The sequence below is a fragment of the Adiantum capillus-veneris genome, chromosome 4, assembly GCF_014529385.1.
Source record: "Adiantum capillus-veneris isolate H3 chromosome 4, ASM1452938v2, whole genome shotgun sequence".
Taxonomy (NCBI): domain Eukaryota; kingdom Viridiplantae; phylum Streptophyta; class Polypodiopsida; order Polypodiales; family Pteridaceae; genus Adiantum; species Adiantum capillus-veneris.
In genome coordinates this window covers 81924223-81996311 of record NC_140934.1, presented here as the reverse complement: position 1 = coordinate 81996311, position 72089 = coordinate 81924223, and the positions used below count along the sequence as shown (strand labels likewise).

General features: G+C 43.8%; 1 protein-coding gene and 2 pseudogenes across 1 annotated transcript; all 3 read right to left on the bottom strand.

The window, feature by feature from the left end:
- Nucleotides 1–2742: 2742 nt before the first annotated feature.
- Nucleotides 2743–3489, bottom strand: LOC147459496 (uncharacterized; annotated as a pseudogene).
- A 41-nt stretch (nucleotides 3490–3530) lies between these two features.
- LOC147459495 (uncharacterized) lies at nucleotides 3531–4175 on the bottom strand. The gene has a single exon (XM_086511601.1). It carries the CDS (start codon nucleotides 4173–4175, stop codon nucleotides 3531–3533), a length of 645 nt encoding a protein of 214 aa, XP_086367727.1.
- Nucleotides 4176–33284: 29109 nt separating this feature from the next.
- On the bottom strand, nucleotides 33285–47324 carry LOC147459494 (uncharacterized; annotated as a pseudogene).
- Between the last annotated feature and the right edge of the window lie 24765 nt (nucleotides 47325–72089).

The window sequence follows — 72089 nt, the reverse complement described above, 5'->3', positions numbered from 1 at the left end:
ATCCTTTGTAGTCCTTCTAAAGCTATCTACATGCTCCACTATCTCCTGTCCATATGTAAAAATAGTCGTTGATCTCTTGACCACTGCATTGTATTGAATACCATCACCTTGGTTTTACTACAATTGACAAAGAGCCCATTATCATGTGCATAAGCATTTAGCACATCTAGATGTCTTTGGATACGAGTCTAAAATAAGCATAATAACATCGCCATAAAGCAACAGAGGTATCCATGAGCTTGAAAACTTGCCCCTCTATCCCCTACAATCTCAATATACTAAAAAATGTCATCAATATACAATCCAAACAAGTGTCGGAGAAAGTTTACATCCTTGTTTCATTCCAATAGTAGAGTGAATAGGCTCTAAAAGACAATCTTTTGTCCATACCCTCACTAATAACTACCTCATAGAGTGCCATGATACCCCATACAAGCTCTTGTGGGACTCCCAAGTCATGTAGTCTCCATATGAATTTGGCTCTTAGGACTATGTCAAAGGTTTTGTGGAAATTCACAAAGGACGGGTATCTCTCTGGAGTCTAGCTCTCTCAACATCTCCTCAAAAGTATCAAAGAAGGATGCATGATGACATGTTGTCCTAGCAATCAAATTCTCAAGTAGGATGACATCTCCATCCTTTGAGAGCTTGAGATGGTGACTCTAGCAGTGTGCCAACCTCATGCCATGGGGAAGAGCACATCTGATATAAGTCCTCTCTGTGTCCCATTTCCATATGTTCTGTGATATTTTATTGAGCTTCTTGGGTTGAGCTTGCAATCTAGATTGAACTCAAAGGGGGGTAGTTTATCGACAGGCATATTACTTAGAAGCATCCAAGTGCTCATGTGGGCATACACTTCATGGATGAGGCAATGCTAGATGTGGGCATCTATCTCAAGGTAGCTCTGCTTGAATAACCTCATGAAGAGTCGAGTCTTAATTTGACCTCGTCATGCACTCCTATCCGTCATAATACTCCCTTTCTGACCCATCAACCTCCATGTTGTCGGGCGCAATATCATCTCATGGATCAACACTGTGCCTCGGGGATTGTCACCACTACTCTATGCAGTATAGCGGATCTGTCTCACAACTAGCTTTACTAATTGTCGATATAGGGAGTATGGACCACGGATAGGCAGTCGGAGGCCCGATGGGTTGTCAAGCCATGGATTCCTTTAAACTAGCACTTGGTACGAATCTCTAGTCAGCACGACGCTATTCCGTCTATAAGAGTCCCAGCACTAAACTAGGTCCTCTGGGCATCAACAATGCAAGGAAACATGCTAAAAGCAAGTCTAGACTATATCCCAACACTTTGGCATCACCTGTAGCACCTGGGTACCTGGCACGAATACGCGTAATGATGTAGGGCGTAATGCTGTAAAAAATGAAACTGTTCCAAAATCACTCCTCAACACCCCACAAGGTCCCTAATGCCAATGGTATCACTAGAATGCACTTTTGGAAGCTAGAATGTCCTAGATCTGCAATTTACAAGCCGTGGACAAAAAACGTAATGATGTTTGCAGGTCATGAAAAATGACGATTGATGACATCAGTGTAAAGCCCTTTGTGAGCCCGACCTCATGCACCAAAAATCATCTAATTTGGACACTCCTACCTCAAGATATGAGCAAAATAGCAACACGGCCAAAAAATGTCGTGATGTTTGCCTATACTGTTTTTTACATGCAACAACTTACATCAAAGTGTAGATCAAAGCATCAACATTGCACACACAAAACTTCATAGAAAAATACTTACCACAAAGAGAGATATGGACCCATAAAGATATGCCTGTCAAGAGGCTTTTACCTCTTCTGTTCTATTCACTTCATAGTCCCCCCCAAAAAAACTCGTCCCTCCTTACCAAAATTCAACCCCTCTATGGGTCTCACATGTCTTACTGTGTACATATGTTACAAGCTGGAGGTATATACCCCAAATCATTACATTTGGTCCTTGCTGACCCCAAATTACATACAAGTCTGTCTGCTAAACAAGCTAACTGCAGAAAATAAAAAATGCTTTTCCGCCTTGTCGTGATGTGATGACAACACTCCCCCCCACTTAATCCATTGTCCGTCCTCGGACATGCTTTTTCTTTAGGTGCTTTGGGAATGTCGTCGGGCTGCTATAGCTCTTCGTATTTCTTCTTGTCTCTCTTTGTTTTCTGCTTCTTTGATCCGCTCATGCACTGGATTTGCATTCTGTGCATCTTTGAATGCTACATAGCTCAAAGCCAAGTTCTGGATGACTGGCTTGAACAAGTGTGTGTCCACCTCGAAGAATCCTGTGTGAAATAGCTCTTTGAATGTCATCATGTAAGAGCTAGGTAGGAACTGGCATCTGGCAAATAGTCCCATCATTTGGTGATGAGTTGGTTGCTTTGTCAAATCATACGCCAATCCCTCGTCGCCTTCTAAGAAAAGTTCCCATGTTGTGTCGTCAGGTAGGTCTTCTTTGAAGGTCTGGAAGATCTTGATAAAAAGATTAGCTGCCTTTGTAAGCATGACACATGCAAGGTCTGGAACGCCCCTGAATTTTTCCTATGTTCTCCTCCAGGCTCTGACAAAGTATGCATTCGTAGTGAATCCTGAGGGTCGTGGCAGTTCTGGGCAATTTAGCCAGTTCGGATGTCTGATCTTTGTCTGCTAAAACACTGTCCACACCCTTCGTCTGGTGACTGGGCAATAAGTTGGATTAATCCTTTGAGCCCTGGGTGCCCTATTGTATTCTATGGTAGACCCCATGTGCTGGCGAACCATGTTAGCCGCCAATTCGGCTGATTCCTAAGAGGAGTAGTGCCTGACATTTCAGATGATGTGAGAGGTTCATAGCCTCCTGTCTCTTCCATAGTGCAAGAAGGCAACAATTCTTTTATCTGCATGGCATTGATGAGCCGAAGGAGAGGATAAGGTAGGGACGGTTGTATCATACTGTCAATGATCTGCTGTGCGTTTTTATAGTGCTTCACCGCCATTGACACTACCTCATACTCCCACTTCTTGTATGCCTTGATAGTAGGATCTTGCTCTTCTTCTACCTCCTGCTGCATAGTGCGGAGCAGCTCGTTGTCTTCGATTTCTGCAGCCATTTCCCCACTGGGTTCTTCGGCCATCGACTATTCGATTTGTGTAGGTTCCTCTGTGTCCATTGCTTCAGTCTGTTCCATTTCTGGCATCTCTTCAAAATTAGTTCTTGATGCTTGAGCTGTCGTGGCTGTCATTAGTTCTCTCTGTTCCTTGAGTTCCGCCACTTCTTTCTTGAGTGCTTCTAGCTCCCTGAGCATCTCTTGACCTTTGATACTCTGAGTTGGCTGCGCTGATGGTTGAGGAGCCAATAACGGCTGCATGAGAAGTTCATCAAGCTGAGCCTGCATCCACCTTTGCTTTTCCATAGCCACCTGATGCACCTTTCTTATAATGGCCATTTGGTTTTCAGTTTCTGCATTTCTGTCCTCGGCCACTTTCTTTGCTTCCATCGCTTCCTTTACTTGAGTCTGGAGGATATGGATCTGTTGCTTCAGTGCTTGGTTTTCTTCCTCTGACTTCTTTGCGTCTGCTCTGGCTTTGGCAAGTTCGTCTTGGACACTTTGTCTTCTTTCCCCTCCTCTCTTTTTAATTGGCTTTGACTCTGCGACAATGCTTCCATCTCATTGATTTCTCGGATCATGCGGTTTCTCCAATCTTCTATTTGTTCATCTCTGGCGAGCATTGGCAAGTCTACTTCTCTCCTTCCTTCTTCTTGCACCTCTTTTGCGATTTTTGGTCTTGGAGGACTTTGCTCGACAGGAGCCGGGCTTGGCTCGCTAACTTCTGCAGGTTGAGCTATTAATGGAGAAGATGGTTGTGAAGGAACCAAAGCTTGTCTTGGTGAAGGAGGTGGAGTGTTGCCTGCTTCCAGATTTATCATGGATGTCCAGTCCTCCTTTGTAGAAATGTCCTCTAGCGGACTTTCTGGCTCCTCTGTGGATGCTCGTGGTACTTGGTGCTCTTCATAAGTGTCTCGAAGTTCTTCTTCTAGTTCCACTTCCATATGCTGTACCGTCTCAGAGTACTGCACGGTTTCCTCTTCTACAGCAGTAGTTGTTTCTTCTTGTGGAGCTCCCTCTTCATCATGTCTTCTTCTCATTTGTTCTTCAGCTAATCTTCGCCCCAATCTACTCATGCGAGTCAAATGCTGTAGTTGCTCTTCATGCTCTTGTCTGTGGGGAGCAACTTGCCTTTGCCTCTTGGGTTGAGGTTTGGTTTGACGACTAATCTCCTCTATTACCCTTTGTTGCTCTTGTCTCGGATCGTGTCTCCTCTTTGTGCGGTGCTCAAGTTGTACTGTAGCTTCTTCTTCTTCCCTTTCTGTTGGTTTGTGGACTGAAGTTGTGGCTTCTTCATCCTCAGACTCTTCTTCCTTTGCTTGGCCTGACAGGAGATTCTTGCGCAAACGCCTCGCCATGTGAATTAGGGTTGCGTTATATGAGGCCTGCAGCTTCAAGTCTTCCTTCATGCCAAGAGCTTGGTAGACTACTCGTGTAAGCATTTTCCCAGCTCCCAAATAACCCTTCTTCTACACTGTTTGCGTCTTTGCTGCTCTCTTGATATCCATTAAGATCTTCTCAGGCAGATTGGATCTCAGTGGTTGTGGATGGCTCATTGCTGTGGTTAGCCAATAGGTGAGTCCCACTTCTGGATGTGTATATTTCTGTGGTTTGATGATGCTGAACATCTGATGTAAAATCTGCATGGGCAAGATTATCTGATCGTTAAGTATATCATAGAAAGTTTTCTGCCCATCACTCTGTAGAAATGTAGAACTCTTCATGCTCTGAGTTGTCCGCAGCTTAGCTATGTTGAATCTTCCAGTCTTGATTTCTAGGGCTTCTCTAATCATGTTGGATGTGATTTGGATTTGGAGAAGCTTCCCTTTGTTTGAGGTGGCTGATGCAGTGCCGTCTTCCTTGAGGGATGTCATAAGCTCGTAGCACCTTCGTGCGTCGACCGCCACCACATCTTGCAAATTCCAATTCTCTAATCCAATCATTTGCATCACTTTCCGCACTTCGTACATTCTCTGTAAATTCCGAAAAGACTGCGGCACTGACATGATTGTTAGGTTGTCGCCTGCTGGAGTTTGATACTTTGTCTTAAGCACGAATGTCTTCGCAGCTTCCAAGCTCTCGCGACTGATGAAACATTTGATCACAGCCTGTTGTGCGATCACTTCAAACTGTGGCACTATATCTTCGACTTGTGTTGCCGGCGCTTGACTGGATCCCGCTTTTATTGTTCCCTACTGCGGAACATGACCTGCACCGCGTGTACCGGGGCGGTGGGATCGTGACGCCATAGTGTCGTGCTAGCCGTCTGTGTGTGGATCTGAGCTGCGTGGGTGAGTGAGTGCACTCTGTAATGTATGGTGAGCACTCCTGTGCACTCTCGCTGCAAAGGGTGGTGTGCTTGAGCTCTACTAGGCCGGTGACTGCGCGCACATAAAAGCTCTCTCTCTAGCTCTCTCACTAGTGCAATGACCAAATGAGGTCCCCAATTGGCCTATATACCCACAGGTTTCAGTGACTTACCTTGACACTTGATTTTGAGCATACCATTGTGTAGCATATTCCGTGACATGCAAAATCGACTATATACATCACATGCTTTTGCTTGACGACGCTCTTCTATAGTCTTTTGACATCTTCAAGCTCTTGCTGTTGATAGCCGACTTTCGGAAATCAAAGAAAAAAAAAAGAAAAAAAACTCATTTCACACCCCCCCCCCCCCCCCCCCCCCCTCAGTACCCCCCCACCGTAACTTATTTTTTTCCCCTCCCGCCCCTACGGGCATCGGATAAAACCCTCGCACTCTCTCCCCCCCATTTTCCCTACATACCCCCTTCCCTAATATCTCTCTCTCCTGAGTTACCCTCCCCGGCCAGGCAGAAACTCAGAGAAGGAACCCCAACCCCTCTCTCGTGCTCCCTCGGTGTGAGCCGCGTGAGAACCCCCCCCCCCCCCCCCCCCCCGCCCACTCTTACACTCACCCTATCCCCTCTCCCATTACCCTCTACCCTCATTCCCCCCCCCCCCCCCCCCCCCCCCCCCCCCCCCCCCCCCCCCCCCCCCCCCCCTCTCTTTGGCCTGCCAATATTCCCATCCCCCGACCCCTCCTCCCCTCCCCTCACTGCTACGTCCTCACCCTCCCTCGGCTCATCCCCCCCCCCCCCCGCCCCCGCCCCCCCCCCCCCCCAACCCCCCCCGCCCCCCCCCCCCCCCCCCCCCCCCCCCCCCTCAGCCTCATTCCCCCCCCCCCCCTTCCCCTTCGTCCTCAAGCGCCATGCAAGACACCACCCCCCCCCCCCCCCCCCCCCCCCCCCCCCCCCCCTCTATCTCTCACCCACACATCTCCCATACCCCGCCATTACCCCTCTCCCCTCACCTCACTCTCCCTCACACCCTCTCTATATCTCTTATCCCCTCACCCTCTCCCTCATTCTCCCTCTTACGGCCACGCCAAGTGTTCTCTCCTCTCTCTCCTCTCTCTCTCTCTCTCTCTCCTCTCTCTCTCATCCGATACCGGCAGGCCATGCCAAATCTCTCTCTCTCTCTCTCTCTCTCTCTCTCACTCTCTCTCTCTCTCTCTCTCTCTCTCTCCTCTCTCTCTCTCTCTCATCCGGATACCGGCAGGCCATGCCAAATCTCTCTCTCTCTCTCTCTCTCTCTCTCTCTCTCTCTCTCTCTCTCTCTCTCTCTCTCTCTCTCTCTCTCTCTCGGCAGCGCTGCAGTCTCACATCTCACACACTCCCCATCTCTACTATCACCCACACACCTCCCACTCCACCTCTCTCCTCTCTCTCTCCTCCTCTCTCTCTCTCTCCTCTCGTTGCTACGCTCGTCCGCGCTGCATCTCACACACACACACACTCCCTCTCTCACACACACACCCACAACCCCCCCCCCTCTCCTCTCTCTCTCTCCCCATGCGTTGTACGCCGGCGCTGCATTCGATACACACACACACACGCCATGCGGGTAGCAGCAAATACGCCAACACAACACACACACACACACACACACACACACACACACACCACACACTCACCCCCCACCACACTCACACCCCCTATCCTACCCCCCCCCCTCCCTTTCCGCCTTGCGCAGAAGAGTAAGCCGCCGGCCATCCGTAGAAGGGAAAGAAAAAATAAATATATATATACATTATATAATATATATATATATATATAATATATATATATATATATATATATATATATATATATAGCCCCCTTCCCACGCACGCTTTCGCACACACATACCTATACAAAACACACACACACCCGCCTCATGCACAAATACATACACACACGTATATATGCACCGCACCGCAATACGAAGGAAAAGGCTACGACATCAACAAACAAAAAGAAGAAGGATCCAAAGCACGCACCGCCAACAACAAAAAACAGAAATGCGCCGAAGGCATGCCCCGGCCGACTCCGAAAAGAAGTACGCTCGACACCGACGCACTGACAGCACGCCATTCGCCGACAACATGCAACCACGACGCCATCCCATTAATTTTTAGGTTATTTTACCATTATCTTCAGTTTTTCACCCGAGCCATTGTAAATTTCCATTTTGTAAATATCCTCTCTCTAGGTGATGGTGACAAAGGCCCACCTAGAGATTCCCATCTTTTAATAACCTTCCCCAAAACAAAGCAAGGGTCAACCACATCGGGCCCACCACTTGCTTTGTCTCCCCGATTAAGATTACCCTAACCACACTGGGATTACCATAATCCAAGCAGCCAACACCTATAAATTGGTACTGAGAGGTCACTATCAGGGGGGGGCAACTTATGTGGAACCAAGCATTGGGTAGAGTGTAGTAGGAGGGATTGGCACCATCACCATCACGGGGAGGGGGTCTTGTGTGTTGGGTTTGCCTTGGAAATTGCACCATGCGAAGGGAACCACATCCACCTCTCGACTCCAATGGTCGATGCACACACGTATGCACGCTCTTGGCAATGAGTATTCACTGTCATTGAGTCGCCCTAGAGAACGCACCAAGTAGGTTGCACCATCTCCTCTCCCTACCTCTCTACCATCACGGCATGCCACCTTGTAAATATTGCAGAAATAACTCACCCTCACACCCCCGAGGTTGTTTTCATCAATTGCAAGTATTCTCTCTCTCTCTCTCTCTCTCTCTCTCTCTCTCTCTCTCTCTCTCTCTCTCTCTCCTTTCTCTCTCTCAGTGTGTAGGCTTGCGGTGTTCATATCACCGTGGGCTTTGCGTCCTAGCTGCTCAAAGCTAGGTGGTGCCCCCTGTTCGCTTTACCGTGGCAGGCTCGAAGCGAGCCATTCGGCCCCCGGCGTTTTAGAGGCCGTCGGGGTTCGGGGTCCGCTTTGCGTCCGTCATTCGGTGCCCCCATTGAGGAGGGCTTTTCTAAGACCCTTCAGTTTACAATGCTGAAAGTGACGCCCACTATCAATCATGGATGAGTGTCTAAAGGAATTTTCTAGCTGGAGGACGGAAGAAGAAGAGACGAAGGAGGCCCTAGCCGCCTTCATTAAGGTGCTACTACCAGGCTGCACTGTCATCAATATTCAAGAGGTAAATTCTCCATCTCGTGTCGCTCGTTCTAACTATAAATCGAAAGCATCAGGTGGGAGATTGGTGAGGTGCCATCACTGTTGTCAACCAAGGCACACGGTCGATGAGTGCCAGCAACGAAGGCAGCGGAAGGGCTGAAGTCTTCTACATTGACATTCATCGCAAGGAGGTCATTCACGTGAAGGAAGGAAAGCATACGGTGAGGCCTCTTTTCCCTAAAGAAACTGTAGTCAAAGATAAAACCCCAAAGTGGCCTAAAGGGGCTGCTCGAGCCAAGGACAAGGAGAAGATAGGCTAGCCTGGAAACACATGACCCCAAAGGGAGAAGCATCTGGCCAAGCAAGTGCTTCAAGCTCAGAGAGCCGGGTTGTACCCACTTTGTCAAAGAAGAAGTCATCCGAAGCTAAGCGGCGGAAGGTCGCCTACCGATTTGCACAACGCATGCGAGTGCTACCAATCCACTTCGACAATCCAGAAGAAGAAGTAGTGAGAAGATTCCCATGTCCTAGAGAAGAGTGGTTCGGCTACTGCTCTCGCTGTTTTGGGAAGCGAGTGGAGGACCTTCCTCCCCTCCCTGTACAACTTATCCTGAAGAAGCTCTCTACCACGGGAGAGACCCAGTGGGCTAGAGATGAGCTGTAGCTGAATGGAGTAGAATTCATGCAACACGCCGATTACGGAAATTACCTACAATTGCTGTTAGCCAAGAGACTGGGAGTGGTCAGACGCGTCGCCATCACCCCGTACGTGCTAAGCAACGAAGGAAGGGTAGAGCCCATGAAAGGTGACGACCTCTTGTGGATGTGCCGACTCATCAACACTGGCACGGTAAGAGTATAAGTAAGTATTTCACCCTTTTGTGCATGATGGAAAACGGGCCGACGGCATTCCCGTTCAGATTCCTGCAGCATATGCATGTGAATATCTATGTAGATAGGAAAGTCTTCTACCAACAGAAGATCGTTTACCTATTCGGTGCGGCAGTACTAGGAGAAATCCTCAATTCCCCGAACCCTATCATTCTCCCCATACTAGATTACCATCATTCCTTTAATGTCTCTATTTTTATCCTGTTTTAGCCTATTCGTTCGCCCCTGTAAAGCCGCTATGAGCCGTTGCTATTGATGTAAAAAAAAAAAGAAGGTTTGTAATTTCCCGAGTCACCACCATGGCAAGTGTTTCTTTCCCCACGTTCAGTGGAAAGAAGGGTGAGGATCTCATTACTGATTTTTTGGACGATTTTGACATTGCTTGTGTCGTCTCCAACAAAGATGACGACGCTTCACGACTCAGAAATTTTCCTCTACTGATGAAAGTAGAGGCCAAGTCCTGGTATAATGCATTGCCCGAGGCTACCAAGAATGCATGGGATGTGTTAAGTGCTGCTTTTGTAAAGAGGTTTGGTGGAGGCACAACCTCGGAGAAGCTATGGCAGCTATTGACAGAATTAAAGCAGGCAGGCCTGCTGAAGTACGCCACCTACGAGTCAAATTTTGTGGACTTATGGGAGAGGTGGGTTGCCACACTGGAGGAAGGCGAAGGAGCGCCTAATTTCCTGAAGAAGGACCGTTTCATTGCTGGTCTATGGTCGCCGCTTAGAGAGAAGGTGAAGGGAAGGTTTCCTGCAACATATGAGTTGGCAGTCGAAGTAGCCTGCCTTAAAGACAAGAAGCTGCGCATGCAAGCAAGAGTAAACGAGTCAGAGGAAACAAGCTCGGCCCGACCAACCCCAGTGGCTGCAACAACCAATCATAGAGTCCAACCACTGGAGACAGCAGAGGAACAACAAGACCTGCTGAGTCGCATCACCACCCAACTAGAGAGTTTATCTGTGCATCTGGTGCAGCAAGGGCATGCATCTGACAGAAATCCAGAACAAGGAAGAGGACAACGAAGGCAGAACCCAGAATACCACTATTACAACTGCGGGGAAGACGGCCATGGAATGTACTACTGCCCACACCCAAGAAGGCAGAATTTCAATAGAGGGGGGAGACAAAATTAGATCTCTCCGCCAAGAGTAAGACCACCACCAAGGCAGCCAGGACCAATCCCAACAATCTAAATCCTGCGACCACCTATACAATAGCAACCACCACCCCAACCTCTCATTCCACCACTACCCCCACCACCTGCGGTGAACCAAGCGGTGGGTGTCATTAGCTTAGAGGCTAAAGGGAAGGCGAAGGTAGAAGAGTCAGCTCGAGAGAAGCACAAAGGAAAAGCGAAGGTAGAAGAAGTGGATGCTATGGGAGTGAAGCGTGCCAGGCACAAGGAGGCATCTCAAAAAGAAGAGAAGATGAAAGGGAAAGCCGAGTCTAGCAAGCAAGCAGCCAAACCGCGGCGGAAGATAGACATCGTGGACTTCTCACTAGGTGAGGAAGCACAACCCTATGACTTAGTTCAGGATGTGTTAATGCAGGGCCCGAAGATAACTTGGCCCCAATTACTCCACCTTGCACCCAGAATGAGGAGGCAATGGACGAAAATGGTAAGTACCAGGAAATCAAAACCACGGATAGCTGGGGCTATCTCTGGGAGGGATCTCGATGACATCTTGCCAACCATGGACGCTCACATCAAAGGGCAGCGGATTTCAAACGTCTACATAGATGGTGGCGTGCAAATATGCATCATGAGTGAGAAGATGATGCACCACCTAGGTCTAGAGGTAAGTAGGCCGGCACCCTGCAGAGCCAAGATGGCAAACAATGTAAGAGTGAAATGCGTAGGCATTGTAAATGCGGTCAAAGTAAAAGCATTCAATACGGAAGTGGCCATGGAAGCCAAACAAGAATGGAGCACCGGGATGATCCAGATGAAGGATGCTAAAGGGAAGTCCATATTCTACGACATGAGGACCGGAAAGCAGTGCAATATGATCTTGGAGGCTTCAGAAGACGAGTCCACCAGCGACTCCTCGTCTACCTCAGGAGAAGACACAACCACCACCGACGGGAGTGACAGTAGCATCGAAGTAATGGGAGTCATTCTTAAAGACCCAAACAGATTAACACAATCTGAAGTAACCTCAGCAAACCAAGAGGGACCATCAAGTAGGCAGTCATTGGAGGATGCAAAAAAGCTACAAAAAATGCTCTCAAATGAGTTAACCAATGAAGAAAGGAAGGAGTATGTCTCCATGTTAGGCAACTTCACTACTTTGTTCATTGATGGCTATGATAAGATCACAGGAATTACAGTAGTGCAACACCACATAAAGCTCAAGGAAGGCAGTAAACCCGTAGTACAGAAGCTCAGAAGACTTGGAGTAATCCAACAAGAGGCATTGCTTAAAGAAGTAAGGAGTTTGCTACAAGCAGGTTTCATCTACCCCGTCGAAGACTCAGAATGGGTCTCCCTAGTATTAGTCACACCAAAAAAAAAAGGTAAATGGAGAGTCTGTGTGGATTATAAACCTCTCAATGCAGCCACGAAGAGGGACCATTTTTCCCTCCCATTCCAGGATGAAATACTCAATGAAGTGGCAGGTCACGAACGCTACACAGTATGCGATGGCTACTCAGGATACTTCCAGATTAGCATTGCGGAGGAGGATCAGAAGAAGACAACCTTCATCACACCTTGGGGATGTTTTGCTTACAGAGTGATGCCATTTGGCCTCACCAATGCCCCAGCCACATTTCAACGCTATGTGACATTTGTTTTCCAACCCTACTTTGGAACATCAATACGGGTTTTCATAGATGATTGTTGCATCTATAGCTCACGAGCCCTTCATCTAAGCAAAGTCTATGATGGCTTAACCAGGCTACAAACCCTGGGTGGCCAACTCAATGTGGACAAGTGTCACATTGGTGAGAGCAAGGTCACTCTCCTTGGTCATGTAATTTCAGCGAAAGGAATCGAGGCTGACCCTAGCAAAATTCAAGCTCTGGTATCTTTATCATCTCCCACCACCGCCAAGCAGTTGGTTTCTTTCCTTCAGAAGGTAAGATATTTAAGTAGGTTCATTCACCTGCTATCTCAAGTGGTCCTTCCCCTACAACAACTCACCCAAAGGGATGTTTTCTCATGGAGTGAAGAGAATGAGCAGCAATTTACTGAGGTAAAGCAAGTCCTATCTAAGCTTCCCACTATTTCACCTCCTAAGTGGGACGAGCCATTCTATGTGAACCCTAGAGTGGGAAATGATACTTTGGGAGCAGTGCTAATGCAAAAGGATCCCAAAACTTCTTTCATGCGCCCTATTTACTTCTCTAGTCAAGTCATGACCCCATCAGAAAAGGGATTCACCGAAGTAGAACACATGGTTCTGGCACTAATGTTTGTGCTACCACGAAATCAGCCCTATCTCTTGCCTTTTATGTAATGCGACACATGGATGTCTCATCTAGGATCTCAAAGTGGTTAATTAGACTACAAGAGTTTGATTACACCATACAAGTAGAAAACTCCACCAAGGCTAGTCTAGCAAGAATTCTTACTCATCACCACTACGAGAAGAAGCTGAAGGTCAACATGGAAGCAAAGGAGGGAATACCAGATAAAGAGAGCCCTAAGCTAGGGAGAGCTCACTCTCTTTTCTTTGACGGAGCATACAAGAGAACAATGGATCAGTCTGCAGCAGGCATGGTCATTTTCAATGAACAGCAGGAAAGAGTATTCTCCATGGGGCAGTTATTACACTCCCACTCTAACAATGAGGCAGAATATGCAGCCCTAATCCTTGGGCTGGAACAATGTATTTCACAAAAAATTCAACGCTTGAATGTGTTCGGCGATGCTTTGCTTTTGATTAGGCAGATAAATGGCACCTGGGAGTGCAAAAATCAAGTTTTACTTGGTCAACTCCGCAAAGTTAAGGACCTTCTGAAGAAGTTTGAAGCAGTAAAACTCTTCCATATTCCCAGAGCAGAAAATCAGGAGGCAGATGCACTAGCTAAAGAAAGAATACAAGATGTTACCATAGGAGCAATCAAATTAAAACTACCCCTCTTCCAAGGCAGTGATGCTATGCCTGATATCATCTGCTTTCTGAATACAGGGGAATGTCCAACAGGACACACTAAAGGCCAAAAACAATGGCTGGTAAGGAAGGCTACTAGGTACCGCCTTATAGACGACCACTTGTATTGTAAGGGCAAGGATCAAATTCTCAGGCGGGTGCCAACCTCCAGTGAAATCACAGAGGTAATTTCAAGCTGCCATGACGGCGTCTGCGGTTGTCATTTTGCTCTAGATATCACTAGTAGGAAGATTCTACAAGCAAGATACTTTTGGCCTAGTTTGAACAGCGATGTACACCATTGGTGTAAAACATGTAGGGCTTGTCAAGTGGCCAGTGATCATATGCTAACCTACGAGCCACAAACCCCTATTATTTCATATGGTCCGTTTGAGAAATGGGGAATAGATGCAATTGGTCCCTTACCAAGGGCCCAATCAGGTAAACTGTACATCATAGTGGGTGTAGACTACATGACGCGATGGGCAGAAGCAACGGCCACCACCCGCATTACAGCCCAAGAGGTGGCAAAGTTCATTTTTGAGCATATCGTTTGCCATTTTGGCACTCCTCTTGAGATAATATCAGATAGAGGACCAGGATTCAGAGGTGATGTGGTAGGAGAATTGATGAAGAAGTTAGGCATCACACGTCGGCATTCCACACCATACTATCCACAATGCAATGGTCTGGTAGAGAAGGTCAATGGAATGATTTGCAAGATCATCACAAAACAGGTGAACAACCATACAGGAGATTGGGATAAACATCTCATGGCAGCTCTTTGGGCCTACAGAACAACGTTCCGAACATCACTAGTTTATGGGAAGGAGGCAATTCTATCCATTGAGGTACAAATAGCCAGCTTACAAGTCTTGGCCAGCCAGACCCATCGTCCAATCGTAAACCTTCGAAACCACATCTTGGATCTAGAGAGACTCCAACTGGATAGGAAAGAAGCAATCAATCACTATGCAGCACAGGCAGAACGACGCCGACTCACTTTCAATCAAGGGCTTAAAGAGAAAGGACTGGAAAAAGGTATGCTAGTGCTGCGATACGACAACAGATTTGATACTAGGAAGGATAAGAAATTTCAACCCAGATGGGAAGGGCCATTCATCATCAAGAAGCGCTACGACAATGGCAACTATAAGCTGATGGAAGCAAATGGGAGAATTCACAAGACTAGAGTCAATGGATGGAGACTGAAGAGGTATTTCCTTAGGTTTGACCCAGAATTCGTGCTAGACATTCCAGAAGAGGGAGAACCCTCTAACTCTACAGCTGAAGAAACTGAAGAAGGGCTAGAAGCATGAATGCCTCTAGCCAAAAGAGAGAGGGCTAATGATAGCCGACTTTCGGAAATCAAAGAAAAAAAAAGAAAAAAACTCATTTCACCCCCCCTCACTCTCAGTACCCCCCCACCGTAACTTATTTTTTTCCCCCTCCCGCCCTATGGGCATCGGATAAAACCCTCGCACTCTCTCCCCCCCATTTTCCCTACATACCCCCTCCCTTTCCTAATATCTCTCTCTCTCCCGATTTACCCTCCTCGGCCAAGCAGAAACTCAGAGAAGGAACCCCAACCCCTCTCTCGTGCTCCCTCGGTGTGAGCCGCGTGAGAACCCCCCCCCCCCCCCCTCTCTACACTCACCCTATCCCCTCTCCAATAACCCTTCCCCTTACTCCCCCTCCTTCCCTCCCCCCCTCTCTTTGGCCCGCCAATATTCCCTCCCCCCCCCCACCCCTCCCCCTCTCCCCCTCACTGCTTCGCCTCACCCTCCCTCAGCTCATTCACACCCCCCCCCCTCGCCTCATTCCCCCCCCCCCCTCCCTCTTTGGCCCGCCAGATATATTCCCTTACCCCCCCCCCCCCCCCCCCCCATTGACTTATTTCCCCTTCATCCTCAAGCCCCATGCAAGACAACACCCCCCCCCCCCCCCCCCCCCCCCCTCTCCCTCTCACCCACACATCTCCCATACCCCGCCATTCCCCCCCCTCTCCCCTCACTCTCCCTCACACACTCTCTCTATCTCTTATCCCCTCACCCCTATCCCCTCCCCCTCTCCCTCATTCTCCCTCTCACGGACACGCCAAGTGTTCTCTCTCTCTCTCTCTCTCTCTCTCTCTCTCTCACCTCTCTCTCTCTTTCTCTCTCTCTCTCTCTCTCCGGATACCGGCAGGCCACACCAAAGCTCTCTCTCTCTCTCTCTCTCTCTCTCTCTCTCTCCTCTCTCTCTCTCACTCTCCTCTCTCTCTCTCTCCTCTCTCCCTCCTCTCTCTCTCTCTCTCCACTCTCTCCTCGCGACAGCGCTGCAGTCTCACACACACACACACTCCCTCTCACTCACACCCCCCCCCCCCCCCCTCTCCTCTCTCTCCCCCATGCGCTGTGCGCCGCGCGCTACATTCGATACACACACACACGCGCCATGCGGGTAGCAGCAAATACGCCAACACAACACACACACACACAACACACACACTCACCCACCCACACACACTCACACCCCCTATCCTACCCCCCCCCTCCCTTTCCGCCTTGCGCAGAAGAGTAAGCAGCCGGCCATCCGCAGAAGGAAAATAAAAAATAAAAAAATTTATATATATACATTATATAATATATATAATATATATATATATATATAAGCCCCCTTCCCACGCACAGCTTTCGCACACACATACCTATACAAAACACACACACTCACACCCGCCTCATGCACAAATACATACACACACGTATATACGCACCGCACCACAATACGAAGGAAAAGGCTACGACATCAACAAACAAAAAGAAGAAGGATCCAAAGCACGCGCCGCCAACAACAAAAAACAGAAATGCGCCGAAGGCATGCCCCGGCCAACTCTGAAAAGAAGTACGCTCGACACCGACGCACGGACAGCACGCCATTCGCCGACAACATGCAACCACGACGCCATCCCAGTAATTTTTAGGTTATTTTACCATTATCTTCAGTTTTTCACCCGAGCCATTGTAAATTTCCATTTTGTAAATATCCTCTCTCTAGGTGATGGTGACAAAGGCCCACCTAGAGATTCCCATCTTTTAATAACCTTCCCCAAAACAAAGCAAGGGTCAACCACACCGGGCCCACCACTTGCTTTGTCTCCCCGATTAAGATTACCCTAACCACACTGGGATTACCATAATCCAAGCAGCCAACACCTATAAATGGGCACTGAGAGGTCACTATCGGGGGGGGGGTAACTTATGTGGAACCAAGGATTGGATAGAGTGTAGTAGGAGGGATTGACACCATCACCATCACGGGGAGGGGGTCTTGTGTGTTGGATTTGCCTTCGAAATTGCACCATGCGAAGGGAACCACATCCACCTCTCGACTCCAATGGTCGATGCACACACGTATGCACGCTCTTGGCAATGAGTATTCACTGTCATTGAGTCGCCCTAGAGAACGCACCAAGTAGGTTGCACCATCTCCTCTCCCTACCTCTCTACCATCACGGCATGCCACCTTGTAAATATTACAGAAATAAACTCACCCTCCACACCCCCCGAGGTTGTTTTTCATCAATTGCAAGTATTCTCTCTCTCTCTCTCTCCTCTCTCTCTCTCACTCTCTCTCTCTCTCTCTCTCTCTCTCTCTCCTCTCTCTCACTCTCTCTCTCTCTCTCCTCTTCTCTCTCCCTCTCTCCGTGTGGTAGGCTTTGCGTGTTCATATCACCGTGGGCTTTGCGTCCTAGCCGCTCAAAGCTAGGTGGTGCCCCCTGTTCGCTTTAACCGTGGCAGGCTCGAGGCGAGCCATTCGGCCCCCTGCGTTTTAGAGGGCTGTCGGGGCTCGGGGTCCTGCTTTGCGTCCGTCAGACAGTTAAGTGGCTATTCGGTCGCGTATTTTTCCTTTATTCCAGATTCGTCATTTTGACGCACTCCTTAGAAACCTCTTCACTTGTACATTTACATCACACGAAGCCCAGTGTGTGCTCGAGACATTAGATTTTAAAAATTGAAAAACAATTCTCCTCACGGTTGACGTGTCCAGCACTCGTGACTCCCCCCCACTTAATCGAAGCACTACGTGCGACGATATGGTTCTTGTAGGAGTGTGTCGTGTACGAAGCTCGTGTCTATGCAAGGTCTTGAGTGACCCTATGTATGCGTACATAGATCATGCATGTTAAACCATATCCTGTGCAAGAATAGGTCATGGACGATGTTTCTATGGGCTGTCAATGGCGAAGCTCTATCCCATCCTATTCTAATTGATTATGTACAATGTAGGTGATGTCTTTGGTGCTTTGTCACCAGAATGACCTTGAATTTCATGGTGTCATAGGGATACGTTGATATCCTTGCTTCTTCCGAACTCTCTCTTGCCAAGGTTGTGATGGCAACTTCACATATCCTTGTTGGTGACGAACCAACTGTAACCATGACTTTGTTGGCAGTAACATTGAGCTCCATCCGAATAGCTTACACTGCAATTCCATAGCTTGATACCAAATCGGCTTTTTGCTTGGAATCGCCACGTCTACCCTTGCTGTGTTTCGTATGAGAACAGAACTCACTTTCTTCACCCATATCTTGCTATGCATCTTGGGTTTCTTTAGTATCTGCGTGTCTCGCTTTACTCCTTGAGAACTGTTCTGTGTTGTCTTTGATGGCTTTTGCGACATTAGCGTTTTGGGAACCCAACTCATACCATTATAAGCCGGATGAATTAGACTCTTGAAAACCCACTTCATCTGGTGTTTCCCCTTTGGGTATTCTTCGTGTGTTCTTCGTGTCAGTTTTTTTGTTGTTTCCTGCTTTGTCAAGCTTTGCACTTCATCCTTTCTGATCCAAACCTGTGTACCACTATGAGTTCGTGTGTTTCTAGACTTTGCTTGCTCTTTGGGTTTGGTATTCTTGGCATTTGTCTTTGCTTGTTTCTGCATAGCCGTGTGAATCGTGGATTTTGATTTGTCATCTTTTCTTTTCCAAATCCATTGCTCTTTTCCCGCGGCTGTGCTTGGCTTCTTGATTGTCTGCTTTTCTTTCTCAGTCTTTGCTTGATTGGGAGTCGTGTGAGTCGTGGATTTGGCACTTTTGTTGGATTTCTTTACCCATATCCACTTCCCTTTTGCCGCGACTCTTTCTAGTAGTTCTTTTTCTTGTTTATCAGTGTGAGTTGTGCTTTGCTTGTTAGTCCCTGTTTGCTGGTGTAGTTTCTTTTGCCTTTGTGGAGTCTTGTGATGAATCCGATGCCTCTTTTGCCTGTGCTTCTGGTAATGGCAGCACTTGTGGACCATAGAATTGAGTTGGAGTCACCAGATCCACCCACTTGTGTTGTCCATCTACCTTGCAGTGTACTGACCTTTCCCCCCAATTGAAGTAACAGTCGTATTTCGCTTGCCATGTCCTTCCCAAAATGATAGGCACGTCCTGCAACTTAGGTTGGGTGACAAAGAACTCGTCCCCACAGGTTAGTTCACCAACATTTATCATCAAATCACAAGCACCTAATGCAGTGGACCTATGTCCTGAATAATCCTGAAATTGTAACACCGTAGGACATACAGATATGTCATTCAAACACCCATACAATTCATATGAAATGGTATTACCATCTGCTCCTGTATCTATGAATGCATGTGTTTGCAATTGATTAGTTACTGTGACTTCAATGAAAGGCAGAGGTGCATCTACTAGCGAATCATCTATGAACTCTATCTTGTAACGCTTTCCTACACCTTCCTTGAGTGGAATTGCTTGTTTGCGTTTATGAGCCTGAATTTTTGCCTCCTCTTGAGCTAACTCAATCGTAAGACGCTTCTTCTCCTGTCTCCACTTTGCTTTGTGCAACTTAGCTAGTTGCTCGTTGGTCAGCGGCATATGATAATTCTTTATATGACAGCCACTGATCCAATTCGGCATCTGCTCTCCATCTAGAGTTGAAAGCCTGACTGCACCTCCTGAAGACAATTGACTAATCACGTAAGGACCTCGTCCGCGCTTGGTGAACTTCTTGGCAAACTCCTTCAAAGTGTATACTAACACCAGATCACCTAGCTTGAACCGCCTTGTGACGATATGATCATCGTGAAATTGCTTCTGTCTTCGCTTCAAAGCGTACATTCCTGCGACTGCTTTCAGTCTAGTCTCATGAAGCTTTTCTAGCTCTTCTATTCGTTCTGACAACTCATGTCATGTCCATTCTAGTTCTTTTGCGACACATAGGGTTGGCATTAGGAACTCCATTGGCAGTATGGCATCCAACCCAAAAACCATGTTGAAGGGAGTCGTACCAATTGCCGTTTTATAAGCAACCCTGTAAGCCCACAGAATAGATGTCGGTTTCATTTCCCAATCTGTCTTCGTGTCACTGACAATCTTCTTGAGCACTGTACACAGAATTTTGTTCGTGCTTTCTGCTTGACCATTCGCTTGGGGATGATAGGGAGCTGACTTCTTATGTATCACCATGAACTTGCTAAGCAAGTTCTCAATGACTTCATTTAAGAAGTGTGTACCCCTATCGCTGACTATCTCTATCGGCAACCCGTATCTTGTGAAGACATTTTCATACAAAAACTTCGCGGTGTTGACTTCTTATGTATCACCATGAACTCGCAAAGCAAGTTCTCAATGACTTCATTTAAGAAGTGTGTGCCGCTATCGCTGACTATCTCTATTGGCAACCCGTATCTTGTGAAGACATTTTCATACAAAAACTTCGCGGTGGTGTATGCATCATTCTTCACCGTTGCTTTGGCTTCTACCCATTTGGTAACATAATCTGTTGTGACAATGATGTACTCTACATGTGTACGCATTGCTGCAGGATGAATAGGACCTACGAAGTCTATTCCCCACTTAGCAAACGCTCTTGCTCCCATCATTGGTCTGAGAGGCATCTCATCCCTGCGGACAGGAACCTTGGCTCTCTGACACTCGTCCAACTCTTTACATACATCGTTGCATCTTGAAATAATGTCGGCCACCAAAGACCTGCTCTCATGATCGCTTTTGCCGTTACATCCGCTGAGAAATGTCCACCTGGGACTCCTGAATGAGCGTGCTCCAACATGGAAACATACTCGCTTTCTAGAACACAAATTCTCAGGGTTTCATCTTTTCCACGATGGTAAAGTTGGTTGGCAATGACAGTAAAATCATTTGCTTGTTTCCGTAGATATCTTTGCCTAACTTTAGTCATGTGCTCTGGAAACGTTTTGTTTTGCAGATACTCCACTATAGTTTTAGTCCAATTAGGTGCAAGAGTGTTGATTTGGAATAGGGTAATGGCATTTGTCTCGATCGGTTGCTTCCCTAACCCGCATGTATACTCCCGCACTCTTTTATACGTATCCTGTCTCATTGTGGGCCAATAGACACCCATTCTTTCCAACCTTCACAATGTCTGCTCTGGAGAGAGGTGAATGTTGCCAATTGCCACGTGAGCTCTCTCAAGATATGGTTCTGCACTACTAGGGTCTATGCAAAGACGCAATATTTGGTCTTGCCCTTGCTTGTACAAACAGCCTGCCAGCATACGAAAGTTTTTGGATTTCTCTACTTGAGCCAAATTTGCGTCAATTGACGAAGCTAATTGGAGCTTGCCCAACGTCAACAATGGCACAATATCTTTGCTCCAACTTGGTACCATGTCAATATTAAACAGATATGCATCTGGTAGATCATCTTGAATTCCTGTAGCTGGTTCTTTATTGGTCAATCTAGAAAGGTGGTCAGCTCTCTGATGAGTCACACCCTTCTTTACCACTACCGTAATGTCAAATTCTAGCAGTATAAGAAACCATCGCACTATTCGTCCTGTTTGGCAAGGTTTGTTCACCAGATATAACAATGCTTGGTGGTTAGTATAAAGAAAAAACTTATTGGCCAACAGATAGTGTCTGAATTTCTTAACCGCATATACCATTGCTAGTCCTTCGCGTTCCGTAGTCGTATAGTTGCGTTCTGCACTTATAAGTTGTCGACTAGCGTATGAGATAGGAAAATCCATGTTATGCTCTCCTGGTTGTGTTAAGACACATCCAATAGCGAAGTTTGAAGCATCTACATGAACATGGAAGATCTTTCTCCAATCTGGTGCTCTCAAAATGGGTGTTGTTATCAAAGACGACTTAAGCTTTTCAAAAGCTTCATCACACTCTGGCGTCCAGTTGAATTCTACTATCAAGGCATAAAGAGGTTTGGCAATTATGGCGAGCTGAAATATGAATCTCCGATAGTAGCCACAGTGTCCCATAAAAGACTGGACATCTTTTGATTTCTGAGGCTTTGGCATGTTTACGATAGCCGCTATTTTCTCTTCGTCTGTAGAAATGCCGTTTTCCGAGACGATATGTCCCAATATCTTGCCCTGTCTAACCATGAAGACACACTTTTCTGGGTTAAGACATAGCCTGTAAATTCGACACTTCTCAAACACTTATCGCAATTGTTGTAGATGATCCCTTCTCTCTTTGGAATTAACGCACAAGTCATCTACGTACACCTCCAAGAAGTCTCGGAGAAATTCTTTGAAGATGTGACACATTAGTCTCTGGAAGGTTGCAGGTGCATTGGTTAGACCAAATGGCATAACCCTATATGCAAATGTCCCCCATTCTGTAGCAAATGCTGTCTTATGTTGATCCAAGGGATGAATGGACAATTGGTTGTATCCCGAAAATCCATATACGCTTTCTTTCCTGCTACTCTCTCCAAGACACGATCCGTGATCGGTAGAGGATAGTGATCTCTAATAGTTGCAGCGTTCACCTTTTTGAGATTTACGTACACCTGCAATTTACCGTTCTTCTTAGGCATCACCACGATTGGTGAGACCCATTCCGTATGCTCGATCTCATAGATAAAACCTGCATCCTTTAGTTTATCAATCTCCTCCTTAATTTTGGCTGCAAAGTTATCATTATACGAGTATGGACGTTGTTTGCTCGGTTTTGCATCTTCTCTCATAGGGATGGTATGCTGACAGACAGCTGCATCCATGCCTTTCAGATCCTTGATCGACCATGCAAACACATCTCTAAACTCTTTCAATAACTTGATCAGGTCATCTTCTTCTTCAGGAGTCAAATCATTTGCAATATACATTGGTCTTGACTCTTCTCCTGGTTCCGCAATGTCTATCTTCTTGGCGACTTCAGGACCATCGTAAGACACCCCTTCTTGTCCTCTTCTCTCTGGAGCCTGAGCCATGATTTTTCTCTCTTCGACCGTATACTTCTTGTAGTGAGAGGGCATACTAATTACATCCATCTTTCTTTTCTCTGTTTCCTCATCACTAGACTCTGATTCTGTGCTCCACCCGTGAAGACTAGCCTCCTCGAGTTTCTCGGCGGTTTTATTTTGTTTATGTTTTTGCTTCTTTGTCATCTCTTTCATTTTGTTCTTTGCTTTTTCCTGTTTCCTCGACACCCTACTTGCTAAGGTTGTTTGCAGGTGCATCGAATATAATCCGGTTACACGATCCTTGATGCAATCTTCTGCATTGACCAAAGCCAAGTATGCTTTTGAGTTAGCCAGATCCGGAATAGGACCGGAGTCTTCCCATTGTTCCCCTTGTTTTTCTTTGACTTTTACAGGTTTCTCTGTTCGCTTCTCGACTCGTTTGTCTTTGCGCTTTCGCTCTGAAACATTCCTGCGTCTTTTAGTCTTGTTCTGGTTCTTTAGAGCTGCTTCATTATCCCATTTGAACAAAATTTCCATACCATCTGTTCTCCGGAGTCTGGGATTCGCAACAACACTAATTCTGTCGTCGTCAAGGAAAGAGTCATCAGATGCGTCGTAACATTCCGCTTGTTCAACCTCTAGACTGATACCTGACTTGAACCCTTCTTCCATGTTCTTAGATTCCATTTCGAAGGATGAGATCTCATTTCTGGCTCTCAACTGTTTGATGTCCGTGACATATCTCTTGCCGTCAAAGACAACTTGAGTTATTTTGGACATGTCTGCGCCTGGTCCCTCCATTTCTATACTCTCATCTCTACTCTCCGAGTTCTCTGAATGAATTCCCTGTAAAGATCTATTCCTCTCTAGATCGCTTCCTGAAAGTTCTTCCAGGATGACACTCACCATATTAATAGATCTTATGTCGTATCCCTCTTCGTCGCAATGTCTGGTTGCATGGATCTTGTCCACACACACATCCAATGTGGCAAGGATGTTTTGCCACCCGTAAGACTCAAATTGATGTTCTGGAAATGGATTTGCAATGTAGCCGTCAGAACTCTTTTCGCTCTTTTCTTCTACAATGTCGTCGTCTCTTGGATCGCAAAACCATACTAGCTTGTCTTGAATTAACCAAGATGGTGTTATTTCGTCCGCTGTGGTTGACACAAAGTCTCGCACTGGAGTGTTGACAACGTCTCTAAACGAATGATCCCTAAGATCAATCCTCGTGGTAGCATTAGGCTGTCTAAGGTACAAGTAGTTATAGCCCCAGTCTTGAATCATTTTCAATTGCAGCATGAATGGGCGTCCTAGGATGATTTCATAGTTGGGTTTCTTCCCGAAGTCCACCACCACAAAGGTGTGTTCATACTCAATGTTGCATGAAGAAACAATGACTTTCTCTAGCAACCCTAAAGGTTGTTCGACATAGCCGTCTGCCAACTGTAATTTCAACCTAGTTTTCCTGATGGCTGGTTTGCCTCAGGCTTCCCATACTTGCTTGGTAGCTATAGCAATTCCTGCACCACTATCCAGTATTGCTAAACTCGTGTGCTCTTCATAGGTTACAGGTAAAGTAGTATTCCCGTCCTCTCCTTCATAGTAGTCACCTAATTTGTTGATTGGAACAGGCTCACACTTTGATCCTTTGCTTTTCTCTGACTTGGTGTCCATGTCCGGAGTCTGATCAGGCACTTTCATACCCAGTTTCTCCAAACCTATGAGCACCTCTTTCCACAGTTCTGGTCTGATCTTCAAGACATCCACCAAGGGTAGCGTTACTTTCACTTTCGTTGACAACAATGCTTGAAGATTGTTGGTGTCCAAAACTTTAGGCGATTTCTTATATTGAGTGGGAACTTTGCGAATGTCCGATTTGACCTCATAGTCTCCCACGAAAGAAGGCAAAGTCCTTACAGAATTAGCCTTGCTTCCCTTTTCATGTCCCGATTCACCTGAGTTTGATCTAGGAGTTTCTCCATGCTCAACACACGGTTTGTCCAGATCCACTTCTATGATTGGTGCATCCTCCTGTGGAATTTCCTTGCATTTCTCGTCTCTAATCTCATTCCATAAGGTCTGCATCCAATTCTCTGATTCCTCTGACGATACACTATCTGTTACCATCATTGGTGTGCTCTTTTCTTTCGTTTTCGGGTCTTTGGTCACTGGCTTTTCCGTAGAAGTATCTTCGACCAAAGCCTCAGTGGTTGTTTTGTCGAGATTCTTTTTCGCTTTGCGTTTCCTCCTAGATTTCTTCGTTGCTTTGGTTTCACCTACTTCCTTCGTCTCTGCGTTTTTGTCATCTTTTGTTTCTACAGGCTTCGCGGAGTCTAACTTAGTCGGAATTGCCTGTCTCTCTAGTGCAGCTTGGGTTACCTCTATCATTTTCTGGAACACCTCCAGTCGTTTCGTTTCCAACACGGGATCCGGGTAAATCCTGTATCTTTCTTCTAGGGTCTCGTTTGGTTTCAGCCTTGCTTGATATGCATCCATCATGGCCTTTAATGGCTCAACCATCTTATCTGCTAGGACTGACCCTACTTCGTATGATCTCTCTTTCACTTCCTCAGGAACCTCGCTTTTCATGGTTTCAGCTTCCTTTTGTTTCTTCCTTGCTTCAGTTCTTTTTTGCCTTCTAGCTCTTTAGTAGTTACGTCTAGCCAGTTTCTCTGTTTTGCTAGTCAGGATAGCTGCTTCGGTTGGATCTTCCCCTTTTTCTTTGGCTTGGGCACGGGTTAACACATCTACTGGCACAACATCAGTGTTTTCTTCTCCACTGCTTGTCGAGATTTCTACCATGACCAAGTTCAATGTTGTTTTCTTCTTAAATTCCGGATTTTGTGGACAATCTGCAACCAAATGCTTGGTACCACATTCCAAGCAGTATCGCACCAGCATAGGCACATTGTTTCCGTCTACCGCTCTTGGCTGTTTTGGATAGGGACAATCTCTGATCAAATGATCTCCTCCACAGTTATAGCATGGTCCCAAAGGTGCGTTCGACGCTCTTTTTGCATAAGCGTTAGGCTGCTGAGCCGGCCTCCCTTGTCCTGCTATGAACATGAGCGTATTCAAGTCCATATTGTATTGACCATCATTATACCCTATTGGTGGAGTTCTCCATGTTTCCGCTGGATCCGTTTTCCAAAACTTTTCTGTTTTTTCCGTTTCTACATAAGGTGTTACTGGCACTAAGGCTTTCGCGTATTGATCTTCTTCCTCAGGATTGTACAAGCGCACAGCTGCAGCGGCACCCGGAGGTAATGGTTGCCTTTCCAGTACTGGCTTAGCCATATCCCCTGCTTCTACACCTGCTTGCTTCATAGCTTGCTCTCTCATGTGTCGTATTCTATTGTAACACTCTTCTGTCTCGTGGTTTCCCCATTTCTTATCAAAGTCACACCACAATGGCGGTTTGCCATCTGGTCGCACCATCTTCGGCTTGGGTAAACATTGAGTAGTGGGGTGATTGCCTCCACACACTCCACAGACATATGGTCTATCCGGTCTCCAATACTGTTCGTGAACTCGTGGTGGTTGCGTCACAAACATCTGCCGCATTTTCTCAACCACTTCTTTAGTTATTTCCTCGACTCGACTTCGCACTGACTTGTGATCCTCTTCTTTGGCACTATGTATACTCTTGACATCATTGCAGTTGTCGTCGTAATCAATCGCATCATGGATGCACTGATCAAGATCAACGTGATGTTTCATGTACAGAGTCTTATACATTGCCTTGTCTAACAAACCTTCTAAGAAGATGGATATGAGTCTAGGTTGTGTCGGTCTCTCGTTTTGTGGACATCTAGCCAGATATTTCTTTAACCTAGCCGCACAATCTCTAATCGACTCTCCCTTCTCTTGTATGAACCCGTACAACCTTGATAGCTCATCGTGCTTCATTCCCGTCTTGGAGAATTCCGTAATGAATTCCCTCTCAAGCTCTTCTAGGCTGTAAAAGCTTTCCAAGTTCAGAGTTTGAAACCACTGAACAGCCTTTCCTTCTAGGGTTAATCCAAATCCCTTTATCAACGTGTGTAAGTCCTGAACGTGTTCGGCTCTAGCAAACTGCCTGACTCTTGCCAAGTGATCATGAGGATCACCTGATCCGTTGTAAGCTTTCACTCCTTTCTGGAAATGGCTTGGTCTTACTCTCCTGAAGTGTTCTGCAAATCGATTCGCAAAAGGATTCCCTCAACCCATCGTTGGAGGTTCTCGTCCTAGCCTGTGGTCGTATGGCATTCCTGACTCTCTCATAGTCGCATTGCCATCCCTAAACGCACTTACTGGTGGATTCACATGCATTGAAGCACTTCTAGTTGGCGGTACCCATGGTGGTGGTGGATACGATGTATGAAAAGTTGCTCCAGGTCTAGAACTAGCTTGACCTGACATGGCACTTGTACTCGGAAATTCTGGTGCAAGAGGTCTTCGAAGACTTGCACTCGATGTTCTCGCAAATTCATTGAACATGTCGTTCCTACTTGGTGAGTCCACTCTCGTTGCGAATTCTACAGGAATTCCGTTGTATGTCAATGCTCTCACTTGCTGTGCATCCAATCCTTCGTATTGACCACCATTGCAGTCAAAGAAGGCGAAATATGGTTTGCCAGTCTCTAATCCGCAAGTGTACATATACAGCTTTCGGCTCAATAGGTTAACTTCAGTCATTGCCATTCGTCTCTTGGTGTAATACACCATGTTGTCACCGCTTTGTCGTCGGTAAACTATCTTAGTTAGATCATCCGTCGGCACTAAAGTCACATCCCAACTTGCCACTAGCTTTCCTATTTCATTGTCTAAGAATGGAGCTCTGTCTTGCACGGTTTCCTCTCGAAACGCATTGACAAGCACTCCAAACTTATCGACTCTCTCCGGCTCATCAGTCAATACATAACTTGCACCATCTATGGCGATGTAAGTGTTGTTTCCTTGGAAATTTACCATTGGCGCTTGATTGAACTCCGTAGGATGGGTTTCAACCTTCACAGCCCAACGATTATAAGGATCTTGGAACAACTTCGCACCATACTCATTCGTCTTGACATAAACCAGACAGATGGTGTACGGATTCCGTGAACTCTCTGGTCTTCCATCCACATTCATGTTCATGTCCATCGACATGCTTGAGCTAGTCGTGGATAGGATTTCTACCTACTCTAGGATTGGCTCTAGATGTGCAGGAAAGTTCGAGATACTCTCCTCCGAAGATTTTCCGCTTTTCGTGCTTGGCACACTAGCTCCTCTCGTAGCGTAGTAAGTCCCTGATCTCAAATACATATAGACACACAAGGATAGAAGAATACCTACTGGTACTCAGCTCCTCTTCTCCGTCTTGCAATCTCCGAAGTTCCACTAGCTGCTCGCACTTTTTGCTAGAACTCTGGACGAAAACAAACTTCCGTTTAGCAATATGACGCAGTGTCGTGCTCTTCAGGCTAAACTGCTCCTAGCTTGCAAACTAATGATCCAAACTTGACCAAAATTATACAGCAGTGCTCACAATTTCTAGGGCTTCCAGGCTGTGTGACCAGCTTCCCAAAAATCTGCAATTCCAACAGCAACATGCGTGTTGCTATTCTGGAAAAATTTTGTCCAAACTGTACCCAACTTCTAGGGTAGCTAGCCTTGGGTATGTTAAGCACTATGTCAGAGTTTTGGTTGCACTTTTACTCCCAGAGACCACTTTCTGGCTCTGCTTTCTAGCTGCAAGATCTGCTAGCTCTTGGGCTTTTTAGCACACCAAAACTTGTCCAAATTCAGATCCAAAGGTACCACTAGGATCCCCTCAATGCCTACTACAAGCTGGTATGGTCAGATTCCAATTTCTGCAAATTTCCAACATCACTACGCGTGTTGATGTTCTGGAAAAATTTTGTCCTTTTCACACCAAACTTGTATGGTAGCTTGTCCTAGGTGTATTAAGCACTTGTGTGGAGTTTGGTAGCAAATGCATCAAATTTGGCCAGTGTTTTGATACCAGTTTCTAGTTGCAAAGCTTCCTAGCTCCAGGCCCTTTTGGCATATGAAATTTTGTCCAAACTGGGATATGAGGGTAGAAATGTGCTCACCTCAACACCCTCTACATGCTTGTGCCATCAAAAGTTGGGTTGGGGCCAATTCCAACATCAATACGCGTGTTGCTATTTGGCAAAAAATTTGTCAGAATGCAACCCAGACTCTAGGGTGTGTTGTCCTAGTCCTCTAGACCTTGTATCCCAAGTTTTATTCAATTTGGACTTGATTTAGTCACTCAAAGAGACCTGCTTCACAGCACGACACTCCGGAAATGAATTCTTGACCAAGTTACTCTAGCAACCTTGTCCAAATCTGAATTAAGTAGGCTTGATGAGACCACCTCACCTAGCTCTATCAGATGGTATAATCACTTTTTCCAGATGCTGTCCAACATCAACACGCGTGTTGATGTCAAATTGCTCCAGACTTGGCCTTTTTTGACTATGATTGCTCCTTCACCTTGCCCCTAGTCTCCTGAGCCTCTGTATGTGGTTTGGTTCAATTTGGAGTTCTGGATCTCAAGTTATGCTCAATTTTCTGTCTGCTTTTGCGACTTTGGAGTTTATGGTCAAGTTGACCATAAGCTAGCTGGAATGACTGTGAAAACCACTCAGTTTCCTAGCCTAACCTAATGCTAAAACCTAAAATGACACTATACAATGAAAATACATCATCTATTCTAGCTATCTACCAAATTACGACCAAATTTGACTCTGATACGACCTTCCTAGGACACTTGTCAATCAGTCGCTAAACTGACACACAAAATATCCCACTATCGACTCAAACTAGCTCGCAAGCACTAACTCACAAGGAATCACTTCCTAAGAGTCACACTTCGCTAGCCGTCTCGCAAATAGAGCTAAGGATTGGATCCTTCTACCTATGCTCTCTTTCAAAAGGACTTTATCCTAGGTCTTACTCCCTGGCAACAGCGCCAAAAACTTGTTGTCGGGCGCAATATCGTCTCATGGATCAACACTGCGCCTCGGGGATTGTCACCACTACTCTATGCAGTATAGCGGATCTGTCTCACAACTAGCTTTACTAATTGTTGATACAGGGAGTATGGACCACGGATAGGCAATCGGAGGCCCGGATGGGTTGTCAAGCCATGGAGTCCTTTAAACTAGCACTTGCTACGAATCTCTAGTCAGCACTACGCTATTCCGTCTACAAGAGTCCCGGCAGTAAACTAGGTCCTCTGGGCATCAACAATGCAAGGAAACATGCTAAAAGCAAGTCTAGACTATATCCCAACACTTTGGCATCACCTGTAGCACTTGGGTACATGACACCAATACGCGTAATGATGTAGGGCGTAATGCTGTAAAAAATGAAAATGTTCCAAAATCACTCCTCAATACCCCACAAGGTCCCTAATGCCAATGGTATCACTAGAATGCACTTTTGGAAGCTAGAATGTCCTAGATCTGCAATTTACAAGCCGTGGACAAAAAACATAATGGTGTTTGCAGGTCATGAAAAATGACGATTGATGACATTAGTGTAAAGCCCTTTGTGAGCCTGACCTCATGCACCAAAAATCATCTAATTTGGACACTCCTACCTCAAGATATGAGCAAAATAGCAACACGGCCAAAAAGTGTTGTGATGTTTGCCTATACTGTTTTTTACATGCAACAACTTACATCAAAGTGTAGATCAAAGCATCAACATTGCACACACAAAACTTCATAGCAAAATACTTAGCACAAAGAGAGATATGGACCCATAAAGATATGATTGTCAAGAGGCTTTTACCTCTTCTGCTCTATTCACTTCATAGTCCCCCCCAAAAAAACTTGTCCCTCCTTACCAAAATTCAACCCCTCTATGGGTCTCACATGTCTTACTGTGTACATATGTTACAAGCTGGAGGTATATACCCCAAATCATTACATTTGGTCCTTGCTGACCCCAAATTACATACAAGTCTGTCTGCTAAACAAGCTAACTGCAGAAAATAAAAAATGCTTTTCCGCCTTGTCGTGATGTGACGACAACACTCCAAGATTTTTGGCTGCGTGTGGGAAAGAGGCTTGGTCCCCAAATTGCTGATCCATAGAAAGGTGTGGGAGTAATTATGATATCAAAGAGCCAATATATACACAAGAAGTTTTGGACAAATTCTCACAATATTTCCCACATTGTGACTTACCTCAACATCATGAGCTTTTGTGAGGGAGGCGCTGCATACCTAGCTAGGTACGATTGGGGGCGGGGGAACCGGGCTGGCGGAGACTCCGTTTTCCTACATGAGAAAATTTCTAAATCTTCTTGTAGCAACTCATGAAACTGTCCATGTCTGCATTGTTTCTCCAACGCACCACGTGCTCGTGCGAGTCGAGAATCTGATGTCTCTCACCAATGAAACCACGGCTCTGTCTGTTTTTGGGCAGATTTGCACGGACGGAGGGAGAACCCCCGCCACTCATCAGCAAACTTGTGGGTTTCTCCTAGCTGCTGCCAGCGTGAAACGCGCAATAGTACTTCAGCAAGGCGGGGTTAGCAAACTGAGTTTTCCAACTCTGCCGATGTCGGCAGAGTTGAGAATAGCAGGCATAGTTCGCTGACGTATGCAGGCAGGGGTCAAACGACGCCCGTGCGGACGCGCCCTTTGTAGCCCAGTTTGATGACATAACTACTTCGGCAACAAACTGCCACGGAGGAGCGGCGCAGATAACAGATTTTGAGAGACAGAGACAGAGAGAGAGAGAGAAGAAGAAGAAGAGAGATAGAGAGAGAGAGAGAGAGAGAGAGAGAGACCTGATCTTACCGGAATAAGACAAAATCAATCGTAGGCTATGGACGCTGCGTAGGAGAAACTTCGTTATGCTGCATACGCTGCTGTTAAGAAAGGAGGTTGATGAAACGTCAATTACCAAGCCGTAATGTGCGAATTTTCTGTTATACAAGCGTGGAGTAAGTCCCCCGCCAAGAGCCTTTTCTCTTTTCTTGAACCTAGAGTGAGCCACTTGGCAAAACAATAGCCCTTGATCGAAGAGACCTTCCGTCGCATACCACTTTAAATAAGAAAAGGGAAAATTACCAAAATACCCTTCTAATTTGAGGAAATTCCCAAAATATCCCCGATATTTTGTCATAAATTCCCAAAATGCCCTTCAAATTTTCAAAAATTCCCGAAATACCTTGTGAGAGTAAATTTCTCGAAAAAATAAAATTTTTTGTAGGTCTTCGCAAGAAGAGTGATTGTCTATCGTACAAGATGCTAAAACTACAATTTGACTTGGTTACCTAGGCTTTGGAGATAAATTGCTTCATTATTTTTAGACATAATTGCCTTTTTTGCGATGGTAACTGGTGACATTACATGTTGAGCACTCAAAAACGGATCTCAATTGTCAAAAACGAATGAAGAATAGGAAATCTTGAACAATCCAACCAAAATAGATACAAGGGTATTTTGGGAATTTTTGAAATTTGAGGAGTATTTTGGGAATTTCCTCAAATTAGAGGGGTATTTTGGTAATTTTCCCATTAAAAAAAGTGGCTTCAATAGATGAAAAGCTGACGAGCGACGGTTGCACAGAAGAGTCGGCAAGAGAATAAGGAGGGCGAGGGCGAGGGCTAGGTGACTGTCTTGCTGGTGTCCTTGCCTATGCAAGCGATTCTCTCGACTTATACAGAGCAAGGCAAGAGGAGAGAGCTATTTGGAAGTCACCGGGCTTCTTCATTCTATGGTTTGCTTCTTGGGACCGAGTGTAGGTGGCATCATGCGAGTTGAAGAAAAAAAATGTGGAAGGTCGTTGGAACGAGCAAGAGAGAGAGGTCGTTAATGCAAGCAACAATAGGAGTTGCTAAGGGAGACACATCACCAAACTTCGAGCAAGCATGTCTCTCTCTCTCTCTCTCTCCAAACGACACAACTTCTAAGATTTTCCTTGCAGCAGACAAATATTTAACCTTATGTTATGTAAGGGCTTTGTCTTGGGAGAAGAGTTCGACGGGCAGTATAGAGCAAGGAATAGTTCACGTACAAGAGCATTCAGAGATAGTTCGTGTACGAGGGAAGTTAAGGGCGATTCGCGGGTATAAAATAGTAGAGAAGTGATTACTTGGTGAGTCTAAGGACCTATTTCAAAACGAGGCCATGCAGGGGGTTAAGCCACTTGGCTCAATCCCCATCCTCCATGATGAATTTAATCCAATGGTTTTGCATTCCAGTTTTCAAAAGCAACATCAAATGAAAAACAGCACCGGGTTGAACTAATAATAAATACAAATCAAGCGCGAGCACAAGGTATGGAATTTGAGCAAAGAGGAGATCAAGAACGAGCACAAGGTATGTTGTTGTTTTCTCTTTGATAAGTATTCACAGGTGTTTTGTGTTCCTTTTATTTGTATGAATGTATGTTGAAGTGTGTTAATGGAGGTAACGTCCAAAAGATAAAGCAAGAATTTGTCCTCGTGTATGCACTACTGTATGGGGCAACTGGAAGTTTGGGTACTATACTAACAGAAGTTGGCATATAGTTGGACTAACTGGGGTTTTGGGTGAAGATCCAGACTGGGAAGGTGGGAACTCCATCGGCATAGCCAAGAAGCCATCCTAGTGGTGGTGCATGTAAACCACCATGAAGGCAGCTTGAGAGATTGAGGGGTTTCCTCCCCATGCCACACACAAAGGAGTGGTTGAAAATGCCACAACTAAAGGTCTTGGTATGCTTATATCAATTTTTGTAGTATGATAGAGTTTTGATGCTCTCTTTTGCACATCTGAAGAGGCAGGTGGAAAGGCTCCACGAAGAAGAACTGACCCATCGCTTACTCTTGAGATGCAAATGTGGTACAGCTGATGCAATGCGCATATACAACAAGTTTTGCAACATTCATGGGTATGCCCAGACCACCACATACAACGGCTCTATTCTTGACATGTTTAGGGTTTTTGTAATCCTTGAACTCTTCTTAGGTATTCTCAAGAAGTTGAACAACATCTCTTAGCCTCCTAGAAAACTCCCGCATTACAAAGGCCTTGTCAGGAAGGCTTCTATGCCTCTTCTGGTCCAAGTCTTGGAGGTTCGTGATGTCTCCCATCGAGTCAAACGACATCAAGCACATGTGGATATGGATTGAACACCACAAGTTGATCTCGATGATCAATCCAAACATTGAAGGCATGTGCAAATTGGTCAAACCCCACACGTACTCATCCGAGCTTCCATCCTCATCGTTGTAGTCACTACCATAGTCTTCTTAAAGCTCAAGATTCAAGTCAAGTTGGACAGAAGGGACTTAGAATGAGGTGGTGGAGTAGGAGCAGCGAAGGAGGGTGATACAAGCTCTTTGTTTTCTGATCAAGGCCCACAAGAGAAGGGGGAAGCACGACCGTATCTCCCAACTTCCATCCAAGGTGGAAAGGGGGGAATGTCCAAGCTTCGTGGCAAAGGAAGAGAATCACTACGCTTCCATCCGAGTGGCATTGGGGGCAGCTCTGTTGGAATCTATATTGGCAAGCCATGAAGCCATCCGAGAGGTAATACAGGTAAATTAATGGTTGAATGTAGCTTCAAAGACTGACAAGTTTCCTCCCCTTTCACCTTGGCCACATCGTATGGCTTGCGTAAAGGCATGGGTGACAATGCAACAACTGAAGGTCTTGGTTTATCTATATCAATTTCTACTGATAGAGTTGTGAAGTTCTCAATTGCTCATCCTGAGGGGTAGGTGGAAAGGCCCCACAAATTTCTAGAAAACTATCTAGTCGTAGACTCTTCAAGGTGCAAATATATAATAGCTGATACAGTGCGCATATGCAACAAGCTCTTCAACATGCCTAGATCACCACCTACATTGGCTCTGTCCTTGTCGTACTTAGGGTTTTTGTAGTGCTACTTGTACTCTACTATGGTATTCTTGAGAAGATGTACTACACCTCTCAGCCTCCTAGTGAATGCATGCTTTACAAAGCCCTTGTGAGAAAGGCTTCTATGCCTCTCCTTGTCCAAATCCTAGAGTGTGTTGATTGCAACATATGCCCAAAATGGTTGCGACAAAGTAACCTGAGAAAACACAATCTTGGCCTGTTTTTCCAAATGCAATAACCTCTTCTTGCATGTTGAAGGCTTTTGACATTCGACAAGGCATTGACCTAGTTCACATAAGTCACAACGAGATTGCTTGTCAAGTCTTGTTCGTTCAAGTTCTTGCCATGCATCTTATGCATCAGATTGTTATGCTTTGGTTGTGTCTAGCTTACATGATGTTGATGAACCTCTATCTTTTGATGAAGCACATACTTTAGAAATTTGGATGGCTTCCATGCAATCAAAAATGTGATGCACTCATAGAAAATAACAAATGGACTTTATGTGATTTGCCTCCTAACAAAAAGGCCATTGGTACAAAGTGGGTTTAAAGGTTGAAACACAAGCCGAATGGTGAGATTTATCGCTATAAGGCTCGACTTGTTGCAAAAGGTTATGCACAACAAAAAGGCATAGATTATGAAGAGACTTTTGCTCCCACTTGTCGTAACTACTGTGCGTTTTCTATGTGCATTGGCAGCTCATTTTGGTTGGGATGTACATCAATCAGACATTGTTACTACTTTCTTGAATGCTGACATATTTGAGGAAGTTTATGTAACACAGCCTCACGATTTTGTCAAGAAAGGACAAGAGGATAAAGTGTGCAGACGTAAGAAAGCTTTGTATGTGTTGAAGCAATCTCCTCGTGCTTGCTATGAGAAGGCTAACGCTCATTTGGTCAAACAAGGCTTTTGTAACAGTCCAACAAAAAGCACATTGTATGTAAAGCGTGAGGGTGATGTACTTCTCATTATGGTTCTCTATGTAGATGATTTGCTGATCACTAGACCAAATGAGAGACATATTGTTGAATTTAAGGCTGATTTGAATTTTACTTTCAAGATGAAATATTTGCGGTTGTTGCATCATTACTTGGGTATATAGTTTAAGCAGTGTGATGGTGGCATTGCCTTGTGTCAAGAAAATTACATAGAGACATTGCTATGTAATTTGGACTTGAGGATTGCAAACCTATTGCCACTCCCATGGAAATAGGTTTGAAATTGAGTCTTCATGATGGTGGTGATCCTACAGATGTCACTCTTTACCAAACAGCTGTTGGATGCCTCATTTATGTATGCACCACAAGGTCGGATATTCAGTTTGCAATCTCACAGGTCAGCAGATTTATGCATAGCCCACGGTCTAAGCATTGGCAGGCTGTCGAGAGGATTTTTCGCTACTTGAGCATCTTGGCGGCTTGTTTTATCCCAATGGGGGATCATTGTTGCCATACTTACATGCTTTTTCCAACTCAAATTGGGTTGGTTGTTTTGACACATGAGTCCACAAGTGGTTTTTGCTTCATGCTTGGCAGTTCATGTATATCATGGTTGAGCAAGAAGCAACCTACTATGGCCACTTCTAGTTGTGAGGCTGAGTACAGGGCAATCTTCACAGCTACGGTTGAGTGTGTATGGCTTAGACGCCTTATGGTTGATTTGGGTGTTGAGCAAGACACTGCCAACACTATCTACTTTGATAGTCAAAGTCCATTGGTAGTTGCAAGGAACCCAATTTTTCATGCTCGCACAAAGCACATCGAGGTGCATTACCACTATGTCAGGGAGAGGCTCTCACCAGGAGAGATCAGTTTGGCTTATGTGCCAACACAGGACAACCTTGCATATCTTTTCACAAAGGCATTGTCTCGTGACAAATTTGAATCTTTCTGCAAAGCTTTGTGCTTACTTCCCTTTGTGGACTGATCATGTCCTCAGGGAATGGCACTTCCCTTTACTCTATGTACCGCATCACTCAGTTGAGTGAGTATAGAAAAAAAACGTTGGACAATGCATTATGACATTTACGAGGCCCATTCTAGATAGAGAAAATCAAATACTTATGTATTTTTAGGGCATCCTTGTCTCAAAAATCCTTGTCGAGGCCCCTAGAGAGTCATTTATGTGAGATTCTCTTTCTCCTATAGCCTAGAGAGCTTCAACTTTTTATTGTAATATCGTCTCACATATATCTAAATGTGGGTTCAAACTCTCTCTCTCTCTCTCTCTCTCTCTCTCTCTCTCTCTCTCTCTCTCTCTCTCTCTCTCTCTGTGCCAAACTCACAAAGGTGAGTGAGTGAATTTTATTAACAAAACCAAGAAATTACAAATTCAGGTCATGCTCATGCATGCCGGGCCATGATGTCTCCCAACACCTTTGCATACATTGGTTGATAGGGGAGCCACCCCGTGGCACTTAATAGGACTCACAAGTTAACCAAAATAGGACTCTCTGGGACTGACATTGGTGCCCCCTATTTCAAATATGTGTCACGACAAAGTCCCTAGGTGCTAGTCAAATCTGTTTTCTATACCATTTTCAGCACGACGTATCAGGAGCAATTTCAGTGGTCAAAAATTGTCAGATGCTTAGAATGACTTGTTCAACTACAAGTATTGCTAAACAACATTAGAGATGGTTGTTTATACATATAGCAAGGCTATAAGTTGTTAATGAAAAAGTTTCATTGTCCGTACCTAGAAGTGATCAATGTTTCACCTTCTATTGTGATTTAGACGTTTTAGCAAGGCTTGCAAAAGATTGCAACTGTAAGTATTTAGTTTCTTTTTAGAACTATTTACATTCCTTTTTAATGTGTGCTAGGCGCATCACATTTGCCATACGTATTAGCAAGAATTACCACGGATATACAGGTTCGGATCTGTTTTTTGCTAAATGCATGCACACTAGGTGTGATGGGACCTAGTGTTTAGCAAAGGCTGATTTGGAACGGCATGCATATTCCTCAAGTTGTTGCTTATGAATCATTTTGCACTCTATGTGCAGTATCTCTATGAGATTACTTTTGGGTCTACTAATCCCTAATAGAGGTCATGGCTCGGTTTGGGTGTTTGTGGATTTCTCAAGTTAACCACGATGGTTATTCTAGACATTGTTAATTCCTCAACAATGTTACACGATATTGTGATTCCCATGTCCGTGAGGGAACAAACCTCAGTACTGTAGGTTATCCAAGGGGATAGGCAGATTACAAAGTGTGAGGGAACACACCTCAGTACAGTCAGTTATCCAAGGGGATAGGCAGATTACAAAGTGTGAGGGAACACACCTGAGTACTGTCAGTTATCCAAGGGGATAGGCAGATTACAAAGTGTAATCTGGTGCTGAAGGATATGCAAAGTCAAGGACTTAAACTTGGCTGATGAGTGGGAGTAATGTCAGCAAGTTACTTTCATGGAAAGTGACAAGAGGTACTCTTTTTGGTACATCTTTGTTGTGATAAACTCGTTTACCATGCTCATGAGCATTCTAAATGGAGTCTATACACTATGTTTGGATAGGAACTGGTACCATCAGATGGTTACAAATGGACAACAATGTAGAAAATCAAGATGTTACTCTTGGTTTCATTGAACCTCCTACTGAACCGGGTTCCGCTCAAATGAACCGTTGGATCCATGAGGGATGTTACGGTAGAAAACATTAGTGTTCTTATGAAGATACCATCACTTGTGTTTTCGCGGACGAAAATGCTTCTCCTAGGGGGGAGTAATGTCAAGACAATGGTAGGACCAGACACGGCCAAGGGCCAGGATGGACATGCAGTCAAGGGGGTCCCTATATTTAGAAGGCCAAGGGCCTATATAGGGCATGGCTGGGTGGTGATGAGCATGTTCCACTCCCCTTGCCCTTTCAGCCTACAAGTGGTGGATGTCTCTCAAGGAGAAGAATATCATACCACAGAGTTGAGCAGCCTTTGAGGCTATGTTTCGCAAAGAATTCTTGCCTACAAATGAGGCATATCAGAATTGGACGGCTTGGGACACGTGTTCCATGCGCCAACACCATCATTACTTGAATATATCTCTTACTATCAGGTTGTTATCCTCAAGCTGGAAGGACTAGACACCTTTCAGCAAGTACGTGGGTTTATCCGCGGTCTGACGCCAGAACTTAAGAAGCTCGTCAAGACTCAAGACCCCAAAACACTTGAGGAGGCCATAGTGAAAGCACACATTCATGATTATCCAGATGAAAAGAAATCACATAATAATCACGTGCCTGCTAATATACATGGTAATACATGCACACAGTATGGGCACAATAAAAGGAAATTTATAGTGGCCAATTCTGAAGCAGCTAAAAAACCCAAGGGGTCCAAAGGTCCTCTCTCTCCTGACGACTTTGATAAGGCTAAAAAAGAGAAATTATGTTTTCAATGCTTGGGAAGCGGTCATGGAAAAAAGGATTGTCCCAAGGGGAAATTTGCTGCTCATGGCAAGGAGGAAGCTGTGCACATGGTGCAACTATTGCCTCTTGAGTCTTCCTCACGATTCTCTACAGTGGAAGTAACACACACCGAGGTGGTGCATGAATGTTGTCTCACAGCTTCCATGTGGAAACAAACCTTCGGACCACATGAGTTAGTATTGTACCGTTGGAAGTACAAGGCTACTCCACATCCTTGGATTTTTAGGTATGAGTATGGAGAGGGAAGACGTGGTCCTGGGTAGGGGAATGGTTGCATAGCCTAGGACCATCACTGAAGTGTAGCTATGAGCACAACATCTTGATGTTTGAATCCCATGGCGCACGTGTTGTTGCTAGGAGAGAAGGATGTATCTTCTTCACCACCACTGATATGTACAACTGAGCTTATGCAACTCGTTGTTGATAATGAAATAAAACAAGTTTTATTGTGTTACTCATTGTCTCATTTTCTCTCTGACATTGAATCTGTTGAACATTCCTCAAGGCCGCATGCTTCTCTCTCATCTCTTCCACCAATGGCTACTTCCCAACAAGCAAAGGTTGATGGTGATTTAAAAAATTTACTAAAGGAATTTTACGATGTTTTTCCTAATGATTTGCCATCAGGATTACCGTCGACATGATCGATGCAACCTAGCATCTATGTGGTTGCAGGCAGTAAACCTATCAGTAAACCACCCTACCACATGAGTTACTCTGAAGCTGCTGAGGTGGAACGTCAGCTTTTTGACTATCTTAGCAGAGGGTTTATCCAACCCAGTTCTTCACCATGGGCTTCTCCTACCTATTAGTGAAGAAAAAAGACGGTAGTATGCGCATGTGCGTAGACTACCGTGGCTTAAATGTGGTTACTCTTAAGAACAAGTACCCATTGCCATGCGTGGATGAGTTGTTTGACAAGCTCACTCATGCTCGTATTTTTACGAAAATAGACTTGCGGTCAAGTTATCACCAAGTACGTATTTGACTTGCTGATATACCCAAAACTGCATTCCGAACAAGGTTTGGACACTACGAGTTTTTGGTTATGCCTTTTGTTTAACCAACGAGCTCGCAACATTCATGACACTTATGGATAGTGTCTTGAAGCCGTACTTGGGCAAATTTATCATCGTTTTTCTCGATGACATTCTAGTATACGGTGCTTCTGAAGAAGAACACTTACAACATCTGGGGCAGGCGTTCGAATTGTTACGAACAAATCAATTACATGCCAAGGAATCTAAGTGTGATTTTTTGAAAGGAGAAATTCACTATCTTGGGTATGTTATTTCAGCTACTGGGCTACATATGGACCAATCCAAAGTGGATACAATTCGGCAGTGGCCTTCTCCTAAAGATTTGGAAGAGTTACATATTTTTTTAGGATTTGCAGGTTTTTATCAAAGGTTCGTTAAAAACTATGCTAATAATGATGTTCCCATGACGAACCAATTGAAAGGCAAAGGCAAAGCTTTTCAGTGGGGACCCACTCAACAACATAGTTTTGATACGCGCAAGGATGCATTTGCTACAGCTCCAATACTAGCTATTGTAGATCCTTTGAAACCATTTGTTTTGGAAACGGATGCCAGTGACCGTGCTATTGGAGCAGTCCTGCTACAAGACGGACGACCAATTGCATTTGAAAGCAAGAAGCTTGATGCAACACAACATAACTACTCTGCTTATGAACGCGAACTCTATGCAATAGTGTCTGCCTTGAAAACATGGAGACATTATTTGTATGGTGCTCAGTTTGAGATTGTGTTTGACCATGAAAGCATTAAATGGTTTACACAACAAACCAATTTGAAGGGTCGGAAATCCAGGTGGACTGAGATTATTCAGGAATATGACGCCAAGCTCCCATATCGTAAAGGACGATACAATGTGGTGGCTGATGCTCTTAGTCGTATGCCAAAGATCAATTTTCTCTTGTTCACGGAACTTCGTAGTGAATTTTTGGATTCTCTAAAGGGCAAATATGAGCAGGATGATGCATATTCCAAAGTGTGGAGCCATGTAAAAATGAGGGATCCTTCTCACTCCAATGATGGTAGTGTAGCAGTAACCTCCACACACAGTTCTACTCTGTCAAGTGATGACCTACAATGATGGAAGAATTATACCATCGACAATGGGTACCTACTCCACAAGGGGAGAGTTTGTGTACCGATGGACACAGATGTGCATCTGCTGACCCGCCATTGTTGGCATTGCTGTCATCTTTATGCGTATGCATTTGACAGTGTTCAGTCGGGAGGCACTCTTCTAGAGTTGGAGACATTGACAGTGACAGTTCTTTGAGATTCTATCTTGCCGGTTTAGCCACTTTGATCAGTGTTTCAGTCATTGTACACATTTGTTTTGGGTTCAGAAGTCAGTTTTCAGGGGAGACTCTACCAAAAATTTTCAGGTTTTCTATCATCTTCTTTAGTGCTATTACTTTTGCTCCTTGTCGAGCGATGGCTTCATCATCGGAGAACTCTTTGTTCAACATTGAGAAGTTATATGGCACTAACTTCCCATTTTGGAAGGAACAAATTTACAATGTCTTAGTACAGAAGAAGCAGATACGGCCGATAAAGATGAAAGGGATAAAGCCTGAGGATATGGATGAGTATGATTGGCAGGAGTTGGATGAGCTTGCCAGGTCCACCATCATGCTGACTTTGTCAAAGAATGTGTACTTCAATGTGAACATGGAAAAGACTAGTTATGAGCTGTGGAAGAAGTTATGTGACTTGTATGAGAAGCAAAGTGCAACATCACTGGTTTATTGGCTGAAAAATTTAGTTGATTTGAAGATGGATGAGGGCATACCCATGTGCAACCATCTCAATGAGTTCAACACAATTTTCAGTCAGGTTTCTGCCCAGGGAGTCAATTTTGACAATTCGATTAAATCAATGTTCTTGCTAGTTACGTTGCCAGAAAGTTGGGATACTTTTCACATAGCCATAAGTAACTCAGCACCTCCTGATGGTTTGACATGTGCTGATGTTGAGGGCAGTTTTCTTACTGAAGAGGTTAGCAAGAAGAATCTTGATACTTCTCATGGTACTAGCAATGCTCTCGTTGTTTGTTGTCGATCACAAGAAAAGGGCAAGCAGAATCAGCGAGGAAAATCTCATAGCAAATCACGTGGCCGAAAAGACATTGAGTGCTATCATTGTCACACAAAGGGTCGTATGAAGAAAGATTGTCGAAAGTGGAAACAAGAGAAAGGTAAAGACAAAAAGCAGGAAGAAGGAAAGCTTAAGGAAAGCAGTATAAAGATTGAAGAGATCAACAATGTTTTTGTTGAAGATTCTCATGGAAATATTTATCTCACATCTGCCATGGATTCAACATTTTTGGTTGCCACTGATGACTATGCTTTACAGAATTGGGTTATTGACTCAGGTGCATCATTTCATGTGACTCCTCATAGAAAGTGGTTCAGTACATATGATGCAGTCCGTAAAGGTCGTGTTCGTCTTGGCAATGATTTTGCTTGCGACATAGTTGGTGTCGGTGATGTGCAACTGAAATTTCAGAATGGTTCTTCATTCATGCTCAAGAATGTGAGACATGTGCCGAAGCTTACCAAAAGCTTGATTAGTACAGGACAATTGGATGATGCAAGATATTACTGCACATTTGGTGATAGTTCGTGGAAGATCACCAAAGGTTCTTTAGTGGTAGCACATGGTTCAAAGTCTAGGACTTTGTACATGCTACATGTATCCAATGTTGGGCGCCGGAGACTACCGAGAACTAACACTGACCATTCATTCTACATTAAAGAATAAGGACTCATAACCCTAACACTATTGTGTTTGGAGTCCACCCAAACCTGTGTCTCCTCTCTTCTCCATTGCTGCACACACACACACGCTCTCGCATGCGCGCTTCACTTAACACATGGCTCATCAACCACATGTTTATCCAACATCAAAACTGTGTGTATAGGCAAATCAATGGCATACCCATGGGATTAGGATGCTCCCCTCTATAGTGCAATCTCTACCTTCATGCTCTAGAATATGATTACCTTGCGAAAACCCTTAACTCATCTAACCCAAAATCTATCTTGGCAAAATTTGGCATGCCTTATAGATACTTTGACGACCTCCTCGTCATTAACTTAGAAGACCCTCTACAATTCATAAATAACCACACCATATACCCTGAGTGCCTAAGCATTGAAAGTAATTTTGGCACCCAAGCCAAATTTCTCGACCTCCAACTTACAATCACTGACAACAAATTAATCAGAAAACTCTCCAAAAAAGAGGATGGCCTACCCTACAAATCTATCAAATATCTCCAAAGGTCAAGTAATAGACCTATAGAATGGGCCCACAAAGTGATTCTCTCCCAACTAAAACCCATTCTTTTTTGTAACACATACCCATTAGAAGCTGCAAAAGACATAAAAAATCTCATCCAAGCATTCTGTAACAACGGTTTTGAACGTGCAAATTTATGGCGATTGGTTAGAGGGCACTTGCAGAACTACACAACATCCTCATACACATGCTTAATCAGTGATGTATTGGAGCACCTTAAAATTGGAGGACACTAGGACCCCTTAGGGGGCCTAGTGCCCCCAGGGGATTGTACCTCCTAGTGTGGGTGGAGGTGGGCCTCTCCCTGTGATGTTAACAGGCATACAAACAAGTCTTGGTGGAAAACCCCTTTTAAAACACACACCCCTCTCAAAACATACCTCAAACCACAAAAATGGCCTTGGAAGGAAACACCTCCTACAAAATACGTGGGTGGAAAAAGGGAAGAGTGGTGACCTTATTCAAAGAGGAATCTATAATTGACCACCCCACTCCCCTCACCTAAAATAAAATTAAAAAAGACCTCCCAATCCTCCCCCCTTTTCTTTGCACGGCTAGAAGGGAACCAAGAACTTGGAGAAACCTATATAAGGACAAGACTCCCAAAAAGATCTTTGCAAGAGGATTTCATACTATCTCACCAAGTGTTGTACTTCCTGCAACTATCCAAGCCTACACCATGGACCCTCTCAACCACGTGCTGTCTCATGCATGATTTATTAGGGTGACATCAATAACACGTAGGAGTTTCTTATGACACCTGCTTTCCACCTTATGAACTAACTTTTTCTTATTTCTTTTTTTGGTGATGGTGGCAGGTAACATGACTCTCCTCTCTTTAATGCATGTGCATGATGGACACCCATCGCCAGTAACATCAAAACTATTGTAAAACTTCTCCAAGTTGCTCTAAAATAGACTCACTTTGCCTATGGACGTATATTTTTTTAATTAAATGTCTGCTTCTTTGGACATACATGTGCGATGCTTTCATCTCTACTCCCCTAAAATTCCAAGAGATTTTGAATTGTTCCATTTAATACTCTCTCTCTCATGGCCTAGTAGGCATCGTACCTAGGGCTACGCAAGTCTAGCATTTGTAAGCCTCAAACAATTCAAAACGCTCTGATTTTAAACTTAGCCCCATTGGCTATGACCTTTAATTCTTGGATTTTAGACTTAGCCCCATCGGGTTGTTAATTTTTCACTTGGCCCCTCTGGGCGTTGAACTCTTGGGTTGGCCATGGCCCCTCCAGGCTACTTAGCCTTAACACCACGTTAGTATTTTTCCCAAGAGATCCTTGGGCCCCACCGGGCATACCAAAAAACCTTATCAGCGTGTGAAGCGGTGTTTAATTTTAAATGTGAAGCCACCCATAGCCAGCTAAGCCCACCTACCAAAAGTAGTAGCCCGACTCTGACTTCCGTGGCTCCTGCAGGCTCTTCCTCCCTCGGCTTTTCTACCTATGAGCCGCTCACCCTACATGCGTTCTCCTCGGCAAGACATATACACACAGCGCTAACATCTCTGCGGCACTCAGAAGTTCCCTGCTACCCACCCATGGCCGAGGCTTGTAGACCCGCTAGCAGTCCCCCTCGGCCAGCTAAGCCCACCTACCAAAAGTAGTAGCCCGACTTTGACTTTCGTGGCTCCTGCACGCTCTTCCTCCCTCGGCTTTTCTACCTGTGAGCCGCTCACCCTACATGCATTCTCCTCGGCAAAACATATACACACAGCGCTAACATCTCTGCGGCACTCAGAAGTTCCCTGCTACCCACCCATGGTCGAGGCTTGTAGACCCGCTAGCAGCCCCCCTCAGCCAGCTTTTCCAAGCCTAGGCACGGAGGAAATTCGGCCTGCTCTAGCCTTGAAGGCGTTATCACGCTATGCCCCCATAGAGCGCTATGCCATGCTTGCGGAGCTTGAAAGATGCTCTATCTGACAGTCTCCCTCTAACCATCTGAGCTTCCCTCCGTACTATACCCCTAATCTATGTGGCAACCATTCGACAAATACAACATGATAAGGAGCTTCATCTCTTCTATGCTCTTCTCTGCCTGCTTGAGCCCCCCTACCTGCATTACGGATCCGCTTGCTTTCTATTGTATAGAAGGCTAGTCCCACTCTATATTATGGTATGAGGCTTGTTAAAGCCATGGTACAGAATTTTGTGGTACCACCACCATACTATCTCTGCATATTACAAAATAACGACTTCATGCTACATATCTGCTATATTCTACATATTGTTGCCATTGTTGGCTCCATTGGCTTGTCCTTGCGTAGCAATGTATGTCAAACACACTTCTACCGAGGCCTTCACATGTCGTTTGAAGGCTGCACACTCCTGTGAGATGCAATAACCATGTTTCCTCCAAATCATGATTGCATTGTTGGCAAGAGCGGCAACTTGCTCAATATTCCCTTTGGTTGGACATGCATTAAAATCAAGGACATGTAGGGTGTTGAATATGGACATTGTGGCATCGTTGCATGAAAAGCCTCCGTGTAGTTGCATGCACTCTGTGCTATGCATAAATTATTCATAGCATACACATTATCGAGAATGTAATTAGCATGCACATTGTTGATGGGTTCAACCTGGGGGGTGGTCGAACATGCTGAGGGCCATGACTGCGTTGTGCAAATGGCCCACGCTAATCACGTTATCTGCAATTTTTCCGTTGACATGGTAAATATGTGGATGAAAGAAAATTTAAGGATTAGCTTTTGAAAATAGAAACTCAGAGAAACTTGTGAATGGATGAATGAATGAAACTAGTGTCTTTTTGGCTGTTTATAAAGAACCTCAAGTAACTTTATTTCAAAGAATGTTTGCACCATGTCCTCCATAATATTTTCACATAAAATAAAGTGGAAAAAAAATCTCACTAAAAGATCAACCCCCTTTGATTGACTTGCCTTCAAAAATTAAAACATAGTTACAAAAAACAAAACATAGTGGTGAGCATATAGCACATGATGCTATCAAAAAAGTAAAATGGAGTATGAACAACCAATAATTTGTGGTCTGTCATTACATAGAGAATATGTTCATATGGAGTAATCAATACAAATCGAGATTTAGGTTCTCGGTGGCCGCAATTCTTGTGGCGGTTGCACTACTGGGACGTGTGCAGGTGGGGCCCATGGATAGTGTGGGAAATAGTGTCCATTAGAGCGGTTGACCATGGCTTGGCCAACTTGAAACTACAGTTAGAGGTCTACTTGGAGGAGGATCACATGGCACAATTGACTCTTGATGATGTCTTAAAGATGATGGAGGTGGCTGTGACTGTGTTGAACGTGATACCTCGCCCACATGAAGAGTCGATCCTAGACCATTAGGAAGCTGTTGCTGCGGTTGAACACATGCCAAAGAAAATTTGTGATCTCGGTTAATGTTAACGCAATGTCATTGTAGACGCTCGCACTGCATTGCCAAGCCGTGGCCTGCCACATCATGCAAGACAATCCAAAGCTGCATCCCCAACCTTTGTGAAGGTACCCAACAAACACCTGTTTATGATAGCACAAACATTAGTGGACATTGCAATGGAAAAAATTGAGCATAGAAGTGCCCTCCTCGACTTACAAGCAAAGAACTCGTTGTTCTTCACTCCTGGCCAAAATGGTGCTCCAAGGGCATCTAGCGTCCATGGCAGGTCCTGTAGTGGCTCTTGGATCATGTCACTATCAAACTTGAATCCATCATTATCTGCTATCACATCTCTTGCTTGACGATCATATAATGGAATCTCTGGAAGCCCTTTAATTTTACGTGTGAACATGGCTAGTATCAAGGTCTCAACCTACAATATGGTAAATGTTTAAAACAAAAACACACTAATATCTACCATGAAATTTGTGGAGAAATGGTTAAGAACTTACTGGATCTGTGAAATCATCTATCACAACGTATGTGTGTGACACCATCAAGAGAAATATGGTGCAAAGATGGAAAAAATTTGCACAAGCAGGCCTCCTCGGTGATGAGTGCCAAGTGGTCTACTCGGCACGCCATGACTATTGTGCCATCTGGTAGTAAAAACTTTGCAGCTAGGGTGAACACACTGGCAACAAGATTGGTAGAGAATACATTCCAGTGGGGTATGCCACCAACGCCGACTTAAAGTTTGCAATGTGTGGGAAGGTCTGCCTACACAAGCCGCACCCCTCCAAGCCACTGATCAGGCTCCATTTTGCCGGAGCGTGAGAGAGACCCAATCAAATGTTGGATCACTTGAAGGCTCCTGCAATACGCAATACCATGCGAAAGAAGATTGATTGAGTGCTTATCAATTTCAAAATTGAAATTAGAAAAACTTATTCACAATTGTTTTTTGCATCGTATAGATTAGCAAGTATTGCAAGATGTACTGGGACTACTCCAACACTTATAATTTCTACCATTTTTGCGTCAGATTGAGTCAAAACTGTGTCACAGATAAAATTTAATCAAATGCTAAGTACCACTAAATTTTGAAAAAAAAACACTGATTTGTGGTTGTGTTTCTTACATAATGGAAAGGAACCAAGTGGTTCAAGTGGCTGAACAGAAACTGGGTGGATGCCCTCGCTTTTCCGAGTAGCAATGGATATGGTTCGCTCGGGATCTTGGGATATCGGAGTCACCCTGTCATAATCTGATACGCCACCTTGATGCTCGCTCCTTTCACTCTGAAACTCCTCCAAGAAATCCTCAAATTCTTTGATGACTGGTCGTCCTCTCTTCTTACCTTGTTTAGGTATGTCTATTGCAATTATTGGGCTTCGACATCCCTTGTTCGGGGAAATGGCATTGGTGGGAGGTTGATCGATGGTGACACTTTTGCTTTTTCCCTTTCCCCTAACCTTCTTGTGCAATGTTGTAAGTCCAAATAAAAAAAAGCGAGGACATGATAGCAAACCAAACACATCAGTTGAACAAGAAGCTCATAACTTACCGTTTTATTCTTCAGCTTTGTTTTGGAAAACTTGCCATCCACATAGTCTAAAAACCATGGATAGTCTCTCCCCTTTCCTTACCATGGAGATTCTCTATCCAATTGTCGAGATAGATCCCACTCTTCCTTCTCTCAGATTCTACGCACGCGTCGCTAGGATGCTTTGGGTATGGATTGCGAAGACCTATCTTAAGGGCGCCCAACCACCATCTACAAATAATAAGAGGAATAACTCCATCATTCAAAACACACAATTTTAATCTTATATCCTAATAAAATTGTATAGTTCAAGACCTTTACTGTAACATTTAATGCACTAGTAACTTGTGTGTAACGGAAAATGATAACATGGTGAGAATTTCATTAAGAACAAGTTCCTAATGAGTATAGAGAGAGTACTTCGTTGGAGAAAGCAACATAGCAATTACATCTAGCTAGTTTGGCATAGACAATACTTGAAAAGAGAGAGAAACAGAACAATTGACAATAGTTGAGGACCGAATTTACATGGAGCTGGTCCCCCCTCCAAAAAGGCTTTGTATTATAGCTTCTCCCATCAAAGGAGACTTTTGTACAATACAATCTTTGTGTTCCTTGACAAAACTCGTTGGTGCAATGAAGATGGAAGCTTCATGCACCAAATTATTCTTGAAAAACACACCCAGTGGGCCTAGCCTCAATCCCAAGACCTCACACACCTTCAAAGATGGTGAGAGCTAGCAGGGAATGAGGAAAGATGAAGAGGAAGAAGATGTATCTTACGAGAAAGAAGTATTCTCCTCACATAATCACTCTTATAGCATTGCTTAGCTTAGTAATTAGCATGGTAGAGGAGATGAGCATGCCATTGAAGCTTGGCTCTTGGTTGGATTTGCATTCCATAGCTAAGACTTGTTGGTGTAGGCCTCTACTTCTCAATGCTTGGAGAAGGAGATGGAGTTCTTGCTCAACACATGAGTCGTGTGTGTGTGTGTGTGTAGCAAAATTAGTTAGCCTAAAAATGCCAACTCTCTCTCTTCTTGGTCGACCCCTCTTCCCATTTGCTCTTGCTAGCTTCCCATTGGCTCTTGCAGAGCTTAGCCAATAGCAATTAAGAAGCATAGTTGATAGTCTTGTGACAAGTGTCCCCCTTTCCCTTTTGTGAGAGCTTTAGGTAATTAAAATAATTTATTTAAACTCTCATTGGACCTTTTAGTCTCCTGGTCAATAGGAATCAAGCAAGCCATTGGGCTGCTAGATGCTCATTGGACCCCTTGATAGACTGTCCAATAGTCTGCCAAGGAGCTTAATTTCTATTGGTTCTTTTATCAAGCATTTTTAAATTGGTTAGACCAATTCTACTCTAGCCGAATTCTCATTGGTCCACCTCTATGGCCATCTAATAGGATTTGAGGGGAGATAGGGGGCATCTGGGCTAGGAGCTTGCCATGTGTTCATTATTCCCTTTGTGTAATGGCAGAGCTTGGGAGTGTGTGTTTCTCTTTCTTCCCCTACCTTTAGGGCTCACCCCCTCCTTCCTAGGGATGTGGGATACTTTTTAGTCTTCCCATAACCATCCAATCTTCCCCCTTTTGTCCATTGGACTTGTTAATTTAGATTTTGGAACCTTAGCCTATGGAAGTCTTAATGAAGTTGAACCTTAGGTCTTTTAAGCTCCATTGATGCACCTGACTGTCCCCCTTTGAATCCCTATTTTCCCTCCTTTGGATCCCTGCTGAGACTGGTCTAGTAGCCTTACCAATATTCTAGCTTTTACTCCCTTGGTACCTCCCCATATTAAATGATTAGTTTAACATGAGAAAATTGTTGGGATTCAAGCCAATTGGCCGGACATCCCACTTACTACTAACCCATCTACTAACATAACCATTATACACTTATTCTTTAATACAAGACAATAAGGAGCTGCAACAACAGGATAACGTTGCTATGCACTCCACCCAAAGCATGTCTCTCTCTCTCTCTCTCTCTCTCTCTCTCTCTCTCTCTCACACACACACACACACACACACACACACACACACACACTTGCACTTGCACACGCTTCACGTGGCACCTTCAACTGGTATCAGAGCAGGGTTTGTGCTTGCCGTCTTCGCGTCCGCGCGTGCGCACTTTCAAAAGTGCAAACAAGTTTTCGATTTCGGCATCAACAAATTCAACGTTCCGAGAGCGTTTCCATTAGGTGTCCTAGGGTTTTACCCCCCTTTCAAATCTATTCGTGCAGTCAAAAGCTTCATCCAAGCTACGCTTCAAGAGTTGTATTTTTCAACTCTACTTTTGCTACAGGTACAGGTACAGGTACATGACATAGGTGCAGGTTGTTCAGAGACTATTTTGGGATGGTATATAACTGTTTTATGGCTATTATGTGCTATTGAGATGGTGTTTATGGGCTAATTAGGAGCACTTTTCGGCATCGACATTGTCTCGGGTTTTTTAGGCATCCATCTTCTCATAGGTTCTTGCATATATACAGGACATCCAGGTTTCTTACAGGTTGCAGTGTTTAGCATCAGCCCAGATTTCAGTGGGAGTATTTGATGCGGATATGCATTGTTTTGGCACTTTTCATAGTGCTTGAGCTCTTTTGAGAGCGGTTTTACTCCCTGCAGGGATTTGTTTACTGCTTGCACATTTTGTTTGGTGCCTGTTTGAGCGCGTATACTGCACCTTGTAGTATTGTTGACAGTGGATGTACGCTGAGTTGCGAAAACTGCCATATGTACCTTTTGTGAAGCCGATTTGGCTTGTTTCTGGCAGTCCCAACCGTTTCTGAGACTCGGTTTGGAGGCCCTTTCTGAGACTAGGCTGGTTTCTTGTCTGCATAACCTTTTGTGAGGGTCGATAGCGTGAGGTTTTCTTGAGCTGGGGGATTCACGAATGTTGAGATCCTTTCGGTGAGACAAGTTGCTGGAGTACCCCTTTTTGTGGCCTCGCCATAGGACATGTATAGAGAGGGCTATGTGCATTTGACGCCGTGTTGGTAGTCTTGGGTAAGTTTTTTGACTTTTTATGCATAGTTAGTGACAGTTAGTGGTTGATGCGCTTGTCTGATGCTCTGAGAGCATTACTTTTATGCGTTACTGATCTCTTGTGACAATTTTGGATTGAGATTCAGTCAGTTTTTCTGGGGAAACTTTGTCGATTTTTTTCCAAAATTACCAGTGTTTATCGCCATATTATCTTGAGCTTGCAGCCATGTCATCTAGTGGTGAAAAGGATGTTTATAATATTCGAAAATTTGATGCGATGAATTTTGCTATCTGGAAAGAGCAGATTCAAGATGTTCTTATACAAAAAGGCCGGTTGGATCCTATCATGGAGCGCCGAGAGGGCGAGTATACAAATGTTGAGTGGGAGAAACTTGATGCTAAGGCCAAATCTACCCTCCGTTTGCATTTGGCTGAATCTGTGTACTTTACTATAGTTGGAGAAAGAACTGCTAGAGATGTATGGGATAAGTTGTGTTCCAGTTATGAGAACAAAAGTGCCACTAATAAGGTTTTCTTGATGAAGAAGCTATTTGACCTTCGTATGAAGGAAGAGGGCACTATTTCTACTCACATTAATGAGTTCAATATCATTTTCACTCAGTTGACCACTCAGGGTTTGGTCTTCGATGAGGAAATCAAATGTATATTCTTGATATGCAGTTTACCCTCATCTTGGGATACGTTCTGTACTGCGATTAGCAACTCAGCACCTAGTACAGGTCTAGTGTACAATGATGTCCTTGGGAGTCTGTTTACCAAAGAGATTCACAGAAAATCTCTCGAAGGCAAGAAGAATGGTGATGAGTATGTTGCTAGTGATAAACAGAGGGTCGCACTCAAAGTCATGCCAAAAGCAAGGAACGTGGGAGCTCACGCAGTAAGTCTTAGGGTTCTATGCGTAATGTTGAGTGCTATCACTGCCATATAAAAGGGCATGTGAAGAAGGATTGCAGGAAATGGCAGCAAAGCAAGAAGGATAACAATCCGGTGAAACTTCTAAGTCCGATGATTCAAACAAGGGCAAAGCAAAGTTAGAGGAGATCAATGTGCTAGAGTCCTCAAATGCTCCTATTGTAGAGACTCTTCCAGCGGTTGTTATGCCACTTACCTTTGACGTATTGGTCTTCACAACAGATCTACCTGTCGAGGCTCTTGTTACAGAAGATGCGCAGTATGCACAGAATTGGATTGTAGATTCTGGTGCGAGTTTCCATGTGACACCACATAGAGAGTGGTTCCTTACTTATTCTCACTCTTGTGGCAAAGTGAGACTTGGTGATGCTTATGAATAGACATTGAGGGTGTCAAAAATGTCAAATTGCATCTAAGGAATGGCACACACTTTACTTTATATAATGTCAGACATGTGCCCAAATTGACTAAAAGCTTGATTTCTGTTGGTCAGCTTGATGATTTGGGCTACAACACCACATTTGGAAATGGTTCGTGGATAGTACGCAAAGGTAATCTTGTTGTACTCAGAGGTCAGAAGCATGGTACCTTGTATTCCATGCATGTGTCAGATGTTGGTCATGATTACATATCTATAGCCGAGCTGCCGTCTACTGAGTTGTGGCATTGCCGGCTAGGTCATATTAGCCAAAAAGGAATGAGAACTCTGACTCATTTTGGCTACTTACCTGTCTTGTCTTATGTTGACTTCTTTGTTTGTGAGCACTGTATCTATGGCAAACAGACTAGGTCCGTGCACTTACCATTGGGTCAAAAGCGAGTTGAACCTCTAGATTTAGTGCATAGTGATGTTTGTGGTCCTATGTCAACCAAATCTCTAGGGGGGCCCAGCTATTTTGTGACATTCATAGATGACTCTACTTGAAAGGTGCGGGCATATCCTTTAAAACATAAGGATCAAGTTCTTCCTGTGTTCCAGAAATTTTTAGCACTCGTTGAGAATCAGTCTGGCAAGAAACTCAAGAGGTTGCGGACTGACAACGGTGGAGAGTATGTCTCCAAGGAGTTTGACAATTTCTGTGCTAAAAGGGGGATTAAAAGGCAGTTTACTGCGCCATACACACCAGCTCATAATGGAGTTGCTAAGTGCATGAATCGTACAATTTAGGAAAGAGTCACAACCATGCTTTCTAGGGCAAATCTCACACAAGGCTTTTGGGCATAAGCCGTCTAGACCGTAGTGCACATTATAAATCGTTCGCCTAGTATGCCATTGAATTATGAGATTCCAAAAGAGTTATGGTCTAAACGTAAGCCCCACTATGACCATCTACGTGTTTTTGGTTGTGAAGCTTATGCTCACGTGCCTAAACAACTTTGCCAAAAGTTAGAGCCAAAGTCACACAAATGTATTTTCATTGGATATGGTGTAGATGGAGAGATGGGATATTGTCTCTAGCACCGGGAATCTCGTCGAGTCATCTGTAGTTCAGATGTGATCTTCAATGAGTCGAAGATGCATAAACAACCTATGAAGGAAATAGAGATTCGGAGAGTCACTTTTGAGGATGTTGCCTCGAGACAGTGAAATCAATTCAACGGGCTAGTGATGCACCTTCCACTAGCAATGCTCCAGAGGGAGCGGGTAGCAATGGTCAAGGAGTGAGACGGTCTACTAGAGTCTCTCGTCCACCTGCACGTTTCGAGCCATGTCTTGATTACATCATGTTGACTGATTGCGGTGAGCCAAGCTGCTACCAAGAAGCCATGATGACCGATGATGTGGTGAAGTGGGAGCAGGCTATGCAATCTGAGTATAACTCGATTCTGGATAAAGAGCTCTATTTCCGTGTACATGATTTTTGTTAAAGACTCTCAAAATGAACCTAATGTTTTAGCAAAAGAAGATATAGGAAATCAAAAGGAATTAGAGTTATCCAATTTTCTAAATGGATTCCAAGATGTTTGTATTGACGACATCCCTTGTGAGCTACCTCCCAAACGAGGGGATGATGACCATGCAATTAAGCTTCTTCCAGGAAGCTCACCGCCAAATAAACCTCCTTATTGAGTTTCTCAAGCTCAACAAGAGGAGATTATGCGGCAAGTATATGAGTTGGTTGAGAAAGGCATGGTTAGGCCTAGCTCATCTCCATTTTGTTCGCCAATTTTATTAGTGCAAAGAAAGATGGCACATATCATATGTGTGTCGACTATAGAGCACTTTAATAAAAAGTGGCTATCATCAAAGAAAGATAGTTGATCAAGACATTGTAAAGACCGCATTTCGCACTACGTTTGGTCTTTACAAGTACATTGTCATGCCTTTTGTCTTTACCAATGCACCAGCCACATTCATCTGTCTGATGGAGAAGCTATTCAGGCCTCATCGAAGCTTTACTGGAGTGTTCTTTGATGATATAATCATCTACTCTAATTCATTAGACGAACACAAGCAATACCTCCAGGTAATATTTCAAGTTTTACGAGAGAATAAAGTTTATATAAATAAAAAGAAAAGTGAATTTTTCGTACAAGAGATTCAGTATTTAGGTCACATTATCTCTCAAGATGGCATCCAAATGGATCCATCAAAGTTAGAGGTAATAAAAGGATGGCCTAATCCAAGAAATTTGCATGAACTAAGAAGCTTTATAGGTATGTGTGCATACTATAGAGGCTTCATAGAAAAATTCTCACAAATCAGGGGACCATTACATGACCTAACAAAGAAAAACGCTAGGTATATATGGTCCACCAAGGAGAACAGTGCTTTTGAAAAGCTTAAAGAGAAGCTTATCTCTCAACCTGTGCTTACACTGCCAGATCTCTCAAAGCATTTTGAGGTCCAATGCGACGCCTGTGGTGATTTCCTTGGAGCTGTTTTGCTCCAAGAAGGGCACACCATAGCCTATGAAAGTTGAAGGCTCAACCCTATTGAGCAAGCTCTAGGTATATATGAGAAGGAACTCTTAGCAGTTCTACTTGCTCTAGACTCGTAGAAGCACCATTTACTGGGGACTCCTTTCATTTTGCGAACGGATTACCAAAGCCTTAAGTACTTCATGACACAAATCAAGCTCTTTGACAAACAAATGAGGTGGGCAAATTTCCTTTCACAATTCCATTTTCATATTTCTCACATTGTTAGCAAGCATAATTAAGTAGTTGATGCACTCTCAAGACGACCAAGAGTGAATGTTGTATCCATAGCAACTCACAATGATCTATCTTCTATTATAGATGGGTATGCTATCGATCCCGGTTTTAAAGATGTGATTTCAGCCCTTGCACTAGGGAAAAAGGAAGAACCATTACCTTACAAGATGGTTATCTTCTCTATGGCAATAGGCTATGCCTTACTATTTCACTATGTGAGAAAGTTATATGAATCCCATGCTCCTCCTTATGCGGGGCATAGAGGGATTCAATCTACCCTAAAAGGGATAGAAACATACTTCTATTGTCCTTCGATGAAAGCAAACATACAAGAGTATGTTTCAAAATGTGTGGTATGCCAAAAGATGAAGTTTGATAGAGGGAAGCAACTTGGATTAATTCAACCTTTGCCAATCCCTAATTCACCATGGGGGAGCGTATCCATGGATTTTATCTTTGGATTTCCCAAGTCTATCCATGCGAATACAGTAAAATGGACGATAGTGGATAGGTTTATCAAACAAGCGCATTTCATACATGTCAAAAAAACTATCAAGGCACATCAAATGGCAACCCTCTTTATATCACAAATCTTCAAGTACGACGACTTGCCAATGTCCATAGTGTCGGATAGAGACCCTAGAGTGACAAGTAATTTTTGGAAGGGTCTCTTTGAGAATTTAGGTACAAGGCTAAACTTCTCTTTGGCCTACCATCCGCTTACAGATGGCCAAAGTGAAATAGCTAACCTAACAATTCTTGATCTACTAAAAGCTTATGTCACAGAAGTAGATCAAAAGTCCCAATGGGAGAAGTACTTAACTATGGAGTATGCTTACAATAACACTGTACATACTTCCACAGGAAAAGCACCTTTTGAGGTGATGGAGGGAAGATCAAAAAGTCCTCTACTACTCAAGGTACATGGAAAGATCTTTGCTGCAGATGAATATAGCCGAGACCTGCAAGAATCTTTCCAAAAGATTAAGGATGCTATATCCATCTCTTAGCAAAGGCAAAAGGCTGCTGCTGAGAAGCACAAAAGAGCTCTAGCCTTTAAACAAAATGATTGGGTCTTGCTTAAGTTTCCCAAGGCTCGATTAAGGCACACAACGGGCAAGAATCCAACGGGACACCAAAAGTACTATGCTAAGTTAGCAAAAAGGTACTATGGCCCTTTCAGATTCTTAGGCCGATCAATAAGATGGCCTATCACCTCAAGTTTCCCAACCGTTGGCTCATACACAATGATTTCCACGTGAGATTACTAAAGCCTTACAAAGGAGAGCCACCTCAAGAAGAAACCATTGAAAACCCACCAGAGATCGAGGACCAAGAAGAGGTGCTGCAACCCGAGTCCATTCTCCGACATGAAGACAAGGTATTGAGAGGCGGTAAGACTATCCGACATATCTTATCAGGTTTAAAAATTATCCTTTTGAAGATGCTAGATGGATGCAAGGCATACAATTAAAGGATAACCTAAACCTTGTCAATGCTTACAATGATTCCCTAGAGTAAGCAAATGTGTATATGTATAAATGAACAAAGTTTTTGTCTTATAAGACTCTCTTTTTCTTTATTGTGCACAAATGTTAATAAGTATGCATGCTTAGGATCTTGTTTGTGGAGACGACGTCTCCCAAACACCAAGTAGAGCTTTTCACTCTACTATGGAAGATTGATACGGACTAATGTGCAGACATGCTTGTGGCAGCTAAGGCTCTCAAGCACCAAATGGATTGTCATCCATTCTAAAACGGTGTCATAGGGTAAAATAGGGATCCTCTACCCGCTAGCAAAGGGACTAATGACTAGGCTTTATCTTCTCTATCTCATAGTCGAGGAAGACTATGGTTTCAAGAGAGAGGTAATGTCATAAAAACTAATGTCTAATTCTCCCAAATGATTTTTGAAGTAGAGCTTGTCACTCTACTATGGAAGATTGATATGGACTAATGTGCAGACATGCTTGCGGCAGCTAAGCCTCTCAAGCACCAAATGGACTAGTCATCCATTCTAAAATGGTGTCATAGGGTAAAATAGGGATCCTCTACCCACTAGCAAACGGACTAATGACTAGGCTTTATCTTCTCTATCTCATAGTCAAGGAAGAATATGGTTTCAAGAGAGAGGTAACGTCATAAAAACTAATATCTAATTCTCCCAAATGATTTTTGAAGCTGCCGCGGGAAGCGCGTGCAAGTGCAAGTGTGAGAGCAGAGAGAGAGAGAGAGGCCTACTTTGGGTGGAGCGCACAACAATGTTATTCTGTTGCAGTTCCTTATTCTCTTGTAGTAAAGAATAAGTGTATAATGGTTATGTTAGTAGATGGGTTAGTAGTCAGTGGGATGTACGGCCAGTTGGCCTAAATCCCAACAAACTCTGTAATGGAATCAGCCTATTCAACTTGAGAATAGCGGAAATTAATGAGAATACTTTCGAGAAATAACTTTGTGAGCATAGCGGGTAGACATAATTGAAGATAGCAACATAATCATAGCAATTAGTTAACTTGGCATGAACAATACTTTTGCAAGAGAGAGAATTTAGAGAACATGACAACAATTGAGGACCGGATTTATGTGGAGCCGGTCCCCCCTCCAATAGGCATTTGTATTATGATTTCTCCCATTAAGAGAGACTTGTTACAATACATTCTTTGTGTTCCTTGTGACCTAGGTGATGCAATGAAGATGGAAAGCTTCATGCATCACAATCATAGCATAACATGAACTTGAAGAAAGCTTTAATTGTCCCAAGCCTCAGTCCCAAGACCTCAAACACATTCGAAGGTGGAGAGAGCTAGCAGGGAATGAGGGTAGGGAAGAGGAAGAAGAAACATTTCATAGGAGAAAGAACTAGTTCCTCACTTATCATACTCTTGTTGCTAGCATACATAATAGCATAGTAATGAAGAAGAAGGAGATGTCAAGCTTAAGCATTGAAGCATGGCTCTTGGTTGGATTTGCACTCCATAGCCAAGAGTGTTGGTGTAGGCTCTCAACCTCTACTTGCTTGGAGAAGGAGAGGGAGCTCTTGCACTTTGCATAGTACACAATGAGAGTGCTTGTGAGTGTGTGTGGGTGAGTATACCCCCTAAGCACCCCCCTAGCTTGCTTGGGTCGACCCCCCCTTGTAGCTCATGCTTGAAGCTCATTGGACCCCTCCAGGCCTAGACGATCACAAGCAGGAGCCATTACAAGCAACATGGGTAGCCTTGGGACAAGTGTCCCCCTTTCCCCTTTGAGAGAGAGGACTTGATAAATGCTAAAACAATTAGATTCACAAGCAGGAGCCATTACAAGCAACATGGGTAGCCTTGGGACAAGTGTCCCCCTTTCCCCTTTGAGAGAGAGGACTTGATAAATGCTAAAACAATTAGATAATTCATGTAATTTATCATTGGACCCCTTTGAAGCCTAGCCAATAGGCTTCAAGCAACACATGAAGGTAACATGGGTAGGGGCCTGACATGTGTCCTTGCTGCCTCTTCAAGTTGGGCTTCCCTTGTGTGTGTGAGTGGGTGTTCTCTCTCTAGCCCCTAGGAAAAGGGCTCGCCCCCCCTCTTGTAGGAATGCTTTTGACTTTAGGTGATCAAGCACCTTACTCACCAAGCATGACAAAGCACTTGAACTAGGGGGTGTTCCCACAAGCATCTCAGGCGAGCTTCTCAAGGCACCTCAAGTACCTTAATCATGCAGCAAGTCAAGAACCTCAAGCATGGAGCCAGTCAAGCATCTTAATCAAGCACCTCAAGCATGACAAACACCTCAAGTACGACAAGCACCTCAAGCAGGACAAGCACCTCGAGCTTGGGCCGGGCTTCCACCTCAAGCTCACAGCCCTAGCTTACCTAAGGTCAAAGGACTTTTACACACATTTATTGGAGGTCTTCAATGAAGCTAACCCTAAGGTCTTATGCTCCATTGGTTAGCCTTGCTCTTTGATAGACCATCTCCCTTTTGGGCCCCTTTACCATTGGCCCCGTGTTGAGATAGATTTATAAGCACATATCTATATCTTAACACTTGTTCCCGTTTATTCTCCCACATTAAGTGATCAATTTAATATGAGAAAATCATTTGGGTTGGTTAGATATTAGATTTTATGACAAACTCCCACTTGAAGGCCAACGCAGCCCAAGTGACTTGGTATGTACAACCGTGAAGCAATCTAGTGGCTTCAACCTATACCCATCAACTCACTGCAATGTGTAAATTGCTCCAAAGCTAAGGTTTTCGTCAAAGCATCTGTTGGGTTGTCGTCAGTGTGTACCTTGGCCAAATCAATTAGCTTTTTGGCCAAGAAATCTCTCACGAGATGATACCTGAATTCAATGTGTTTTGATTTGGAGTGAAACACGGGATTCCTTGCCAATGCAAGAGCACTCTGACTATCACAATATATCAATGGAGTCTCATCAATGCCAAGATTTCTGACCAAGCGAGATAACCATACAGCCTCTTTACTTGCATTCGACAATGCAATGTACTCTGCTTCCGTAGTGGAAGACGACGTACAATCTTGAAGACATGATCTCCAAGATACTACTAATCCAACAAATATGAAGACATAGCCAGATGTTGATCTCCTATTGTCGACACAACCCGCATAGTCTGCATCTGCATAACCCACGATGGATGCATCATTGTTTTTGAACCATAAACACCTGCCGACTGTACCTTTGAGGTACCTTAGAATGTGCTTCATTGCTTCCAATGCTTGCTGCCAGGATTTGCCATATATTGGCTCACCACTCCCACTGCAAAAGCAATGTCTGGTCTTGTGGCCACCATAGCATACATAAGACTGCCCACTGTCGAAGAATATGGTACCTTAGCCATTTCAGCTCGCTCAACATCAGATTTGGGTGCATCTTTCTTGCTGAGTTTCAAGAATGCCTGCATAGGGGTACTCAATGCTTTCCCCCCCTGCATATTGAAACGCTTCAAAACTTTCTCAATGTATGTTTCGTGAGATAACTCAAGAATACGACGTTTGCAATCTATTTTGATTCGCATGCCAAGAAAGTGTGTAGCATCCCCCAAATCTTTCATTGCAAAATTATTGCTAAGTGTTTTCTTCAAGTTGGAAATTTCCGCAATGGATTTCCCAGCTATAAACATGTCATCAACATACAAAACTAGAATGATCATCAAGCCATCATCTAGCTTTCTTGTGTACAAGTAGTGATCCTCTTCGCTCATTTTATATCCTTGAGACCTCATACATGCATCAAATTTATGATACCACTGCCTTGAACCCTGATTTAAGCCATAAAGTGCCTTTTTTAGCTTACGTACTAGCTCCTCACGAGATGCGTTCTCCTGAACAAACCCTTCAGGCTGCTGCATGTAAACATCCTCATCGAGATCCCCGTGAAGAAATGTTGTCTTTACATCCATTTGGACAAGTTCGATGTCCTCAATCGCTACAAGACCAAGTACGGTTCTAAGCATTGTCATCTTGACCACGCTCGAGAAGATTTCATCAAAATCGACTCCCTTTTGCTGTTTGAACCCTTTGCCTACAAGTCTAGCCTTGTACTTTGGATTTGGATCACCTGAGGTAAATTTCTTCTTGTAAACCCATCTGCAAGGTAAAGCTTTTGCATCATTTGGTAGTTCTATTCAGGAGAGAGTTTATTTTTGCCTTTATAAACTCCCTTCTCCTTGGCTTTGTTGTTGTTGGTGTTGCCTTTGGGAGACTTTTGGACGTTGTCCTTCCCCTTAGGCTCCCTACGGTCCTTGTTTTCCATGGAGATTTTCTTTCCTCCCTATTGGAACTTTTTGAGCTTGGACGACCTTTTCTAGGCGGCATAGGATTTCCTATCGCCTCTTCTCTTGGGCAGTTCGAGAGTTGCACCATCACTTTCTTCAAAAGGGAAGAGGATGAGGAGGATGGAGAAAAGGGTGACCTCTTTCTCGCCTTTTTCTTCCCTTGTTCCTCCTTTTCTGCACCATTACTTTCTTCAGAAGAGGAAGAGGATGAGGAAGATGGAGAAGAGGGTGACCTCTTTCTTGTCTTTTCTTCCCTTCTTTCCTCTCTTCCCTCTTTGAATTATGGTGAGGAGGAGTATGCGATAATCTTCTCTGTTTAGGGGGTGTTGGAGAGCATTTTTCCTGCCGTCTTTGTGGAGCCATCTCCGTCGAGGTGGCAGGAGACTCGCTTCTTTCTCGTTCTTTCGGTGGGGGCTCTACCATTGAAACTTGGGCTCTCCTTTGAGAGGGAGATGCCTCATCGAATAGTAAGTTTTTGAGCCCTTCGTACGGATCCTCCTCTTCTTTCCTTATCGGAGAGAGTCATCTTTTGGAAGTCTCACTGGGAGCTTTCCTAGGTACTCTCTCTTCTTGGTGGGGAGTTGGAGTTTGGAGAATACCATGGGTGCGCAATTACTGTAGCACTTCACCTTGGAGGGATGGATTGCCCAGGGCTTGCTAAAGCCTAGAAACAAGATAGTTTACAAGCATAGAGGCATTATTAGTTGCTCTATCATTAGAAAAATCAAAGCTATCAACATTCATTTCAATCTCTTTACCCTTGTCATCCATACTAGCAGATTTTAGATGTAATTTTTTACTTGTACTTTGGCACTTCAAGCCCTAATTGCTACTCCTCTTTACCTTCAATGATAAGCACTCAAGCATCTATACACGTGGCTCGAATATATTAATTGCAAGGAATAGAAGAGAGGGTTTCACAGAACCAAGACAACAACGGTTCCTGTCAAGCTTCTAATAGATCAATAATGGTTAAAAGTTGTAGGAAAGCCCTGTAGGACTCCATTATTAAGACCATAGCTCTTGACACTATCCCCGTTAACTCCATAAAGCAAGCGTGCTTCAAGGATGAAAAAATTATATTCCACTTACTCTTTTGCAATTAATAACACCAACCATTTGTAGCAAGCTTGAGGACCTCTCTTCTTGACCAGGAAAAGAGAAACCAATAGCTATAATACCAATGTAACATTTAATGCACTAGTAGCTAATGTGTAGCGGAAAATGATAACATAGTGAGCATTTCATTAAGAACAAGTTTCTAATGTGTATAGAGAGAGTACTTAGTTGGAGAAAGCAACATAGAAATTACATCTAGCTAGTTTGGCATAGACAATACTTGAAAACAGAGAGAAATAGAACGATTGACAACAGATGAAGACTGGATTTACATGGAGCCGGTCCCCCCTCCAAAAAGGCTTTGTATTATAGCTTCTCCTATCAAGGGAGACTTTTGTACAATACAATCTTTGTGTTCCTTGACAAAACTCGTTGGTGCAATGAAGGTGAAAGCTTTATGCACCAAATTATGCCTGAAAAACACACTTAGTGGGCCTACTAGCCTCAGTCCCAACACCTCACACACCTTCAAAGATGGTGAGAGCTAGCAGGGAATGAGGAAATATGAAGAGGAAGAAGATGTATCTTACAAGAAAGAAGTATTCTCCTCACATAATCACTCTTATAGCATAGCTTAGCTTAGTAATTAGCATGGTAGAGGAGATGGGCATGCCATTGAAGCTTGGTTGGATTTGCATTCCATAGCCAAGAGTTGTTGGTGTAGGCCTCTACTTCTCAATGGTTGGAGAAGGAGATGGAGTTCTTGCTCAACACATGAGTTGTGTGTGTGTGTAGAAAAATTAGTTAGCCTAAAAATGCCAACTTACTCTCTTTCCTGGTCGACCCCTCTTCCCATTTGCTCTTGCTGGCTTCCCATTGGCTCTTGGAGAGATTAACCAATAGCAATTAAGAAGCATAGTTGATAGTCTTGTGACCAGTGTCTCCCTTCCCCTTTTTGTGAGAGATTTAGGTAATTTAAATAATTTTTTTAAATTCTCATTGAACCTTTTAGTCTTCTGGCCAATAGGAATCAAGCAAGCCATTGGGCTATTGGATGCTCATTGGACTCCTTGGTAGACTATCCAATAGTCTTCTAGGGAGATTAATTTCTATTGGTTCTTTTATCAAGCAGTTTTAAATTGATTAGACTATTCTCCTCTAGCCTAATTATCATTGGTCCACCTCTATGGCCATCCAATAGGATTTGAGGGGAGATTAGGGGCATCTAGACTAGGAGCCTACCATGTGTCCATTATTCCCTTTGTGTAAAGGGAGAGCTTGGGAGTGTGTGTGTTTCTCTCTCTTCCCCTACCTTTAGGGCTCGCCCCCTCCTTCCTAGGGAGGTGGGAATACTTTTTAGTCTTCCCATAACCATCTAATTTTCCCCCTTTTGGCCTTTGGACTTTTTAATTTAGATTTTGGAACCTTAGCCTATGGAAGTCTTAATGGAGCTGAAGCTTAGGTCTTTTAAGCTCCATTGATGCACATTGCTCTTTTGCAAACCGTCCCCCTTTGGATCCCTATTTTCCCTCCTTTGGATCCCTGCTGAGACCGGTCTGGCAGCTCTTACCAATATTCTAGCTTTTACTCCCATGGTACCTCCCCATATTAAATGATCAGTTTAACATGAGAAAATCATTTGGGAGAATTAGATAATAGTTTTTATGACATTTATAGTAAGCGTCGGACAATACATGCAAAATGCGACTGCTCCTATGTGTTGTGCGTGGCTCGTATGGTTGGATTCCACCGCACAAAAGCCTTGCCAAAGTGCTTTTGTCGAAAAGCCTGTGTTGCCCCGTTAAGAGACATGCCACAATCGCGTGCGGCGTGTGCATGTAGCTTCTTTAACATGGAGTTCTCGGCCTCCGTCTTCTCCGCCAAGCGCAATACACCCGTGCACTCCTTAGTAATGTGGTGATAATAGATAAGACTCGGTACTCTAATGTTACTACGCTCACCTTTCAAGCTACCATCAATATACGTGCATTCACAACCATTGCAAGAATGGATTCTCTTGAGTCGGAATAGATGCCTCCACACCAAAGATACATCGCCCTTGGTCAATACGTCGACCATGCGATATTTTTTGTAATTTACCATTGGATAACATTTTTAAAAAATTAAGAAGAATAAATAGTCCTTTCAAAAGCAGATAGTACTTACTCCGCAGGATTAATGTGTGCCCATGAAACTCGAAGACTCTGATGGAGGTCATTTTGCAACCCTTTTCTCCCCGACCCACAAAAGAAATGCATTTTTGGAAAAAATATGTGCCATTCTCAGGATTGGTTATGACTGCTATCTTTAGTTCCTTACGCACAAAAAAGTTCTCGATCTCTTTTACAGCTTGCCTTGTAATCATCTTCGTGTACGTGGTACTCTCTACTCCCCGTGGCTGGAAAATTTTGTGTTGTCAACCGATACATTGCATCAAACTCTTCGTGCAATACAAATTGCCAAAACAATGTGATCTCCAAGAAAAATGCCATGTACTTATCTAATGCATGTGTATCATAAATTTAGAATTACCTTCCACATTAGTTGTGCTAGCAAAGACATGAATAGTCTAAGCCATTTTGAATGGTTGATTGCCGTGTCAAGAAGTGCCCTCTCAGCTTTCGCCCTATCTTCTTCATTGAATTTGTCTAATAAGGGCCGTGGATCGGCGAGCGCTAATTTTTGCATCATAAATATGTCGTGGGCAGTGGTGTGAGGCACATGACCAATTTTTAAATGTAAAATATTATTAACAATTAATAACTCAAGTGCACAAATAGAAGTGTGAAGAAACTTACTTGTTGATCATACCAGGCACTAACAAAAATTCCGCCATCTCCTTTGGGTCACACTTTTACAATTGTATACTCAACCTTCGGTGTAGAGAATTCAACCAGCTGCTCCCGCAATGCCCAATGTTTCCACGCATGGAGCCAATGATTGTCGTCCATACAATGAAAATTTTGTCCTCCATGTGAGAGAGCTTGGGAATGTCTCTAATTTGGTCATCAAACGTGGCCAACATCACTAACTCTCTCCCATAAGTGCCATGCCTATCAAATGGTATATGATCTTGTCCAAGAAAAGCTTCACACAATGAAACGAGACATCGTGGGCTGGTAACCTCTTTCAGCTATAGAGGTCGTTAGTTCTGCCACACAATCATCATTCATTTCAATGGTCGGATTAACCAAAAGAAGACAAAGAGGGATGCATGGCAACAGATGATTGTATGGCACAACATGTGCATCAATCTAACCTGATGAATGTGCCTATCAACCACATATATAAAGCGATTGATAAGAGGGTCATTACCCGTGTTTTCTGCTTGTATGGTCATCGACGTGATTGCACCCATCGATGAAGGTACATGTGTAGCCGTCAAAACGAACACTCCAACCACGGATGTTGTCGCGAGAGAGGAACCGCTCTCTTCCGTGGTAGGCAAAGAAATTTCTTATTGAGTGGTGTGGGCATCATTTCTTCTTGGCGGTCCACTCCTTTAACTTTTTTTATAGGAAAAAAGGGGGGAGGGATGTCCATGTGAACTGCGGGGCACCCGCAGTCCACGTGGATACCCGCGTGACCCCCACGTGGATTGCGAACGTCCCGCAGTCCATGCGAGTGCTTGGGTGCCCCCCCCCCCCCCCCCCCCCCCCTGCATGGGACCCTGTGGCCATGCGGCACATCACGTGGACTACGGGTAACCCACAATCCACATGGCACATTATGTAGACTATTGCACACTGCATGGCAATCTATGTGGCGTGCCATGTGGCCACAAGGTCCCACGAAAGGCAGGAGGGGGTGGGAAGAGAGAGAGAGAAAGAGAGAGAGAGAGAGAGAGAGAGAGAGAGAGGGCATGGGAAATATATATTTATATTTATATTTATATTTATATAATATAAATAAATATATATAAAAATATAAAAATATTATATATATATATATATATATATAGAGAGAGAGAGAGAGAGAGTGGGTAATGGGGGGGCATTGGGGTGCAGAGAGACAAAGGAGGTAGGAGATAGCTATTGGGATATGAGAGGGAATGCAATTTTTAAAAACTTAATTTAATTTGAAATTCAAAAAAATATTAAATAATACTATTAAGTACTAGGATTAATATAAAATGCCTTTAAATCTTCTAAACACATTGAACACTTTCACACTCATTTTTCAATCTAGTGCTTATTTTTTCAACTCTACTATCATGTCGTTCACTATAGTCTTCTTGTCTCTAGAAAGAGCTTTTCCCTTTACCAATGGAGATATTATTTTTGGGGTTAAATATCTACAAGGGCATGTTGTGCCACAAACATTTAGTGCTATACATGCCATTGTCATGGTTGGGAGTAAAGAGTTGACAGTGCCACTAGAGAAAACAAGCAATCACTTAGGAGAGGAGTTTTATATTGTGGACAAATCTCTCTTTACAAAGTTCATGGTGCTAGTCGAAGATGATGTAGTCCCAAATTCAAGTGGCATGGCTGCTCCTTTGGTGGATGTTCTCTACGTAGACCTTACTAGTCCAGGAAAGGAACAACTCTTTGGGGAGCATGCATCACAAAACTCTATCGAGATAAGGAGAATAATGATAGTATTTTGTCATTTTTTAACGTAGTGAACGAAGCGTAACACCTGACGAAGCTTTTTTCAAAGATAGTGGAAACCAAACAAGTGTTGGAAATACCAAAGGTGTATAATGGTAACATGGTGTTTGAGTTTCCACCGACCTTAGGAAAGGTTGATCCAATGGATACTATGGAACATAAGTTTGATCCACACCACAGAACCAAACCACAAACCTCGAACATTGCATTTCCTAGAGTGTGTCACAAAAGTCAATGTGTAGGTGCCCTAAAGTGTCTCAATGAAAGTTGTCCCAAATCGGTTAATTTTGGGAAGTCAAACACAACGCATTTCAACGGCAGCATACTAAAATTACCTTGCATGGATGACTTTTGTGACGGACTTGGAGGCAGACTTACTTACCCCTATTGCGGACAACCACCCATTTGTTTGCGTACATGTGATTGATTTTTATATTATGTCATGCCAAGGGATGAAAGCAGTACAAATGTGTGGCAACGGAAATTGTGACAACAAGTTTGATGCAATAGGGGGGCTCTAGTCATGTACTTGGCGAGCAAGAATTTCTAAATGTTGCGGAAGCAATGGGTCCCTTAGTGGAGGACAATTGGTGAGGATGATTACTTGTAACTCTTGTTTGTACATATTCTTTCAACGTAACTTAACTTTATAATACAGGTTTCGAAGGTCCGTGGCAGCAACAAGAAATGGGCCAACAAAGGAGAGCTTCGTTGTGGTCCTTGTTGCGGCTAAAAAGGGATTGCACATATGATCTTTTTCACAGAAATAGGTTTCATAGGCAAGAAGTGGAAGGGGAGAGGTGCTTTGTGTTCAAGATTTCTACGATTGGTCCTCCATCTCTGATTGGATTTGGTTAATCAAATGCGACAAAGTGAACCTAGAGATCTTTGCCACGCTTGGGTGCAGTTTGATCACACTCATCGAGTGGTGGATTGGGTGAACATGGCATGCCATTTTTATTATCCAAGGTTTGTTGTTTTAGGAACATATTTCTCAGGTTTGTCATATCTTAAGAAACAACCAACAATATGTATACTAATATGAATGTCTTACGTTATAGCATGCAAGATTTCATCACTATTGCAACTTGTGAGATGAAAGAGGAAGACATGGAAGCAAAAATTCTTTTCTGGCAGCGCATAGATAAAGTTACAGAGGGGCATGGATGTGAGAGAGTAGATATCCATGGATTCATGAGACCGACGAAGCTCAAGCCAACTGGAATGTAGTTCGCACCGTGTTGAATGGTGGGAAAGACAATGTTCTACAACATCAAGAGCGATCTTGCCTTTTTTATAAAAAACAAAGCATGGTGGCACACACATTAAAGTACATTTTCTCTTCATCTCAACAAACTCACAAAGACATGTGCAAAAAGTGATGTTTAGCCCCCTCTAGAGAGGCAGTTGAAGCAGAGCCTCGTCTCCTTCGACAATGGTGGTGCAATGGAAATTGCATGGATAAAAACATCCCTGTAATGGACTCTTGGTTGAGTTGGTGGGAGGTTCATATTGCACATTGGGAGAGCATCATGACAACATTAGAGAGAAGTGATGATAGGGCAAACACTCCAAGAACCAACTTGGCTGAGAATAAGCATGGGAGCTGGCTTGCAAGCGAAGGATTTTTTTTTTAATATCATTGTATGATGCATGAACTTCATATATGGAAAATGCATTACCACAAGCCCAGATCTTGCCTCTCTTATGAACCGACAGCAGTGTATGGAGCTCTTGGCAAGGAGACGTTATTGCGAGCCTAGCCTTCTTCGGTCATGTCTTTTTATTGAGAGCGCTATGGCCCTATATTATTTTGGGTCCTTAGAAACCTCTATGTGACACGGTTGAAGCTTGAAGCACCATAGAGTTAAAACCCTCAACACCCTTAAAAAATCCTTAACACACGATGTCTTTTGTTTTGCGCATCAGCTTGGTTATGTTCGCAGAGCATAAAGAGGTTGTCCACAGAGGTGTCCTTTCCTTGAGGTCCCATGTTTTTTTGTTTAACTATTTTTTTGTCCCTTTTTGGTTGCTTTGCAGATAGCTGTCAACCTATGGGGTGTACTCATGTTTGATGCTAGATTCTTGCCCCTCTCTCCCACTCCCTTTGGCATTGCTGCTGGAGTTTTACTAGGACCTTACGCAACCCCTTTTTTCACCTTTTGCTTCTTCGCTTTTCATGCTTTGATCAATGGTACCATACTCCTTGGTTGCACAAGGTTTAAATAGAGGATCTAAGTTCTCTCTCTTCCCTTTCACCTTCAACATCAAGCTATTAGTAAATCTTACTCACCATTTTACCTCTAGCTTGTCATGCCCCTTGCTTGATCATGGTCAAAATAGAGGATCTCGTTTTTCTCTCCTCCCTTTCCCCTTCCACATCAGACCCAAAGCATAGGAATGGGAACAAATCGCACTCATTGCTTACCCTTCCCGATTCCCTCATTGCCATGTTTTGTTTATGCTCTCTTGCAACAAGTGCACACTTGTTGTTGCCTTATTTTAGCTTCCCCACACCAGTGTAGCCCTCCATTCCCTTTGCAACAACACCTTGGTGCTATAGCATTGCCACACCCTATCGCCGTCAGGATCATCCTCTACTGCTTGTAGTTTCTCGATACCTCTTATTTGCCTCCAAAATGCCTCCCTTGTCCTAGATGGGATGTGCCTGTGGCTTACCTTTCAACCTCTTGCAACGAGAACCAACCTCCCTTGTCCTTTACAGGATGTGCCTCTGGCTTACCTTTCAACCTCTTGCAATGAGCACCAACGAGTGGTTTTTTCCTCCTCTTGCAACCAACACCAACGATTCTGGTTCGCCTCTTGCAAACCAGCACCAACAACCATGGTCCTCCTCTTTCATCCTCCTCACTCCAATGTCACCTTTTATTTCCTCTGCATTATTCTCATGTGATCTTCACCTCTAACTGAATTCTATCTTTGCTTTTAATCTCTTAGTCTAGTTTTTACACTTGGATTTAATTTCTCTAGAGCCTTCATCCACCCTCTTCCTTGGCCCCTTAACTTTGCTCAAAGGATTCTTGGCCTTGTTGTGTCCTTGTTGACAACCAAAAACCTTGACCCTCCAAATTCAGGCCTAAATCCTTTAAAGCTACCTAGTAGTGATGCTTTTGTGTATATCGTTACATACAGTTTGTTGCCCCACTAATGTTGAATCATTTATGGCACTACAATGTATGTGCTGGCTACCATTGCCTTTGGGCAAGGATCCTACAACTAGGCCTTTAACACTAGAATGGTAACAGGACACTTTTATGTCCTTGGACACTTTTCTGTCATTTTAAGTGACCATTTTGCTTGAATTATTTGAAGAGTATGAGAATGTATTTCTAGGTGCTATATATCCACAAAGTTGCCTTATGAGCTGAAAAAAACTTAGGATTTTTTTTGGAGTATCGATCTCACCATTAACCTTACTCTTGCACAACATTTTTGAACCTAAACTGTGTGAAAAAACGGGTCCTGTTTTTGTCTTTTTTTAAATTTTTGGCAACTATACCACTCTAAACTTCATGTTTGTGAGGTTTAGATGGCTAGAGGTTAGGCCTTCATAGTTCTCAACATGTTTTGATGCTTGTAGGGAGAGCTAACTGTTAAAATTGAAAGTTATGACAAATTTACAAGAATTGCGTAATCCTGTTTTTTGGCCAAAATTAGCACTTTTATGATTTTTTGGGGGGCTTTCTTGATATCTAAATTCAATTTTGATTGTGTAAGTGTAATATATAACATAAAGCGAATCTTCCTTGAGTTTTGGGGAACCTAATATGATGGTTGAGTTTTTTGATTGCTGAAGAATACGATACATTTTAGAGTAGCAAGTATAACTTTCTCAATATTGCTAGTTTCTTAGGCCAATTGTGTGTATTTTGTAGGTAGTAACCATATCTAATCATAGACTACAAACTTGGCTAGATATTGAGTAGTTTCTATGGGTTTCTAGAGGTCATAATGCTATACCTAGTTTTTTCATATTTGCTGTATTTAGCACTTTATCATTGCCCCCAAGGTTCCAATTGTAAAAGATCCATTATCCTTTTGACATGCTCCATGGCTCCTTTTGAATCCAAAGGCCCAAAGGGAACTAAGAAAATATGTATATAGTATCTGTATTGAGCGTGACTATAGAAACTTTGATGATAGGTCCACAGAATGGCAACAATGCAACTTTTTTGTACCTATTTTTTTTGCCCAAAAAAAAATTAGTGAGGTAAAAGAAACCATATGTTTTGGTCACCAACCCATTGAAGTTAATGGGGCATTTTATCTCATTTCCTACAAAAATCCCCACTCTTATTTATATGCAATCAACCGTAAGAAATTGTTGTTTTGGGCAAAATGCACTGGTCCATCAACTTTGGAGGCTTGTAGTGACCAAGGGATGAGAAAAATTACAAGTTTCTCATTTTTTCCATATGTAGTAGTTATTGAACTATAAGCTCATGAAAGGATTTTTCAAAATGAGTGGATCTAATATGGTTTTGGAAAATTTTCCCAAAACCCTGAAAGGACACTTTAATGTCCTGTTAGGTTACCATTCTAGTGTTAACATGCTTGCTTATTCCTCTTTCTCTTGTAGTAAAGGATAATTTCAAGCTATCATCCTACATGACTACTTGATTTGAGGCAGTGATGCCCTTCAATAGGCAAGGCTTTTGACTCTCCAACCAAGCTCAACAATTAGTCCCTTGAGGTGCATGTTGGTTAATATTGTAGCTTGATGAGTCCTCCTCCTGTTTAACACGGCATCCTTATTTTACAACTACACCCTCCTTCCATTCACCTAGATACTTGGATGATTTTTTGCGGCGTTGGACCTTGCCTACTCTACTACTTTGATAAGTATCTTTGCCACCAACTAGTAAGCCTCATCAATTGCTTCACACTACCAAGTAGAAGCCGCCGAAAACTTTTTTCATCCCCCTAACCTCTTGTATCCTTTCCATGTGCCAACTTCCCCTTTGCACTCTACCTTATATTTTCCCTTTCAAGATTTGGAAAACCATAATGTGCTCAAACAAACATCCCCCCCCCAAACCCACTTTCTTTTTTACCATCTTACCAACATGCCTTTATGACCCCCCTCTCTCTCTCTCTCTCTCTCTCTCTCTCTCTCTCTCTCTCTCTCTCTCTCTCTCTCTCTCTCTCTCTCTCTCTCTCTCTCTCTCTCTCTCTCTCTCTCTCTCTCCTCTTTGTCCTCCTCATGCCCAAT

Coding starts and splice junctions, on each gene's coding strand:
- LOC147459495 (XM_086511601.1), bottom strand. CDS start 4,175: ATGAGTAGATTGGGGCGAAGATTAGCTGAAGAACAAATGAGAAGAAGA.